This window comes from Piliocolobus tephrosceles, chromosome 2 (assembly GCF_002776525.5).
Source record: "Piliocolobus tephrosceles isolate RC106 chromosome 2, ASM277652v3, whole genome shotgun sequence".
In the NCBI taxonomy this organism is placed as follows: Eukaryota; Metazoa; Chordata; class Mammalia; order Primates; family Cercopithecidae; genus Piliocolobus; species Piliocolobus tephrosceles.
The window spans coordinates 161,312,969-161,383,764 of NC_045435.1; the positions used below are offsets into that span (position 1 = coordinate 161,312,969).

Genomic DNA, 70,796 nt, shown 5'->3' on the forward strand with positions numbered 1-70,796 from the left:
AGTCCTCATTGTTTACATTCTTTTTAAAATAAAATCCCACAATATTGTATTGTAATTGATGCAGATATAGCAGGTTATTAAATCACAGCTAGATTAATATCATCATGAATCACAGGAGATTTTAGAGGTCATCTGTCTAATACAGTTCTACTCTACATCCCTACAGTGGCAAGATCCCGGTTAGAATGTGGAGTTGGCCTCTGTCCCCATGCTATTTACTGGCTGGGGGCCCTGCACAAGTTATTTAATCTTGATCAGTCTCACTTTCCTCGCATGTTAAAAGGAAAAAAATATAGTCTGTGGGAACTAAGTGAGATAATGTATCATGGCTGGCATAGAATAGGCACCAAATAAAAGCTAGCTATCATGGTTATTTCCAGATGAAAAAGGCATGGTTTTTGCCTTCAATAATATTACAATTAAGGAGTATGGAAAAGACAAACAGCCATGAAACACAAAGTGAGACCTGATGAAAACAACTGAGTCGAATCATGGGGGTAAAGAGAACATGTGCTGCAAGAGTTCAGAGGTGAGAAAAGCTTTATTTATTTATTTTTAGAGACAAGGTCTTGCTCTGTCACCCAAGTTGAGTACAGTGGCACAATTATAGCCCACTGCAGCCTTGACCTCCTGGGCTCAGGGAATCCTATGTGCCACCATGCCCGACTAATTAATTTTTTTTTTTTTTTCTGTAGAGACAGGTCTTGCTATGTTGCCCAGGCTACTTGTGAATTCCTGGCCTCAAGCGATCCTTCTGCCTTGGCCTCCCAAAGCTCTGGGATTATAGGCATGAGCCACTGTGCCCAGCCCAGAGGTGAGAAAAGCTTAATGAGCAAAAGGACATTTGAGATTATGGCTGATTTTTATGATCTGAATTTTTCAAATTCCCTACAAAAAATATCTATTGCCTATTTAATCACATAAAAGTTATTACAATAATGTGCATTCCTCAATAAATAAAGGAAAGAAGCAAATCTCAAAAAAGGCCATTACAATGTTTTCCTTTGATAATAGTGAACAATTTGGAAACATCCTAAATGTTGGAATTAAATAAATTGGACCACATCCACATGGCTGAATATCATACAGTTGTTAAACAGCTGGGAATTGTGTACCAGTATGGAAAAATGAAAATAATTGCTTTGTTAGTGGTTAGACATTGGATGATTACTGGCTTTCAATCTTAATTCTGAGTTTCCATGATTACTACAATATTGTTTGTGCAATCAAACATTTAATGAAATCAAAGAAAATAAGTGTGAAATTTGACCCGAACAATGGGGCTTTTTGTGTAACATTCTTTGCTCTGGTGGTTGCAGGAGTCTGCCTATTTCTCCACACCCTGGCAGGTCCCCAGCACAGATCCTTTGTCACCCTTAAGAAGGTGTGGGTGGAAGCCATGTGGCCTTGGTTTGGCCAGGACTGAGGACACCATCCCCTTCCCCAGTGAGTGGTGGGGGCTACTTTCAGTGCCTCTCTGTCTGCAGGGGACATTAAGGCAGGAGGCCTGGGTATAGCTTTTTGTTTTTGATATTCTCTTCATTAGATGTTCTATACTGTTTGTAAAGTGGATGCTAAACCAGGAGAAAAACAGGTCTACCGTGTTTCCTTGAGCATCTGTGAGCTGCCTGGCGCAGGTGCTAGGTAGATAGGTAAAACACAACCATTTTCCCCTCACCCTTTCGGGGAAACCCTGCCATGCTTTCCTCCTTAGGAGTCACTTTTGGCAGGCCCGGGTCCTAAAGGCTAAGGGCCTGTGAATTTACTTCCCCTGGAGAGATAAGGGCCTGTAGCCCTCTTTTGGGGTCAGTGTTTGACACTAAAGAGAGTCACTCATGGCGGTGACTTCCAGGCAGTGCACACGAGCTCTTCGGACTGCCAAGGCTGGCTCCAGCCACCCAGTTCCGCTTTTCTCTGGGGCCATGTGTAACAGTGCTGGGGGAGGCGGGGTGGTCCCTGGATGTCGCGGCGCAGAGCCGGGTCAGATGCGTCCCGTTAACGGAGACAAGCTCTGCACGGAGCTGGTGGCCTAATGGGGACCACGCTCGCCCTAATGCGAAGCAGCCGCCGCACTGTGGCCGAGCCTCTTCCCACTGGGCCTGAGAGCTGCCGAGATAAAACGGAAGAGCCGCGAAAGGCGCTTTGATTCCAATACAAAACAAATTATTACTCCCAGAATGGAACAAAATAAGTCAAAGAGGAATCTCACGGTCACCATTCCTCTCTGCGAGGCTGCAGCCGGCGGCCCCGGGCCTGCCTATCCTGCGATCTTTGGCGGGGACACGGGGACACGGCACTGAGGGGCTCTGGGCGACTGGGGCGGGGAAGTCGGAGTTCCTGGCCAACGGCCAGCGGGGGCCTGAATCCTTTGTTTGTTGGGGCACCCCAAGGCCAGAAGTCCTCAAACTTGAGCGAGGGAGCCTCCGCATCTCGCGGAGGGCTTGTTACAGCACGAATTCCTGGGCCCCACCTCCAGAGTTTCTGATTTTGCAGGTGCAGTGGAGGTTGAGAATTTGCATTTTTTCAGGGAACGCTGGTGCTGTCGGTCGGTGAAAACTCTTTGAGAACCAGCTAGTAAATATGGAGACGGAAGCAACTTGGCCTTGAGTCTCCCACCACCACTACCCTGGCTTTCAGATGCCTGAGTCCCAGACAGGTCTGCAGTGGGTAAACGATCCAGTACAGCCCTCCCACCCCCACCTCCGAACTCAACAACTGATGCCTGTGCCTAGCTTCTTTCATTCCCTTTGGAGCCTGTTTTTGATTGGTCACTCCTGTCCTATAGTGAACCAACCAAGTCCCGCCCCAAAACTCAGGGACTGGAATTTCCCAGCAGCCTGGGCAGGTAAATGGGCAGCTGCCACAGGCCTGTGAAAAAGTTTCAGGACTCCAGGCAGTCTCTCTAGGGGGTGCTTCTGCTCAAGTTGCCTAGCCTCTAGAGAAGGCTCCTGGCTCTCTGTCCCTGGCCTGGGCCAGCAGTCATTCCTGGCAAGAGGAGTTTGGGGGTGAGGGGTAGGGAGTAGGGAGTAGGAAGGGGAGACTGGTAGCTGGGAGGACAGTGGCAACAATTCTTGTTGGGGTAACCTCACAATTCCTGCCTGGTTTCTTGGAACCCATTCAGGGATCTAAAAGCCTGAAAGTGTTTCTTTTTTTGTTTGTTTGTTTTTTAGAGACAAGGTCTTGCTACTGCCCAGGCTGGAGTGCAGTGGCACAATCATAGCTCTGCAGCCTCATACTACTGGGCTCCAGGGATCCTCCCAAGTAATTGGGATTATAGGCATGAGCCACCATGCCTGGCTAATTTAAAAAAAATTTTTTTTAGACGAAGTCTCACTCAGCCACCCAGGCTGGAGTGCAGTGGCATGATCTCGGCTCACTGCAACCTCTGCCCCCCCGGGTTCAAGCAATTCTCCTGCCTCAGCCTCCTGAGTAGCTGGGACTACAGGCACGCACCACTACCCCCAACTAATTTTTGTATTTTTAGTAGAGACAGGGTTTCACCATGTTGGCCAGGATGGTCTCGATCTCTTGACCTTGTGATCTGCCCACCTCGGCCTCCCAAAGTGCTGGGATTATAGGCGTGAGCCACCGTGCCCGGCCAGTACCTGACTAATTTTAAAATTCTTTGTAGAGAGGGGGGGGGGGGGGGGGGGGTGGTCTCACTATGTTGCCCAGGCTGGTCTCAAACTCCTGGCCTCAAGTTATCCTCCCATTTCAGCCACTCAAATTCCTGGGATAACAGGCATGAGCCACTGCACCCAGCCATGTGCTTTAGGTGCAGGATGTCTGGGATGAGGGCCTCCCTAGAGTAAGCCATTTGTTTTCAAACTTGAGTGTGCATCCGGATCACCTGGAGGCCTTGGTAAGCCAGATTGCTGGCCCCACCCCAGAATTACTGATTCAGTGGGGCTGAGGTGGGGTTGAGAGTTTGCATTTCTAATAAGGTCCCAGGTGCTGCTGATGATTTGGGTTCCACGCTTTGAAAATCACAGCCTTAGACTTCATTTGGGATCTCCAAGCCCTCTCTATAGCCTCAAATGTCATGGTATCTGTCCCCAGCCCCACTCTCTGGACATCCTCCACCAGTCACTGGTCTTCATGTTGATCGCCTTTCTCAGCTTTTGAAAAGGCAGTTTGGTCTTGTCTTGTGCTGCCTGTGCTCTCTGGTTCTGGAAGCAGGAAACAGCTGTTAGGGTGATTCAGCAATGGAAAGAGCAGCAACCCTCATACCCCACCCTCATTCTTGCCCCCAGCCAGGCAGGACAGCTCCCTTCTCCTTGCTGCCATCCCTCACCCTCTGTAATTGCTTGAGTCCTAGCCCTGGTTTAGTCTAAAAAGAACAGGCAGCTGAGGAAGGATCCCTTTAATAGGCACCTTAGTATCCACGCAAGGCCAAGCCTAGAGGGGTCGCTGTTGCATTTCTCCCAGTGACAAGAGCGCTGGAGTGATCCTTTTTTTTTTTTTTTTTTACCTTGTGCTTTGCACATCATAGCTATTTATGAAATATTTGTTGATTGACTAATTGCTTAGGGAAAACTATAAGGAAGGGAAACAAAGCTAAATGAAGATATTCTTCAAGGCTGCCATGCACTAGGACAAAGTTTTGTTTCGTTTGTTTTTTTTGAGAAGGAGTCTTGCTCTGTCGCCCAGGCCAGAGTGCAGTGGTGCCATCTTGGCTCACTGCAACCTCCACCTCCCAGTCTCAAGCCATTCTCCTGCTTCAGCATCCCAAGTAGCTGGGACTAGAGGCATACACCACCATGCCTCACTATTTTCTTTCTTTTTTTTCTTTTTCTTTTTCTTTTTTTTTTTTTTTTTTTTTTTTTGTATTTTTAGTAGAGACTAGGTTTCACTATGTTGACCAGACTGGTCTTGAACTCCTGACCTCAGATGATCTGTCTGCCTCAGTCTCCCAAAATGCTGGGATTATAGGCATGAGCCACTGCACCTGGACTAGGACAAAGTTTTGATCAGTGTTTGCCAGCTTGGCTGAAGGGGTAGAGTTTATCCTCTTTGACCTCCAGAAAATGTGTCAGAAGCTCCTGGGTGGGCACCCTGAAGCACAGGCCTGTGGGTGGGGGCAAAAAACAGCAAGATCAGTGTAATTCAGGGTTTTTTTTTTGGGAGCTTTGAAACTGCCCTGGCAAGCTGGAGACCCTGGAAAAGAAAGAGCAGGTGGTCTATAGGGGCCTGGGGGTCAGCTGAGGCCATGGGGAGCCATCCTTTGTTCTGGTGCCTCAGGATTTCCAGAAAGGCTAGTTTTTTACAAAAGGAACTTAACATAATATTTATATCTAGAAGTTTAGAAAATGTCAATGTAAATAATCATGGCATTTGAAATTTGGACTAGGGTATGTCCAATTTAGATGAAAATAAGCCATGTGCAAACCATTAGATTTTAATAATTTTCCTCTTAATTGGTTATTTTTCAACTATATCTTTAGCAAATGGCTAATAGGTTCCCTATTTAGTTATTGCCATGGTTCTTTTTTGGCGGGGGAGGGAGTCTCACTCTGTTGCCCAGGCTGGAGTGCAGTGGCGTGATCTTGGCTCACCGCAATCTCCGCCTCCTGAGTTCAAGCAATTCTCCTGTCTCAGCCTTCTGATGATCTGGGACTACAGACATGTGCCACCATACCCTGCTAATTTTTGTATTTTTAGTAGTCACAGGGTTTCACCTTGTTGGCCAGGCTGGTCTCAAACTCCTGACCTCAGGTGATCTGCCTGCCTTGGCCTCCCAAAGTGCTGTGATTACAGGCATGAACCACTGCCCCCAGCCATGGTTCTTAACCTTAGGTGTACATTGAAATCACCAGTGTTGCTTAAAAAAATAATCCCAACACTCTGGCTACACCCAAGATATGAAGGTAAGGCACAATAGTTTTTTAAAGCCCCTGAGGCGATTTTGTAGTGCAGCTAGGATAGAAAATCCTTGAGCTATTGCTTGAGTGGTTGGACAGGCTAGACTGAAACAAATAAGACTTTCTGGGGTGTCTGCTTAGTCTCTCATGAGTGCCATGACTGCCCTCTTCCCATAAGGAAGGACCATCAGAAGCTACAGCAGACCCTCTTCCTTAGCTCCAGTTGACAGGACTGGGATGTATCTCCAAGACAGTACCTGACCCAGGATACCAATCAGGTCTCTCACACAGGAAGATTGAACTGGCACTCAGAAATTACAGCTATCACTGGCGCTCCTCTCTCAAATGGAGCAGAGGAGAGACCTGACCAGAGCAGCAGGAAAAGTTGGTTCTTGCCATCACCTCAGCCCCTGTTGCAGCACAGCCCTTCAGGGAGTCTGGCTACCACCCTGCCTGGGGTTCCAGGGGTCACTCACGAATCCTTATAAAAACACTCCCCACCCCAGCCACCTGTTCGGTTTAAAGCCAGCTCTAGTGGGTTTATGTTACTTGTGACCAAAGAGGCCTGCCGTGTGCACAGACAACAGCACACAAAAACAAATATGTATTCCCTTCCCCCACCACAGTTACACCCAAGCTCTTTCTAATTCCATGTGGTCCCAACGAAAGACTGTTTGGACTCTGTATTTTCTGGAGTCCACCCGGAGAAACCTGTTTTCAATTCATTTGAGAACTGCAATGATTCCCTAATGTGGCTCCATAGGCTTATTGAGAATCACCTGGAGGAACTACAGATAAACACGTAGATTGCCAAGCGCCATCTCCAAAGGCAGAAGCTGTTTAGTTTGAAGAGGATCTTGAAATCTGTGTTTTAAAAACTTTTTTCCATGAAATTTTGATGTGCAGTTGAGTCTACTGGGATCAGGCTGGTAGGGTTAATTAAAAAAAAAAAAAATTAAATTCCTCTTTAACTGCCTCCTAGATGGAGGCGGCATTGCTATCAACCTATCATTTCTGGGAGATGGATTTTGGAGGCATTTTGTCTGGGAGATGGATAAGGGCCTAGTCTGTGGATGAACTAAACAGAGCCCAGTGAGGTTCAGGCTCGTTGGAGTACATATAAACATCAATCAGGCCAAAGGGACCTTTCCAGGTTGGCTGCTTGAGCTCGTCAAATGAACCAGATCATTTACTTTGCCTTCTGAGCTCTGTAGACACAACCAAAAGAATAAAAAAAAAGTGTGTGTGTGTGTGTGTAAGGCAGCAAATGTACCTTTTACTCTAGAAACAAAAATATCATTTCTGACCCAACAATAGCCGGATCCCTGTGAATGAAGGGTTTGCATATTTTCCTGTTTTAACGGTTCTAGTATAAACAGCCCAAGCCCAGGCCTGATTGTCAGAAGGTCCTGAGCAGCCCAACCAGAATGCTGGAAATGACTCCTTCAGCCCTGAGGACCTGGATCCGGCTTAGTGCCAGGATTTGGGCTTGTGTTTAACAGTAGCAATGGGGTCAGAAGTTGAGGGAGAGGGCAATTGCAGTGATCCCCAAGACCACAGCTAATGCCAGAACAACAGCGATAGTAGCTGCAGAGGCAAAAGAAGCAGTAGCTACTGTGTATTGATGATTTATTTGTACAGGCTAAGTGTGTCATTTATTTGAATACTTACAAGAGCTTGATGTGGTAGGCATTATTATTCCAATTTTTAGAATGAGGTTCAGGGAAGTTGAGCAGCTTTTCTGAGGTCACACACCTTTTAAGGGGAAGACTCAGGATTACATGAAGGCATGTTTGACTCCTAACCATTACAAGACACTGCACACAGTAGCCCAGGTCACAAACATCATCTTGTGTGCCATTTGGGAATACAGGGCTTTGGTCCTAGAAGCAGGCTGGGACAGCTCTTCAGACACATTGCTGGTTCCTGCTTTCTTTCATCCATCTCACCACTCTAGCTACACTGGTCTCCAGCAGAGGGAGATGGCTGGCAGCAGGGGCTAGAAGACCCTCTTCTAGGTCAAGGCAGTCCCTAATATCTGGGTAGAATTTTTTGTGTCCTGAGAATGAGACCATGACTCTCTTTGTTAGGCTAGCAAAAGACTCAACAATGGCCAGGCATAGTGGCTCACGTCTGTAATCCCAGCACTTTGGGAGGCCGAGGTGGGTGGATCTCTCTCTTTTTTTTTTGAGATGGAGTTTCACTCTTGTTGCCCAGGCTGGAGTGCAGTGGCATGATCCTGGCTCATTGCAACCTCCGTCTTCCGGTTTCAAGCGATTCTCCTGCCTCAGCCTCCTGAGTAGCTGGGACTACAGGCACACACCACCACGCCCAGCTAATTTTTTGTATTTTTTAGTAGAGGCAGGGTTTCACCATGTTGGCCAGGATGGTTTCGATTTCTTGACCTCGTGATCCGCCCGCCTTGGCCTCCCAAAGTGCTGGGATTACAGGTGTGAGCCACTGCGCCTGGCTGGTGGATCTCTTGAGGTTAGAAGTTTGAGACCAGCCTGGCCAACATAGTAAAACCCCGTCTCTACTAAAAACACATAAATTAGCTAGGCATAGCGGCGGGTGCCTGTAACCCCAGCTTCCCTGGGAGGGTGAGGCAAGAGAATGGCTTGAACCTGGGAGGCAGAAATTGCAGTGAGCTGAGCTGGTGCCACTGTTGTCCAGGCTGGACAACAGAATGAGACTTCATCTCAAAACAAACAAGAAAAGAACAGCAACAACAAAAAAATTAAAAAGAAAGGCTCAACAATGATTGATCAACTACTGATTATATATTAACTGATCAAGACTGATTCAGAGAGTGTGGCTTAGGGAGACTTTCCTGGGCCTAAAACAGATACTTGGTTCTGGTGTATAACAAAATTATGGTTCATCCAAAGGATGGATTATTAAGCAATAATTGAAAATCATTTTTCAAAGAATAAGATATGGAGAAAAACCCTATGGCGAAAGGTTAAAACAAGCAGGATGCAAAACTGCAAATTTTATGTGTATTTATTAATTATTGGAAATTAGACTTATTTTAATTGAAATATATAAATAAAAGACTGGAAGGATGCCATCAAAATGTTAACCATGGTTACCTTGTGACCTCGAGGAGGGATGGGATTATTGTAGCTTTGGTGTTTTTTGTGCATTTTAATGTTTTATTTTCCCAATTTGCTTCAGTTTGAATTGTCTTTGTGATGGGAAAAGTGAAAATGTGAAAGTCCTAATACATAGCACTGGAAATGCATAGATATGATGACTGAGTAATTTTTACCCCACTCTGTCTAGAATGGATGCAGCAGGCAGAAGTGTCTGCCTAAGGTTTATTTCAACGGCAAGAATGGGGGCCTCTGGAATCAGTTCTGTCTCAGCAGAACCTGAGCGAGGCCTGTGCGGTGCGGGTAGGGAGCAGCCACTTCCGGTCGTCAAGGAGCTCTTAATTTGGTTGGAGAGACAAGTGCACTACAAAAAATAGAGGCAGCCAAGCGAGTAGGCTACCATCAAGTGGGGTTGAAAGGGGGAGGGCAGGCTCCTCTGGGCGTAGGTCGGGACCCGTGGGCGCCAATCATTGCTATGGTGGCGGAGAGTAAAGGGGACGGGCACAGCCTGGGGCCACCCCTGGAGTCCCCCAGCGTCCGCCTGTGGCCGTGCCTGGTTGGCTGCGGATCCCGGCTGGCGCCGCAAAGAGGTGGGATTGCCAGCACAGAGCTCCAGTTCTCTGCCTTGTCCCTGGGTCCGAGCACCGGAGCCTCTGGTGTCGGGGGGCAGAGCAGAAGTCTCGGATTGAGAAATACGAGAGGGTCTTGTCAGTGGCTGAAGGTGCGGCAGCCACTCTGGAGACCCAGCGAGAATGGGGTCGCCTGGCTCTGGGCGAGCCGCTCCTGTGGGTGCAGCTCCTGGGCCGCAGAGGGAGGCGGCGGTAATGTCGCCCAGTGCCAGCAGAGGGCAGCCTCCAGGACGTGAGCCCGAACGGCGACCTCGCCAAACCGCGGGCTCCCTTCCAGCTCCCGGGCTCTGCGGGGTAGAGGCGGCCTTGGAGCCTAGAGACCACTGATCTCAGTCTGCAGGAGCCCGGCGCAGAGGCCCAAGGGCACCCCCGAGATGTGGTTAAGCTACAGCCCTTAGGCAGCCTCACTCTGCGACGGCAAGGGCTTAGAGGGTGGAGTGGGACCAGATGCCTCAGGAGGGGTTAGAAAGAAAGAAACAAAACCCAACGCATACAGGGAATTTGTTTTCAAGCAGCAGCTTCCAAGCGTGTGGAAACCTTTTAAATGATGCTGGTGAGAGCTATGATAGTCTTCGCGTTCTTGGCGAGGGAAGTCGGAGGCTAGTAGCGGGATGGCTCCTGGCCGCGCGGGAGACAGAGGTACCAGCGATCCGTGCTGGGGCAGAGGGACTGTGGACTAAGGATTCAGACACACGTAATTGGGGATTCCAGTCCCGACTCTGGTCACTCAATTGACGTTGAACTTGAGCAACTCACTGTACCGCTCTAGCCTCCGACTAATCACGTCTGTAAAACGGGCATGGTGGGCTCCGAGTCTTGTAGGGGCGCTAGGGATTCGAGACAGCAGGAACTTCCTCACTGTTCCGGCAACCTTGGGTTCCTGGCTTTGCAGGTGGGCTGAAAGGATCCTATCATCGCACGTTTGCCTGGCGTGGCTGCTTTAGAGACAGAGGCCCGCCAGGCTTTGCAACCCAGTTGCGCGTGGGCAGCCACGGCCGTGGAACCGCCGGGATCGCCTTAGTGGCACTCCGGCCGGCTCCCTACTTCCCGCCCTGGGCGCTAGGATCACCCAGCTCCAGAAGATAGTGCTTATCAGCACAGGAATTGAGACCCAACACCCGGCGCGGTGGGTCTCCCAGGAAGCCTGGTGAAGGGCCAAGGCCCGCCGGACCTGAGGTCGCTTGGGGCGCTAAACAGACCCATCTATGAGCACATTCGGCCAACACACCCAAGTTCAACAGCAGGCGGGATCTTTGGCTGACCTCGATCTCTCTCAGAGTGTGTGCAAACGGGCACCCATTAGCTTCTTTTGGCTTGTTTCCTCATCTGTAAACTTTGAAAGGAGAGTATTTCCCGGGGTGATTCTGAAAATCATGCCAGAACTGAAAAGGCCTGTGTAAATGTGAGGTGTAATGATGACTTATGAGCAGCCAGCCCTATACGTGCCTGCAGGAGCCAACAGGATAGATGCTAGAACATTCTACAAATGTGTGCACATACACATCACGTATGTGTAAAGATGAACACCTGTCCCTAGACACGTGACAAATGCACACACGTGTGCATGTACGTCTGGCTGAGAGCAAAGGGGCTATTACAGGGCTCATACAGGACATCATCCTGCAGTCTTGTGCATGCACAGTACACACGCGAGCACGACTGTCTGCCTGGAGACACCGTGTGGCACCGGAGGAGCTGCTCAGCCGACCCATTTCTTCCGAGCAGAGTCGGCGCCACTCGGGAAGTAGGGTTTCGGGTGCTGCTCTGGAGCGCGGGAAAGTCCGGATCCGGGTCTGCCGGTCAGCGCTTCGGCGCCTCCGGGCTCCTTTATCTCTTATCTGCCGGCCGGTGAGCGGCTCCAGTTTCAGTGGGGACCAAGACCCCCGAGCCTGCCGGTGAGGGGAGGGAGCGGAGAAGGAGGCTGCTCCGGGTACAAGAGGCTGCAGGGCCCCACTTCCCAGGTGTGTCGTCCTTCCTTTATCTCCCCAGGTCACACCCTCACTGAAAATAAAGAAGGGTCCCTGACTCATTCAGGTCAGGGAAGGCGGCCCCCGGGGGGCCCCCTGGCCTCACAAGCCATGGTGAAGGGAGGTGAAGCCAAGGTTTGCCACGCCTGGGAGAAAATGCGTCTGCCGGGTCTCTTTGGGCTGCAGCGCTGGCCGGGGGCCCCAAGACTGTTAAGGTGTGCGTGGGAGGCGCGCAGTGTGGCTACCGAAGAGCCCTCCACCACCGCACTGGCAGGCCGCCGGGCTTGTCCTCCTCTCATCCTTCCAAGGGTTCTGAGCTGCGCAGCACTCGCATCATCCAGAAGTGTCTGTGGAGAAAACGACCTCAGGCGTAAGCCCAAGGCTGCTGCCTGCAAAGGCAATGCCGTGGAGGCTGGGTTCCGCCGCGACCTGGGTTTTTAAGTCACCGAAAGGGACAGGGCAGGGTCACAAACACTCTCCCGCCTTCTCTGCAGACCCGTTCGGCTGATAGGAGAGCGTTGCGCAGAAAATTCGAGGCCGGACGCTGGAGGAGTCTCGGAGGACCGGAGAAGGCACAGAGGCGCCCCTGAGAGGCGCAGCTGGAACAAGCGATGCACGGGTTCGGATCTGGCCGGCCAACCGAGCCCAGCGGTAGCGAAAGCCGGAGTCGCCACAGAGGTTGAGCACGATTCCGTTTCTGGGGATCGGGTCCGGTGGCGAGCCACAGTCCCTAACGCCTCAGGAGACCTTAAGTAGGACAACATAATGCTAGTGGGAGCAAGGTCCAAGGAATTTAGTGGCAGAAGCCTTTCGTGGGGGAAAGGCAGATCCGTGCCTCCTCTGAGCCTGGGTGTGGGGACAGCCCCTGGCCTTGTAGCCCCTGTTCCGGGGTTCAGCTGGGCCCACCAAACCTCCCTATATGGGGTTGAAAGTGGTCAGTGGGACGGCCCCGCCGCCCCTCCCTCGGGATTCCACAGGGTCCTGACCCGGCCTTTATCTCCGCACGGTCAGCAGTCGCGGGGGCTTCAGGAAGGAGGACAAAGGCCCGGTGTCACTGCGGGCGGGGGCTTGGTTTCCTGGCTCTCTGCTCACACTCACAGCCTTTAGCGGTTGTTGGGGGAAGATTTTTAAAAATATGTGTCGAATTTCCTTTTTTTCTCTTCTAGAAACAAACAAACAAAAAAGGCAAAAGGCATATTCCCCTTCGCTCCTCCTCCATACAGATTAAAGTTTCCTGGGATACTGCCCCCCCCCGCCCTTTTTTTCTTTGACTGCCTAGAAATACTTTTTCTCCCTTGTACATAGAGGAAAATGCGGGGAAAGGTTTTTTTAAAACTCAGTTTCATACTATTATTATTACTAAGGACAACCGGGCAGGCTGAGGTCCCAACGTGGATGATCTGAGTCGGCCTCGTGCCGGGGCTCTGCAGCCACTGCCCTGTGCGCTTAGCACCTCTGGGGGCAATCAGGGCCCCTGCGCTTCCGCCCGCCGCCCCGCAGTCGAGAGCACCCTGTGCCCAGACTGGCCGACTCATTCTCTCCCGAATTTTGTTTAGAGCTGGCAAGGTGACTTAGCCCGCGCCCCGAGACCTGGGCTTGCAGCGCGGGCAACAGGGCCCCGGGGACGCGAGGCGCTCCAGGCCGGGGTCTTCCCGGCCACGGGCCTCTCTCGCTCTCCACCCGCTGGCGGCGCCTCCGTCGCCCGCAACTCGACCCAACCCGCTTCCTGCGTTTGCCCCTCAGGTTTCCCGTTTATCCACAAAGGCCTAGGAGAGCCTCGCCCACAGGCTGACCCTGCAACCTCTGGCCCGGTGGCTGCCTTCTGTTTTTCTGAAAAAGAAAAGAAAAAAAAAAAAAAAAAAAAAGAAAAAGAAGAAAAGAAAAAATCAACCAGTCGAGGGAGGTGCGTGAGGACTGCAGGCGCCACCCGGAGAGCCTGTGAGTGGGGCTGTGGCTGGCCCCAAGCCCCTGGGTCGGTGCCGCTTCTCGGGTCAGCACGGCCTTTCTCAGAGTAAACCTCCTAAACGTGTGAAGACCGCTTTGGGGGAAGCGAGAGGGCGGTTGGAGTAGCCCCAGACGAGGTCTCAGAGCCCACCGTGTGTGCCTTCAGGGCTTGGGTGTTCGCTGTGACGGCAACCGCGTGCGCCTCACTACTATGACCAAGGGGCTAAGGCAGGGTGGATGCAATCGCGTACCCCTGGCCCCGGAAGATGCTCGCAGGGTGGGTTAGGAAGTCAAACCCTAGAAAGTTATCACTAAAGGTTTTTTTCCCCTTCCTTTCTTCCTTCCTTCTTTGCTTCCTTCCTTTTTTTATATAGGGGAAGGGAAAAACATTATTGAGCATCTACTATAAACTGGGCACTTAAAAATTAGAAAATTTATTTTAATAATTCTGATACACACACATAAGTATTTCTGTTTTATAGAGGAGAACACTGAAATTTGAATGTGTGTTTTGCCCAAGGTTACATAGTTATTAAAGAGGACACCAGGTTCCATTCCAGTTCTTCCTGGCTGAACAGGCCAGGTCTTTGTCCTATTCTGCACAGGCCACCTCCCCGAAGTGACAAGATCCCAGAACAAGCTTTTTACAGCTCAGCACCAAGCCTGTGCGGCAAACAGCCTGCACAGCAGCAGTTTCTGTGGCACAGTCTGCCCATAGCTCAGACTGTGCCTCCTTCTTCTCCTGGGAGGCTCTCCCTTCTTACTCCTGGGAGGCTCTCCCTTAATACACAGCTCCCTTGAGCATCAGTGGCAGCTAGGCTCAGCTGCTGTCAAGTCTTTTAAAATTTCGGAGGCCATTTGCCCCACAGATAGCTGGATGACCTCTGGTTGGTCTCTTCTCTTCTTAGGACCTAAGATTCCTCAAATGTAATATAATTTTGGGTTCCTAGACCCAAGACACTCTTTTTATGACAACTGGGAGCCCTCTCTCCAGAAAGTGGAAAGTTGCTAAGACTGCTTGGTTTTAAGAATCCTTAATTCCTGGTTGTCCCTAAGGTATGGGATTCCTCGTCCCATCCTTTCCCATTTTCTACGGGTCCCACAGTCTACTCCGAGGAGCCGGGACTGCCACACAGTGGTGGCAGGCCTGATGGGCAGGGCCCCAGGGTCACCACCAGGTTAGATCTGCAGAATGGGGACACTGCAGGGGTCCTGAGCCTGATCAAGATGTTTCCTGGCCTTAGACCCCCACCCACAGAGGCCAGGAGTCTGGTCCGGCGATTCTATCCATGAAGCCTGGCCCAGGCCTTCATAAAGGGAAGAGCTCAGTTGAGAGCAAACTGTTTTGGGCCAGACTCAGATTCCTGGCCCATATTCTGCTTGTCCGACTGCATGAAGCCTGGGTCTGGCCCCAATTCCCACCCTCCGCCAGGGGGCTCCTTGCAGCTCCATCTCCAGCCTTGGCTTCCGGGAAACCCTGGCAAAGGCTGGATGCACCTAACCTCGGATGAAAGGTCCAGGGCCTCTTGCTCATCTAAGCCTCAGGTGTGGAGCAGCGAACTATTTACTGATGCAAGCGGGAAACAGGCCGTCAATACCCTCTGTAGTAGGGTACAGGACCATCTCCAGAACTCTGTAGGTCCCCTTCCCAGAGTCCCTTGGTGCATGTACTTCAATGGCAAAGATTTCTCCAGGTCCCTCTTGAGAACAGGACACCTCGTCCCGCTTTCTCCCAACCAACCCACTTACTCTGACTGGGCAATTTTAGTGAGGTGGAGGTGACTCTAAGAATTTCTGTGTAAATGTGAGGAGGGGGCTCATACTGTCGGCAGCGTGTGAGGATGTTTACACCCACCACACACATAATCTTCATGCAAGAACAACTCATTAGGACATTCAGGAACTGGCCGGGTATTTGTATTAAACTCTATTTACATTGTATTTACACACTGGCTAACATATATACATACACACGCATGGCCCAGCTATCTAGACCAGACTGTATATGCTAAGGCATAATTGCCATATAACTCTCTTAAATACTTTTGCCCTCAGGAATTGCTTAAATCAGCTTCTATAACAGAAACTCAAAAGTGCAAAGAGGGAGAGAAGAGAAAGGAAATGAGAGACGAAGAAAGCCTGCCATTGAACTGAACTTTCAGCACAGAGAAAAATGACCAAACTTAAGAGCTTTGGAGAAATCCTGAGGGCTGGAGTTAGACAGAGTTTTCCTGTGGGCATTCATGGCGAAGTGGGGTATGATTTGGCTCCCTTCTCTCACCTCCTTCAATGTCTGTGTAGACCCAGGAAACCCTCACTGATTCCTTCATTTCGTCTTCCTTACTTGGTGAGGCTGCTGCTCTCTTCCCAGCCTTGGGTGCCTTTTGCCTTTCAGTTCTCAGGGAGCAGACAGGCTGGTCCTCCATTGCTGGCCTCAGACAACTTCTCTGTCTCACTGGAGGTGGGCTGCTACCTGCCCACCGGGGCTTGGCCCTGGAGACTTCCCTCCCCTGCTTTCTCTGCTTCAGACAGCAGCTGGGGGAGTGCTCACAGCCAGCCTCAGAACAAGGAGCCTCTGCCTGATGAAGCAAAGGCTCTGTCCATATTATTTTATTTTTCAGCAAGCCAGGAATACACACCCACAAATGCACACATCACCAATGAGGTATGAATGCCACACACACTGTGGTCCCAGTAAGCACTTCCTAAGTGTTAGCCACATGATTATTACAATGCCGAAAATAAATGCCCACTCTGTAGGCGAATGACAGACACACACACCTCCCACCCTGTCACCAATGCACAACTGACACTGTATACACACATTTGCAGCAGATACAGACTACACAATTAATTGCCCATGGGCTACATTTTCACACTAGACAAAGCACAAACAGACACGCACATAGCAGGCTGCTTTCTGTTCTGCAACTCCCCTTAGCCAGATAGTGGACCAGCCGGGCACCAAAGGCACCCAGACACCAGACCTGACCAGCCTCTAGGGCTTCCTGCTCCAGCTGAGCCTCCCTCTCCATCCTGCTCTTGCCAGTTCCTGGTAGGCTCCAGTCCCAGTCTTGAGGTGATGTCCCCTGAGAATCCCCATGGCTTAGTCTCCTGCCTTGTAGTCTCTGGCAGGATGCCTGTGGGGGGCGGGGGGCATTCTGAACAGAAGCCACTTGGGCCCAACTACACATAAGGGGGATACCACCCTGAGGTTCCTACCGCCTGACCACTGGAGGGCTGAAGTGAGAGGACTGCAGGCTCATTCTGGTGGTGCAAGACCGCTAATGGCCCACCAGCCGGCCTGGACCTGCCGCCACTCTGCTGGCCAGGCCCGGAGATAGACCGGGGCAGTGAGGGACACACCGCTGGGTGCGGGGGTCTAGTCTCAGCTGAGCAGCAGCCCTCAAGAACCAGCGGATCTATCCTATCAGAAGTCGGAAATCATCTATCCCATCAGAAGAGTGAAGGCCGACCACCCCCTAATCCGCCTGGGAGAACCAGACTGCAACCAGGTCAAACGCCTTTGTGCCTGCGCGGAAGCACGGATCTTAATTCGTTATTTGAAGATCTCAGTAAAGGAAGAGAGAGAAAGAAAAAAGACTAAATTTCTACAGCCACAAAGTATGTTCAATCCTTAGTGAAACCTCCAAATCTCCGACCCATATCTCAAGGTAAATGAATTCTGACTATTAAAAATAACAAATCAGTCACTCCTCACATTTGTACAGAGGTTAGCAGCTTGCAGCGCATTTCCACAACCAGAATTTTATCTATTAATATTCGGAACAAACTCTTGGCTGTTACAGTTGACTCAAAATCGAAAAGTTTGAGAACAATAATAAAAACACAGCCAGCCCATATACCTAGTACAACTGTATATGAGGTAGAATACAAACTTGAATGGGTACAAAAATAAACCAAGTCCTACCTACAGTCGCGCCTTGTGAACGAACTTTCTGCTGACGTTAAACAGCCGCAACGGGCCAGTGATGACACAGAAAACAAACAATCCCCAGGAAAACAAAGCAGCAGCGACAGCCACAAACGCCTGCCACCCCCGGTTGCTCTCAATCTTTGTTTAGCTCATTCTGAAAAAGACAATTTTGCTGAAAATCTCCCTCTTTTAACTAGCTGCTGAACTTAGGCGGGACGGAAATAAAGAAGTCCGTGTTAAAAGAAAGAACAAAAAATTTATTCGGGAATCGACAAGGCAAAAAACAAAAACAAAACAAAACAAAAACACAACAAAAGTGCTCTAGTTCTCTCTAGAAAATTTGGTCCCCCAAACAAGTTACAGTACAACCAGGTCTAATTTTGGGCCGGGCCGGCTCGGGCCACAAGACCACCTAGGTCGGCCGCTGCCGGGTTTCACATTTCTCCTTCCCAAGGTGGGAGAAGCAGGACGTTTGAAAAACAAAAAGCAGGGAGGAGGAGCCGTCCCTGCAGCGTGGGCCAGGCAGGCAGTGATCTCCCTGCATCCAGGACTTGCATCGGAAGATCCGGGGACATTTGTTTTTGATTTTTTTTCTTCAGATAGGGAGAGGGTGAAACTTCCCCAATTGGTAGACGAAACCATATTTACTGGATATATTCTCCTACCTCTGAACACAGCTTTTTGAAGGCCCAACAGGAACTCTTAACGCAAATCTTCCAGAAGAGAAGATGAGGAATACTAAAGCTTTTGATTTTCATGTTTGGATTTAGCAAGCTCCAAGGCCACAATACTTCCCCGGTTGCCCGGTGAATGTTTTATCTCCTTACTTTTTTTTTTTTTTTTAATATTCTCTTAAAAAGCTCCACCGATCTTTTAAACAAAACATTAGCCAGCCGCTGGGGCCCGGAGGTGCCCGAAGCGACGGGACTGACAGCGGAGGAAACGCGGCCTCCCTCCGCGCCGGCTCGCGGTGTAAACCGAGTACAGGCCGCGGAGCCAGGCTGTCCCGGCTCCCGCTGGGTCCCAACCCCCGCCCCGCCCAGTGAACCCCGCGGCAAGTGGCTTCTGAACAGCTTCAAGAGGGTTCTCGGAGCAAACACACATGTTGGTCTGTCCCTTTCTCAGGCAGGGTGGGTCCCGCCGCCAGTCCTGTCCGGCGTGTCTAGCCATGGACTGCACGGCAGTCGGGCGGGGAACGCCGAGCGCGAGCGCACCGACCTGTGAGAGAAGGCCGAGAGGTCTGCGCCGCCGACGCCCGGTCGCACCTCGGCCCCGGGCCCTTTCCGCGGTCAACTTGGGCAGGAGACGCTGGGGTTCGGGAAAGAGACGAGCCCAGTAAAAAGAGCGCAGAGAGGCGGCTTCAGGCCAGGGGAGTGCAAGAAGGGCATAGAGGTCAGGGAGGTGAGCACAGGAGGACAAGCAGAGGGAACAAAGAGGAGCTGAGGAGAGCGGAAAAGCACAGTGGGACCCCGGGCGCTGGATCCAGAGGCGGGCCCAGAGGGTGTGAGGTCCGGCTGGCGGCGGCGGCTGCGACCAGGGCCGGCGTCGCGCGTCCCTGCATCCTCGCATCCGTCTGCACCGGCATGCGGTGGGCTCTCAGAGATCCAGGCGCGAATGCAGCGCGCCGGTCTTGCTGTCGTGGTCCCAGTAAGAGCAATGCATCATGGCGAGCTCGGGCTGCCGGGCGCAAGCGAACTGCAGGCCTGGCGCACTGGTGGGCGCGGGCGCCGGGGGAGCGGCGGTGGCTGGGCTGGCAGGGCTGAGCTGGCTCGGGGGCGGTGCGGCGGCCCCGTGGTGCGGTGGGGCAGGCGGCGGTGCGGCGGCCGCGTGCAGATGGTGTGCGTGCGGATGCGGGTGGGGGTGCGGCGGAGGCGGGGGTGCGGCCGGCGGGCCTCCCAGGCCGTTGTACGAGTTCACTACGCCGGGGGGCAGCGCCATGCTCTGCACGCGTGTGTACGGCCCGTACGAGGCGGCCGGGCCCGCCAGCCCCTTGACCACAGCAGCCGCACCGGGGCTGCCGGGGCCCGCGGCCGCAGCCGCCGCTGCTGCAGCCGCTGCGGCCGCCGCCATCTGGCAGGAGGCATAGGGCATGGGTGAGGGAGGCTGCGGTAGCGGCCACGAGTTGTTGAGGAAGCCGGACTGTAGGTACTTGGGGGGCGCCAGGTAGCCGTAGCCGTCGGCCCCAGCGCCAGCCACGCCGCACCCGCCTGCAGCGCCTCCGGCCCCGAAGAGCCCCTTGCCGGGCTGGAAGTGCGCGGGTGGCGGCCGGAAGGGCCGCTTCATGCGGCGGCGGCGCCGGTAGTTGCCCTTCTCGAACATGTCTTCGCAGGCCGGGTCCAGCGTCCAGTAGTTGCCCTTGCGCTCGCCGCCGCCCTCGCGCGGCACCTTGATGAAGCACTCGTTGAGGCTGAGGTTGTGGCGGATGCTATTTTGCCAGCCCTTCTTGTTCTTCTCGTAGAACGGGAACTTGGCGATGATGTACTGGTAGATGCCGGACAGCGTGAGCCTCTTCTCCGCGCTCTCGCGGATCGCCATGGCGATGAGCGCCACGTACGAGTACGGGGGCTTCTGCGCCGGGTCCGGCTTCTCCTGGGCTGTCCCGCCGCCACCCCCTCCGCCCTTGCCTGGGCTCGGCGGCGGCGCTTCTGGCTCCTTGACTGTGCGGCCGGTCTCTGGGGCCAGCAGGGCCCCCGCCGCGTCCTCGGGCTCTGGGTAGCTGGCCATCATGACAAAGCCGGCGCGCCGCGGCCGGGCCGCCTCTGCTCTCCGTTCCAGGCGCTGGTGCGGCAAAGAGTTGGGGCGCAGAAGTCCGCTTACGGCCGAGTCTCAAACTTCTGGAGACTGCGGATGCTGCCCGCGTTTGCTTGCTGGAGGCCTCTCGCTGCTCTCCCCTCTCCTTCCCCTTCCCCTAGGGAGCGGCCGGCGGGAGTGGAGCTCAGCCTCTGGCCATGGGGAGTCCGCCCAACAGAGAGGGGCTCCGGCCTCGCCGCCCCTCCCCGCCCAGGCCAGTCCCCGCCTTGGTGGGTTTTCTTTTCTGCTCTCTTCCCCTCCCCCCGCCCCCCGGTTTCCCGAAGCACGACCCGCGTCTCTGGCAGAGCTGCCTCCTGGAGTCCCTAGTGCGCCAGGAGCCTCGCTCTGTTCTGATTCGTATGGGCTCCACCGAGTTCCGCTTGCGTCAGGCGCCTTCGCCCCTATAGCGGGGCGGCCAGCCGCGCACGGGCGAGTTCATCTCCAAGTCACTTTTTGTAAACGCCCCGCACAGCCTGGACCGGCCTGCCCCCGCCCGGCGAGCCTCCGGGGCCCAGCCGACAGCCAGGCTCACGCGCCCTTGAAGTCTGCCGGTACTTGCTCTGCGGGCTGGGCTGGGAGATGACGAGGACCCCGGTGGGGTCCACACGCACCCGGCCAAAGCCCAGGAAGCTCGGGCCCCAGCGAGAAGAGGCGCTCCAAGCCTCCTCGCAGCTTTCAGGTGAAAGAAAACGACTCCTTTGCTCTGCCGTTTGCTGCTGTCTTGAGGCTGAACTAGCTCGGGGCTGGGGAGGGGCGAGACGGCGAGAGGGCCGGACGGGGAGGGTGGGGAGAGCTGCTCTGAGGCTTTGGGAAAATGAGCACAGAAACGCGTGTGACTGTACGAAGAAACCTCGGACTGCCCTGTCCCTGTCGCTCTCAGAGTAACTGGGCTGGAATGGGGCTGGGGAGAGGATCTCTGGGAATAGTCGTACAGGGGCGCCGCCTGAATAACCTCTGCCTCTCCCGGCGTTGCCAGTGGATCTAGGAACCAGGCTCCTCCTTGGAATCCCTGTACTAATCCTATGGGGTTGGAGTGAAGGTTGGATGTGTGCTTTAACAGCACCAAGTAGATGCCCCTCAGCTATTGCGCTAATACAGCCGGGGATGTTGCCGGGACTTTGCGGGACTGTGTATGTGTGTGCACAGGGGTCACATACGGAAGTCATGGAGAAGAACTGTCCTTGAGATGGGTGAGATACCAGGTGCATGTATGCTGCTCAGAAACACAGGTATGCACATGTACAAAGTGTGAGATTTGTATTTACAAGGTAAAACACACTTACACTGATAGTTACATAATATGTTCATCAAGTATCAGAGTAAATGTAGCTGGTGGATATAGCGTCTTCTCTTTTTCTCCTTTCTTCTTTCCTTCCCCCCTTTCTTCCGTTCTTTCACAATTCTTCGATGCCTCTTTCCCTCCCAGTGCATGTATTTTCTACAGACTGGGAAGAAAAACATCAGGCTGAGGGAGGGACTGGTTCAAATCTCTCTCCTGATGAGACATTTGTTCTGATCTTTCTCCAGAGGATCAGGAGTTAGTTGTCACCTACCTTAAGCAGAATTCTGATAGGAATCCAGTTATATCAGCATGTACAGAGATTGTTTCAGGGAAAATCAGGTGTGCCTTTTAACAGTATGCTCCTTAACAGTGCCTTTTAACTTGGCCTTAACAAAAAGTCTGCAGTTATAAAGTATGAGAGAGATGGCCAGTGTTTTGAATCCTCAAACCCCAAACTCGTTGGTGCTGAGAGTGGGGCAAGGCTGCCTTATGGAGGAAGGTGGACTGAATGGATGTCATGTAGGTGTGCGTTTGTGATTGGCATGTCTGGAGTGGCTGGCTCAATGCCTGTCACTGCCTCTTCCTCCCAGGCTGCTTAGACTCTGAGAGTTCTCCGGAAGCCCAAGGAGCCTTCAGTGGCCTGTGGTTCCAGCATCCATAGGCCATCTACAAGTGTTGTCTGCTGCTCACTCAGGCCTCTGATCTGCATTCTGAGATGAAAGGGAGGGAGGACAAGGGTGTTGGGGCTCTTTGGAATTCAGCATCTTGAAGATGACACCAGAGAGGTCAGCAGGGCAGCCCTTGCCTGGTCACAAGGATGAGAGGGAGCAAGGCTATCCACAAAGTAACTTGGTTTTTTTTAATGGGCGGTCTCCCACTGCACCCAATACACATGGGGGAAGCAGCACTTCTGCAGAATCCCTGCTGCTGCTTTCTGAGCAGGAGTGCAGATGTTTTTCTTCTTCCTTACCCCCATCCTTGCCCAGGCTTTGGGTGGGAGTAGTGAGTCAGATTTGGGGCTGCTGCAGATTGGTGTAGTGCCTATCCTCCCCCAGCCAGGGCCTGGGCAGGGGGAAAAACAGCTGGGTCTGGCCCTATCCTGGTGGGGGCTCCTCTCTCCTTTTCTCTCTCTTTTTTCTTTTTTTTTCTGACCACCCAGGCTGGCTCTCTGCCTCTCTCTCTCTTTCTTTCTTCTTCTCACAGGCATTTCCGCTGCTCAGCCCTGCAGCAGCCAGGTGTAACAGCATTGTTGTGTGTGTCATCACTTCCCTGAATTCCATACTCGGCTCCCTTTTCAGCCTTTAAGGAGCCTGCGTGTGTGTGTGTGTGTGTGTGTGTGTGTGTGTGCGCGTGTGTGTGTTTGTGTGTTTATTGGGATTGGGGGCAAATGAAGGAGTTGCTCTAAAGGATTTTCAGAGTAGAAAGGACTTCTGCTCTGAAAATATTGATTTCTGACTGTCCCGTAGAGGAACAGAACCCCCAGCCCTGGTGCAGAAGAGGATGCCTGATGCGTGCACCCTGGGAAGGACTGGAATCAGTCTCCCCAAGATGTGCCTTCACATGGCTGTCCGGCATTCGAAGGCTCAGAAAACAGACAAGAAAATGCGGGCAGGAAGCCTGGCAGAATGATTACTTTCAGGTCCCCTCCAGGCCTCTGCGGAAAAGCCAGGGGCTTTGAGCTGGAGATAGAGGAGCCTAGGAAGAGAGTAGAATCCTCTCCTTGCCAGCCCAGCCAGAGGTGGGTGAAGCGGGCGCTCCAGGAAACGGTGCGGGACGCCTTGATTTACTTCTCAGCCTTCGGAGGCAGGCTGGTTGCTGGTGGGGTCGGGATCCTCTCTGAACAGGGCATACTGTGCCTAGGTTTTGTGGACGCCGGGGCCGGTTCCTTTTCTCCCCGCGGCACTGGGGCGACGCAGGGCCCCGGTTTAGTGACCTTGGGGCGTCGCTCACCTCCAGAGGCCAGGGTGGTGGGCTGGGCAGAGCTCACTGCCTCTTTGCCCCAGTTTTCCAGGGTCCCGCAGCTGCAATTCAGCAGCCACCGGCGCCTTCTGACCGCGGTCCCACCGGAGCGCCGCCTGCGGATACGGTTCCAGTGAACCGCCGACCGAGCGCAGCCTCAGCTCCCGCGCCTCCTCGCAGTCTGGCCCCGCGCCTCGGAGGTCCCGACAGCCGGCGCGAGCAATTTGCTCGGCTCTGATGGAGACGCTTTTCTCCCTAGGGCCGGGAATCCTGCAACAGCGGCAGAAGCGGCCCTCGCCTCTGGCTCCCGGCGGCCCAGCTCTACTAGGGGAGCGTCGCGGCTGCTCTGAGGCAGACAGCGCTTCGCTAGAACCGTTCAGCTCGTCCCGCGCCGACGCCGGCTGCCTGAACCAGGTCCCGCGGTCCCCTTTCCTAGCGGGACCCCGAAACACCCGCCGGCCTCCTACTCCTGAGCGGGAGAGAATAGAGCCTGCTGCAACCCTCTGCTTGTAGGGATGGCCTCTGCAGTGCTTCGCCAGCAAAGGGAAGCTTCATTGTGGCTATTAGTACATCCGCATACACTCCACTCCTCAACAACTGTCAGCACTCACTCCCTCCTGGCCCCTCACACCTCCCTTTGCACCCACACCTCAGGGACCCGGTATCCCTCCACTTAGGTCACGTTACTCCATCCACTTCTCTCTCCCTCTCTCTCGGTCAACTCCAAATCCCCTCTAGTTCTCCTTCCCCGCCTATTTCTCTGACACTCACCAGCTACACATACTAATTCAGATCCTGCACATGTCGGTGGAAAACATGTCAAGCCATTGTGCAGACTCTGAGCTTTTTCCGCAGTCTGCTCACCTTCCCATCTCACGGCACAGAAGGACCTCTGGGCTCCATAAGCCTGACTCCCAGAAGCCGGTGGATTCTCTGATGTCCTTGGCCTGTGATTGGGGTGACTGGGCTGCCACCTGGGTGTTTCCATGGTGGGATTGCTGCGCAGACCACAGAGAAGCTCAGGTACTGAGCACATTCCAGATACACTTTAACATGCACAGGCCACTCACACAGGCTTCATCTCTGTCTGGCAACTCTGCTGAGCTTGCTGCTCAGACCAGCAAGCTGCAGCAGCAGACACCCACATAGCACCAAGTCTGAAGCCAGTGGGTATTAGTCTGCCTGGCTGGGATTAGCAAAGTCAGTTATGTGCTTGGGAGAGAACAGGGGAATGGAGAGAGAGAGAGATATTGAGAAAGAGGAAAGAGAAGCGACCTCCTACTCTGGGAAGAACTCACACATGAGAGCTGTTTCCTGTTGTTAAGTGTCCCATTGAGCTCCCCTCTTTCTCCCCCAGGAAGGACTGAGAGGCAGTAGACCAGAGCTCTGGCTCCTCTTTACGTTGCTGATGTGGGGGTATGAGTCCGCCAACACCATTTTGTCCCAAGGAGTATGTGCCTCACCGTCAATCAGGCAGAATGCAGGGCAGTTGTAGGCCTCTTTCCTGGTGGAGGCCAACTGGGAAAAAGGCAGAAGGGGCTGGGTCCTGGGCCAAGTCAGGCCCTCCTCCCTCCAAAGACCCCTGGGATGCTCTCAGAGGCAGATTCTAGGGTGGTGGGAGCTGCTGACAAGCATCCTCTGATATCCCTCATGACATCTCTGGCCCAAAGCCATTTTGTTCAGCTCTGAACAGTGAGTGCCTTGCCAGTAGGCCTCAGACTTGCTTGGGAACATGATGTGCTCTTAAAAGTTGCCTTGTTGCGGCTCTCCACACCCAGACTGTAAGCGCTGATGGGCAGACTCTGCCCTCTACTCCTCACTCAGTGCTTCCCATGAGGATGGGCTTAATGCTTTTTAATAGGATTAGAAAATGGTTCCACTGGACAGAATTGGGAAATGCCACTTTCCTTATAATGAAGTTAGAATTTTCAAGAAAGGGACTGTAGCTGAGGAAGAGTGGTTTGACCATTGAGAGCCAGCTCAGGATCTGAGAGTTCTCTGCCATTTGGGGTTACTTGCTCATTATAGCTGCATGACCATGGTGCTGAACCTTAGGCGAGGACAAGGACACCTCCCTAGTCCCCAATCAGGGTGAGGACCTGTCTGAAACATTCAAACTAGATTTTACTGGAAACAGGTCTCTGCACTCAGGGCAGCTGGCTTGCAAGGTAAGGCCTGCAGTCTCCACCCCCATGCTAACCCATGAGGGGATGCCAGAGAGAGCCCTTCCCCCTTGGTCCTCATTCCTGGCTCAATTTTCTCCCACAAAGTGGGCACTGCCTAAAGACGATAGGCAACTGCCATGCAGGAAGGCAGTTTTAGATGCCCAGCTGGCACAAAGTCCAGAGGAAGGGAGGGAGAAGGGCTGAGTTTTGTATTACTGTTCTACATTTGGAGATTTTCCTCATGCCAAGATAAGGGGTGTGTGTGTGTGTGTGTGTGTGCAGTATAACTTTATTAAACACTTTTTTTTTTTTGAGACAGGGTCTCACTCTGCTGCCCAAGCTGGAATGCAGTGGTGCAATCTCAGCTTACTGCAATCTCCACCTCCCAGGCTCAAGTGATCCTCCCACCTTCAGCCTCAGCCTCCCAAGTAGCTGGGACTATGGTTTTGAGCCAACACAGTCAGCTAATTTTTTTTTTTTTTTTTTTTTGGTATTTTTGGTAGAGACAGGGTTTCGCCATGTGGGCCAGACTGGTCTTGAACTCCTGAGCTCAGGGTGATTTGCCTGCTTCAACTTCCCAAAGTGTTGGGATTACAGGTGTAAGCCACCATGCCTGATCAGTTTTTTAGTTTTTATTTCAATAGTTTTGGGGGAACAGGTGGTTTTTGGTTATGTGGATACGTTCTTTAGTGGTAATTTCTGAGATTTTGGTGCACTTGTCACCTGAGCATTGTACACAATACCCAGTGTGTAATCTTTTATCCCTCACCCCCCTCCTACCCTTCCCCACTGAGTCCCCATTATATCATTTTTTTTTTCTTTTTGTGACAGAGTCTCAGTCTGTTGCCCAGGCTGGAGTGCAGTGGCGTGAACTTGGCTCACGGCAGCCTACTGAGTTCAAGTGATTCTCCTGCCTCAGCCTCCTGTGTAGCTGGGACTACAGGCATGTACCACCATGCCCAGCCAATTTTTGTATTTTTAGTAGAGATGGAGTTTCACCGTGTTGGCCAGGCCAGTCTTGAACTCCTAACCTCAAGTGATCTGCCCATCTTGGCCTCCCAAAGTGTTGGGATTACAGGCGTGAGCCACTGCACCCGGTCCCTTATGTCATTCTTATGCCTTTGCGTCTTCATAGCTTAGCTCTCACTTATAAGTGAGAACAGAGGATATTTGGTTTTCCATACTTGAGTTACTTCACTTAGTACAATGGTCTCCAACTCCATCCAGGCTGCTGTGAATGCCATTATTTTGTTACTTTTTTTGGCTGAGTAGTATTCCATGGTGTATATATATCACATTTTCTTTATCCCCTCATTGGTTGATGGGCATTTAGGCTTGTTCCATATTTTTGTATGCAGTATAACTTACAGATGGTAAACAATATACAGCTTGATGTATTATGACATATAATGCAGTATGTAACCACCACCTGGATCAAGATATGGAGCATTTTTGGCACCTCATAAGGTTCCTTCATATCTTTTTCCAATCAATATTGCCTCAAAAGGGAACCCATATTTGGATTTCTATCACCATAAATAACCTTTGCCTGCCTTGAGCCTCATATAAATGGAGCATATAGCATATATGCCTTTATGTCTAATTTTTTCTGCACAACATATTTTTAATATTCACTGGTCTTGCTGCATGTGTTAGACATTTATTTCTTTTTATTGCTGTGTAATATTCTAGTATTTGCTTATCCATCCATGTGTTGAGGGACATTTGTTTCCAGTTTTTGGATATCATAAATAAAGCTGCTGCCCACATTGTTGTACATGTCTTTTTGTGAAGGGCATTTTACTACTCTTGAGTGAATTGTAAGAGTAGGCATATATTTAGTTTCAGTAGATACTGCCAAACAGTTTCCATAGTGATAAAACCAAATACAGTGGTACACAGTAACAGGGCCTTTTCCTTATAGATAGCATTCTCTAAAAACCACTATTTACCTGCACTTCTTATTACTATTACTATAAATGGAAAAAACAGCTTTTTTGTTTTTTGTTGTACAAGGTCTCACTCTGTCACCCAGGCTGGAGTGCAATGGCGTGATCATGGCGCACTGCAGCCTTGACCCCCTGGGCTCAGCCTCCTGAGTAGCTGGGACTACAGATCACACCCAACTAATTTATGTATTTTTTGTAGAGATGGGGTTTCGCCGTGTTGCCCAGGCTGATCTTTAACTCCTTCAGACAGTCCTCCCATCTCAGCCTCCCAAAATGCTGGGATTACAGGCGTGAGCCACCACACCTGGCCAAAAAAATAGCTATCCTTTATTAAGCACTTATTTTGTGCCAGGAACATTACATGCATTATCTCATTTTGTTTTTATGAGAAACCTAAGGGATTGGTACTATTCCCATTTTACACTTGAGGAACCTGAGGCTCAGAGAGAGTGAGTAACTTGCCAAAGGCCCCCAGCTGATAAGTGACCACTTGACTGTGGGCTCTGAATTTCACTTCCATACATGTACCTCTGTTTTTTCCTGTGAGGTCAGGAAGTTCTCCCTTCCATCCGACCAAATCCAGCTGCCAGGTAAGAGACTCATTTCCTATCAACCTGTGGTCCTCTCTGCATACCTTCTCACACCTAGATTTGAGATCTATGTACACACACATATGCACACAGTTTCTCTCCCACAGCCACACACTCACTGTGAAGAAGGAGAGGATGGGGGCCAATTTAGTGAAGACTTCAGAGCTTGCCAAGTCCCGGGCTTAATAACCTAATGGGGTCCCTCTCAGGGAATTTGCAGAAGACTGGACTAGGGACCAGCCTGTTTCTGGATGCTGCAGAGGATAATTCAGAGCCTTTCTTTCCCTTGGAAAGAGATGGGAATTTGGTCCTCCTCCCAGCATGCTGAGCCAAGCCCATGGTGGGCTTCAGAGGCTGATGCCTAAGGCATCCCTCTGCAAGGTTTGTCGAGAGATGTTGCACTTTGCCCTGGAACGTGGTGAGTAGGGAGGATGTGTGTGGTCTGAGCAGGGAGAGAGCAGGAAGTCTGGGGAACTGCCCCTCTAGGCACAGTGCTTGACTAGGCCCTGCACGGAATGGTCACCATGGGAGGGAGAACCAGCAGCCTCCTCCTTGGGACCATGGGTTACCAAATCTCCAAGTCTCCAAGCCCCTAAGCTTGACTGAGAGGAGTGTTGCTACTCTGTGGGTGGAGGCCATATGTGGGTTTTCTATGCTTTGCAGGTGGCCCCTCCTCAGGCCCCTTTCTAGACTAATTGAGGTCTTGCTGGGCTCTGGGTTTATAATTGGGGGTAATTGCTGACAGGCTGTTGTGGTGGTACAAGCAGGTTTTTGTCGGGGAAGCAGTAGTCAGAATTTGGGAGCTTTGGGTGGGGACAGTCCAGGATCCCAATGTTCCCTGTTCCAGGAAGCTCTTGTCCCTGGCCATTTGCTTGAAGGCGGTACTCCTGAGGACCAGGGACTGGTAGCATGTCTGAACAGGAAGGGACCTCCTCATGTGGGTGCTGGGAACTCAGATTCAGAAGCACACAGAGGGAGGTAGTGCAGCTGCAGCAGAGGTTCTTATGCCTGGCACTGTCATCTATGCACACCACTGACATGCTGGGAGGCACTGCTGTTGGGTGGCTAACAGACCTCTGTTCCAATTCTTACTCATACCATCCTTGGAAATGATGGAACCTCACCTTGCATCAGAGTTTTAATTTTTTTTAAATCATTTTTTGAGCAGGCAATGTGTTCACATGGACCAAAATTGAAAAATATACAAGGCTTGCAGTGAAAAGTTTCTCTCCCACTTCTGTCCCCCAAGTCACCCTTATCACAGGCAGCCAGTGACCCTGGTTTCACGTATATCCTTCCAGACATAGTTTATGCACATACAAACGTACCCACATACATTCTCCTGCACTCCTTCAATTTTTGCCTATGGCAGCATCGCATGCACAGTGTTCTGCCCCTTAAAAATCTTACCACATCAATGCATTCTCTTTTTAGAGCTGCAGGTTGTTTCTGATCCTTTGCTTTTACAAGCAATACAGTACTGTATAAGCTTGTATATATCTCATTTTGTAAGTATGTATATATATTTATAAAACGATTTCTAAAAGTGTAAGATTGGGCAGTGGGTATATGCACCTATAACTTTGATAGATTATGCCAACTTCCTTATAGATTGAGCCAGAATACACTCCTGCCAACAGTGTGTGGCATTCCTGTTTCCTCACAGCCACTCTAACACAAGTCTTTTTTTTTTTTTTTCTTTTTTTGAGACGGAGTCTCGCTCTGTCGCCAAACTGGAGTGCAGTCATGTGATCTCGGTTCACTCCAACCTTTGACTCCCTAGTTCAAATGATTCTCCTGCCTCAGCTTCCTGAGTAGCTGGGATTACAGCCATGTGCCACCACACCCAGCTGATTTTTTTTTTGGGGACGGAGTCTTGTGCTGTGGCCCAGGCTGGAGTGCAATGGCACGATCTCCGCTCACTGCAAGCTCTGCCTCCCGGGTTCACCCATTCTCCTGCCTCAGCCTCCTGAGTACCTGGGACTACAGGTGCCCGCCACCTTGCCTGGCTAATTTCTTGCATTTTTTTTTTTTAGTAGAGATGGCATTTCACCATGTCAGCCAGGATGGTCTCGATCTCCTGACCTCGAGATCTGCCCGCCTCAGCCTCCCAAAGTGCTGGGATTACAGGCATGAGCCAACGCGCCTGGCCCACTTACACTGCACTCCAGCCTGGGTGACAGAGCGAGACTCCATCTCAAAAAAGAAAAAGAAATACATCTTACAGATATAATTGAGGACCCTGGCTTCCTCGATTCCCCTCTGTCCTTCTCTCTCGAGGTGATCACCACGGTAAATTTGGTGATTAAGATTCCCATACCTGCTTTTGCACTTGTACTATGTGTGTACCCATTCCTAGGCAACACTTATATAAATGGTATCCTGCTGCTGCAGAAAGACACGTGCTTGCTTTTTCATTCAACCTTATGTTTGTGAAAAAGTTCCTGGTTGCCACACAAAGACAAGCTCCATTCATTTTCCCTGTGTTGCACCATTCCATTGTATGAATACATCATGGTTTATTTATCCATGTTCCTGTTAAGAGCATTGGGTTATTTCCTATTCTTTACTATTACCAATAGTCTTGCTATGGATATTCTTAGGCATGTTTGCTAGTGCTTATGTGCTACAGTTTACCAAGAAGTGGGACTGCTGGATGAAAGGTTACAGGGATTTTCAACTTCACCAGTTACTGTTGAGCAGAGCCTCATCTACATCTGTGAAACAGAGAGTGATGCCCATACCTCAGGGAGTCCATGGCCGTAAGTGGGATGGTGGAGTGGGAGCAAATGTGGGCTCAGGTTTTAGCAGGTCTCGACTTAAATTCTGGCTCTGTGATTTATTTGCTGTGTGACTTTGGGCCCAATATCCAGCCTTTCTTTGCCTCATTTCTCTCATCTGCAAAATGGTGATGATAGTATCTATGTTGCAGGGTTCCTGAGAGATAAATGAGATACTGTATGAAAAGATTTAGTATAGGGTCTGGCGCAGAGGAAACACTAAAAGACCCTAGCAATGATTAGTAATATATTCATAGTATTAATATTATGAATATAATATTAATTTGTTACTATTAATATTATCATATTGTACCTTTGATCTCTTTTTAACTTGTTATTGTGGCACATTTTGAACCTACAAAATGGAAGAGAGAATAGTACACTGAACCCCCATCTGCTTCCCTCTATAGCCCCATCCAGTTCCTCACCCCTTCCCCACTGGATTATTTTGAAGCCAACCACAGACATCATATCTATTACTTCCTTTGTAAATATTTTAGTTTACATCCCTAAAATATAAATACTTAAAAAATCCCCAAAACTACTGTGGCTATCATATTATTATCATACCTAAAAACAGTGATTTTTTTAGTGTAGTGAATACCCAGCTCATGGTATTCAATGCTCACATTTTCTCCACAGTCTCAAAAAGATTTTACAGTTGGTTTGCTTGAATCAGTATGCAAACAAGATCTATACTACACATGACATTTGGTTAATATGTCTCTTGTGTCACTTTTAATCTATAGATATCTCTCATTGTTTTCTTTTTTTCTTTCTTGCAATATATCTGTTAAAGACACTGGACCACTTGTCCTATAGAGTTTCTCACAACCTGGATTTTGCTGACTGCATTCCTGTGACATCCTTTAACATGCTGCTCTGTCCTCTGTATTTCCTCTACACTGGTAGATCTGGAAGCTTGGTTAGATTCAAGTTTGCTATTTTGGTAAGAACACTTCATAGATAGTGTTGTGTAGCTCCACCAGAACACTAGTACCTGGGTTGTTTGTATTTTGATTTTTAACAGTCATTAATGATCACCACCTAGAGTCATTATTCATTAGGGTTTGCAAAACAGTGATATTTTAATTCTATCATTCCATCTTATTGAATTAATCAAATTCTTCCATAAAGGAAAATTTTTCCTTATCAACCATTTGATTGCCCTGAGTTCAGGCCCGTGAAGGACAGGCAGGATGAATGATGGATTCTTCTTATATCTGATGATAATGATGATGGAACACCAGGGGTCATTTAGGAAATAGCTGAATTCGTGGGCTCTTAAAAGACATTAGGTGATGTCTTCCACCCCGAAGAAGAAAGGAAGAAAGAAAGAATGAATGACAAAGCACCAACTCCCCATCAATCACATCATTTGTTTCTTCATACATTTGTTGAACCCCTTTTCTGTGCAATGACTGTTATGGGTGGGGAAGTGGAGAGGAGCAATGCATGATTTCTGCTCACAGGAAGCCCCAGGTGACAGGTACAAGCCTCTCCACAGCTCTCTCAGCTCAAGGCACAGGTGCTATAGGAGGGAAGAGGAAGAAACGAGGGATTTCAAGCTGGGCAATATGGGAAGGCCTTGTTGGTAAGGGCCAAGTCTCCTAGGAGAGGCCACAGTAGGGCTGAGCTGGCCACCATGCCACTGCAGGTGCTGGGGACCGGAGGAGAGACTCCCATTGCTTTAAACAAGGGAAACTTTCAGTTGCTTACCTGACAGGTGCCCAGGTATGTGCCAACTGCTCTGGCAAGCATAAGAAAAGATGTAGAGTAGTTTCTGCCCTTGAAAATTTTTCTTTAGTCTGGTTTGGAAGAAAACACACGTACAGCCCACAGAGATCATTAAGCGTTGGCTGTAATTTAACAAATATTCCTTAAGTATTTACTGTAGCCAGAAGCAGGGCTCTGAAGGGGAGTTGGAGTTGGGCCTGGCCCCTACCCTCAGCAGGCCATTTGGTCATCTCCGCATATCCATATTCTGGGTGCTCTGACCCTGCACACCCCACTTTTCACACTGAACCAGGTGCAACCTTGGCCATGTGGGCCTTCAGGTTGCCCCACTTGGGCATGGTGAAGGGGAGTTGCCTATTAGTGTCTTCTCAGCTGCTTGCTGTCCATCCTTCAAGTTCGCTCAAGGGTCGCCTCCTCTTAGAGGACTTGGAGGTCTTCCCTGTCCCAATCCTATGTATCAGTAGGCTGGGCTTGGTGTTTGGCTCCTAGGGCACCTTCTCTGTGCTTGCTTTTTTTTTTTTTTTTTTTTTTTGGAGACAGAGTCTAGCTCTGTCACCCAGGCTGGAGTGCAGTGGAGTGATCTCAGCTCACTGCAACCTCCACCTCCTGGGTTCAAGCGATTCTTCTGCCTCAGACTCTTGAGTAGCTGGGATTACAGGTGCCGGCCACCACGTCCAGCTAATTTTGTGCTTGCTTTTATCTCAGTAGATATTACCTTATGTTGTAATTTATTTGTTAATTTGTCTATCTCCCTCCACTAGACGGAACTCCCTGAGGGCAGGGCTGTGTTCTGATTTTTTGTTTTACGTAGTGCCTGGTGTGTAATACCTCTGACAGAAAATGTTTGTTGAGCGAACGCCGGGGACTTCGCATTTAGAGCTTCTTTCTTTTAGATGAAGATTTAGTCTGGTAAGGGATTAGACATGCAATTGTTATTAGTTATTGTGGAAAGCTGGGGTGGGGAAGAATCCAGGTCAAATGTTAGGGGTCCTCGTATGTGTTCATGAGAGTGAGGCAGTAGCATGAAGAGGCGGGAGATTCAGGATGGGAGAGGACTACAAGGGAGAGGCTGCGGGCAGTCCGGCCAGGTTCCTGGGTGGAGGAAGGAAGGCACGTTTCCCGGTGTTGTTCCAGGCCTGACGGGGTGTTCAGGGGTGTAGGACTCAGGGTGTAGGACGAGCGTGGCGCGTCCCTCCGGACCGGAAGCGGGGCTCGCCCCAGCAAGGGGGTCTTCCTCACTGTTGTACCGCGCTCCTTCCCAGCAGAGGCCCGGCGAAAGCGGCAGCCGGCGGTGGGGACCAGGGCCCGGAACAGGCGGGTGACGCAGGGAGCCCGCGGGGCGCCCCGGCATCGCCGCTCAGACCTCGGGCGCACGGGCACCGACGCGCGCGCCCAGAGCAGCTCCTGAGAGCTGGGGTCGTGCACACCGGTCACCTCGCCTTCCTCCTGTCTTCTTGATGCCCGCTGGCTCTCCCACGCTGCAGGCTCCCAATGTCATCCTCGGCGAAGTCCTGCCACGGATGCCTGTTCCAGGAAAGGAAGGAAGGATCCGTTCTAAGATGGTGGGACTGATGGGGGTTTTACTGTGGCCGCTTCCAGGGCCGCGTTACGAGGGCTTTTAAGGCCAAAAGAAGGAGTAGCGAAGGCATTCTTTAGGCAGGCGCAACTTGAAGATGAGGTGAAGTCCAGATGCGGTGCATGCCTTGTGTAGGGATGGCTGGCACATTCACTAAAAACAGGTGGGACTGCCCTAACTTTACTTTTCTATGAGAAATGGGTGCTCACGGGACTTGGGACTGGGCAGTCTTCTGGGACATTCTTTGTATGCCAAGAGATGGTCTTTTCTTAATCTGAAGAGTACATGAATGGAGTAATATAATCATGTAGGCTTGGCTGTGCCCACGCATATGGTTGCATGTATACACTGCATGCTTGCACACACGTGCACACAGATATGAATACATAGTTGTGCACACAGATAAATGTGTGCCTGAGTGTGCATGTGTGTGTGCTCACCCTCCCGCCTCCCCTCCGCCACGTCCTTGTCCCCTTTTCTCTCCATGTTGAGTCTTAGGAAGAGTATCCATATTGAATGCATACTGTATATGGCAGTCTGTGCTTACCAAATGTTTTTACTGGTATTTCTCCATTTTTCCTGCCTGGAAGGGGATTTCTTTTTCTTTTATCTTTTTTGAGACAGGGTCTCCCTCTGTTGCCCAAGCTGGATGCAGTTGTGTGATCATGGCTCACCGCAGCGTTGGCCTCCTGGGTTCAGGTGATCCTCTGACCCCAGCCTCAGCTTCCTGGATAGTTGAGACTACAGGCATGCACCACCACACCTGGCTAATTTTTTGTATTTTTTTGTAAAGACAGGGTTTCACCATGTTGCTCAGGCTGGTCGCGAACTCCTAGGCTCAAGGGATCCACCCACTTTGGCCCCCCAACATGCCTGGGAGGGGATTTCTGTTAGGATCCCACTAGATTTTCTTTGGCTCTGAGGGCTTTGTAGCGGGATGCTTGCAAACTTTAAACCATATCTGCCTTCTGGGAGGAGGAAGCTTCTACAAGGTATGTGGGTTTACTTGAGATTGACTGTCTCCCAAGGACTGCCTTTAGCACCACCCCCTGGCTGGTAGAAGTTGTCATTCATGCATTTGAGTGAACATATGTATTCAGGGCACCTCCTCTTTATACGCCCTGTGCTAGGAGTGAGGATTTGGAGAAGAGGAAGGTCTTGTTCTTGCCTTTGGGGAGGTACAGTTTAGTGGGGAGTGGGATAAGTAAACAGACAAAAGCAGTTTACTTTGATAAATACTGTGATGGGGGAAGGTTGAGGCTGTGGAAGCATGGAGTCTTCCTGGAGGTCCTAAGGGACCCATAAGAGCCAAAGAAGGTGTGGGGAAGGCATTCCAGTAAGAGGAAGCATGCGTGTGAAGGCCCAGAGCTGAGGTCCCTTCCCACACAGGGAGAGCACCTGTGGCTGGGGTTGGCAGTGCCCAGTGTAGGAGAGGTGTGTCGGGCAGCAGGCCATGAGCTCGGACAGGCTGACAAGGTCTACATCACTGAGGGCCTAGGGTGCCTCCTTGAGGGGCTTGGACTTTATCTTGTGAACATGAGGGGTGTAAAATGGGAGTGAAAGGGAGGTTTTATATGTTAAGAAGGTGAAGGTGGCTGCAGTGTGGAGGATGGAGGGAGGGTGCTAAACCTGAAGCAGAGTCCAGGTGAGAGAAGATGGGCCTGCAGTAAGGAAGAGGCAGACAGATGGAGACAAGGGTCCACCTGGAGAGACATTTAGGAGATGGGATCTATGAGTCTTGATGGCTGATTAGGTGTGAGGATGAGGGAAGATTGAGCACCTCCCAGTTTTCTGACTTGGTCTACTAGGCATAGGGTGTGGCTACCCTGAGACAGGGAAGGCTGGAGGCACAGGTTTCTTGGGAACATGATGATCTCTGTGTGGAACACATTACATTTGAGTGCCTGAGGGACATCCAGGGGGAAATGTCTGGGAGGCAGTTGGACATGCGGGTCTGCACTCAGGAGAGAGGTTTGGGAGTTCTTAGTCTACAGATGAGACAAGATGAAGTCACTCAAGGAGGGCGTGGAGAGACAGAGAGGAGGAGAACATTAAAGAAAAGAGATAAGTAGAGTTGGGGGAAGGTAAAATGATGGAGCAGGAGTAGCTGAAGAAGCAGAGGTGGCCAAGTGTGTGGTCCCACGGAAGCCTTGGGAAGATAGTGGTTAGGGTCCACTCAGAACCCTCTCTAAGACCCACCTTCTCTGGCTTCCCAGGCGTTGGGTGCTTTGTCCCCCATGTGGTGATTGGTACAAAATCACCGTCTCTGTGATGGTGAAAATTTAGGTGATACACTGTAGACTAGTTGCCTGTCAAAGGTGGGAGTCTACTTATGTGTTTTAAATACTCTTAGTTGCAATTATTCTTACTAGTTGTCAGTAACTTTACAAACATTATCTCATTCAACCTTCAAACAACTCTTTCCAGATAAATATTATTTTCTCACTTTACAAATGAGGACATTGTGGCTCAGAAAGTTTAAGTGTCTTGCCCAAGGCCACATAGCTAGTTAGAGCTGGAGCTGGGATGTAGAGTCAAGTATTCTTGCTTTACATGCCTCAAGTTTTTTTTTTTTTTTTAAATGCCCTTTGCATTTTTTCTTTAGTGCACATTTAGCAGTGGCTGCCTCCTGCATTGGCATCTGGGCTTGGCCTGCTTGCTCACGCCCTCCAAACCTCCAGGCCATGGGGACTTCAGAAGAGGCCTATATCCCAGATTAGCCCCAAAGACAACATGCTCCTTAAGAAGAAAGAGGAGGCCCAGGCACAGCCAAGGCCTGTGATGGGAAGGGCTTCCCGGGAATCAGTGGGGAACTTCCTCCTGGGAAAGCCACGAGAAGGGCAGTTCCTCTCCTGGGCCAGGCGTCAGGGAGTCAGGGCCTCAGCTGTTCCTGCCCAGCCGCCTGCAGCCCTGAGCACCCACCGGAGACAGGAGGCCCTGCCTGCTCACTGCCCATTGTCCCAGCACCACAGTGCCGCTTCCCATGCGCCTCCTGTTTACACAGGAAGCCCTGCTCTGGGATGCTACCTCCCTCTCCTGATGGTTGGCCCCAAGCTTGAATTCCTCACAGGCAGCTTCAGTGAGCGAGGGCTAGAGTAAGTTATCACTGCTCAGTGACTTTAAAAATTAGTATAGCACAGTGGGTAAAAGCATGGCCTTGCAGTGTGACTGCCTTGGATCTGAACTTGGCCACTCATTAACTGAAGCACTTTGAGTATTCATGCCAATAGTATGAATGAAGATTCTTCCTCTGTAAGATGAGGAGTATTATGCCTACCTATCTCTCACAGGTTTTTTTGTAAGGATAAACAAAATATAGAAGTAAAGTGCTTGGAACACAGTATATGCTCAATAAATTATACATCTCACAGTTGTTATTTACCTCTTATGTTTAGTTGCACACAATTTTAGCTGCACTCCAAATGCTTGTGATAGTTTAAACTATGACCTCCAAATTGTGTGACACTCCTCCCATTGAGAGGTGGGGTCAATGCCCCCTTCCCTTGAATCTGGGTGGGCTTATAACTACCTTGACCAATGTGGTACAACTGGAGTGACACTGTATTAATTCCAGGCTTTGTTTTGGTTGCTAGAACACTTATACTTGGAGCCTTGAGCCACCACGTAAAAATCTAACTACTCGAATTTGGCAGGCAATGAGGATTGTTCTTCTTGAAGCATGACCAGAGGGGTGGGAGTAGGTTTTTCCAGTTCAATAAAAATTTGTTGAGTGGGATTTTGAAATAGTAGGCTGAATGCAAACTGGAATTCCCTCCCTTACCAAGGAAAGTTGGCAAAAGTTAAAAAGATAAAATAATAAGCACAAAGTTGCACTTAAATTATGAAGGAATACTCTTGTTAGACCAGAAATGGTGAAACGTTCCTGAAATAAACAAGTAAATGGAACGTGACAGCCATAAGCTGAAGGGCTTCTGAGTTGCATGCCCAAAACATGTGCAGAATTGTCTCAGAAGAGGCATACACAATCAAGAATCACCAACCAATAGACAAGCACTTATGTGCTAAGCCTTTGTCACTATTATCTGTATATTTTTACAGTCAATGCTTGTTTAGAGTTACTCAGATGTTTGCATTTTCTTTGCTTACCCATTCCTTCCTTCAGAGTTCAATTTCCTTCTTACGGCAGTACAGTGTTCATGGTGCTTTCTTCAAAGGTCTGTGAGTAGTAAGTCTTTGATTAAAAATTTTTAAATTTCATTCTTCCTCTTCACTGATAATATTGCAGAATATAGAGCACTGAAGTTGACAGTTATTTTTCCTCAGCATGCTGGAAGATAGTTGGAATATCCCATTATTTTCTAGCTCTGTGGTCGCTATTGAGAAGTCTGTGGTAAGTCTAATTGTTCCTTTGCAGGTGATATAGCTCTTCTCTCTAGTGGATTTTAAGATTTTGTTTTGATGTACTGCAATTTTATTATGATGCGTCTAAGCATGGAGTTACTTATATTTAATCTTCTTGGGGATTAGATGATTCTTCCTTGCGAGGATATCTTTTTCACTGTTACTGAAAATTCTTTTTTTCCCCTAGTAAGCCTTTTGCACTCATAAATTGAAAATTCTTGATAGTTGTATCTTTTGGTATTGCCACTTTCTAATTCTGTTTGCTCCTTCCTATTACAAATTTGATGAACCTTATTATTTCCTCTTCCATTTCTCTTATCTTTCATACTTCCCATTGCTTTATCTTTCTGTGCATGCTTGTGGATGATTTCCTTATATATATTTTCTAATTCATGAATTCTCTTTTTAACTCCATCTAATCTACAATTTTATCCATTCATTAACATTATAATTGTGATGACTATATATTTTTTCATTTCCAGAAGTTTTGTTTGGTTTTTTAAAAAACCTGCCTAGTGTTTCATTATGATTTCTATTTCTTCTCTCTTTTTTTTTTGAGACAGAGTCTTTATCACTCAGGCTGGAGTGCAGTGGTGCGATCTCAGCTTACTGCAACCTCCACTTCCCAAGTTCAAGTGATTCTTGTGCCTCAGCTTCCCAAGTAACTGAGATTACAGGTGTGCACCACCATGCCTGGCTAATTTTTGTGTTTTTAGTAGAGATGGGGTTTTGCCATGTTAACAAGGCTGGTCTTGAACTCCTGGCCTCAAGTGATCTGTCTGCCTCAGCCTCCTGAAGTCCTGAGATTACAGGTGTGAGCCAGTGTGCCTGGCCCTCTTTTTCCCTTTAATCATTTTAAACATATGTATTTTATAGTCTTTCAGAATGTTCAATTATCAGAAACTCTTGCGTTGTCCTTTCTCCTATTTGTTGTGTCTGTAAACTCTTGGAGTGCAGTGGTGCAATCTCAGCTCACTGCAAGCTCTGTCCCGCGGGTTCACACCATTCTCCAGCCTCAGCCTCCTGAGTAGCTGGGACAACAGGCGCCCACCATCATGCCCGGCTAATTTTTTGTATTTTTAGTAGAGACTGGGTTTCACTGTGTTAGCCAGGATGGTCTCGACCTCTTGACCTCGTGATCTGCCCGCGTCGGCCTCCCAAAGTGCTGGGATTACAGGCGTGAGCCACCATGCCCAGCCCAGTTTGCCATTTTCATTGATGATTTCTTTCCCTGTGAGAATGCTGTGCTGCCTGAATTGTAAGAATGGCCCTACAGAGAGATTTTATCTGGTTTTACCAGGTGCCCTGGAGGTTTAACCAGCCTGGGATCTGTGTTTTGTTCATTTGTTAATTTTTTGAGTAGAGAATACTGTACAATGTGGATGGTATAAGTTCAACTCCAAACCATCCCCTGGTGCAAACTTAGTGCTTCTATGGGAGACCAGGAAAAGACAAGTCCTATTGTTATGTCTGTGCACTGGTGAGGAAGCTTTTCTAGTCCTTTTAAGGGTGCAGCCTTTCAGAAGTCCTGACTTTATGCAGAATTCTCACTCTTACCTTACTCTGGGTGATCCCAACACCTGTATCGTGTTCCTGTGGGAAGGTTAGAACCCAAGTTTCTCATCTTTTGTGGGTATTTTCCAATTTATAACCCCTCTACCCCCATCTAGGGTTTCTTCTGTGCCAGCTCATGTGCCACTCTTCTGGTTTTCATTTCCCTCCACTTCTAGTATCTAGGAAATGGAAAAAAAAAAAAGAACATTTTTATTAGTTATTTTATAATATAGACTTTCCGTAAATTTGTAGTGGGAGACTCTTTTTGTTTAAAAAAAAGAGCTTCAGGTCACAATGAACCTTTCTGAATCCTTTGCATATGTTCTCTCATATTATTCTCATGAGAACCCCACAACACAAACATTTTCAAATCAACTTCCTTTCATGCATTAAGATATTGAGGCTTGGCAAGTTTAAATCTTGTCCCAGATGAGACAGGGAGGAAATGGCCTTGTCCAGATTTGAATCCAGGTTTCTCTGATTCTACTTAATGTAGCACTTAGGAAGTTATTATTATTATTATTATTATTATTTTTTTTTTGAGGCGGAGTCTCGCTCTGTCGCCCAGGCTGGAGTGCCGTGGCCGGATCTCAGCTCACTGCAAGCTCCGCCCCCCGGGTTCCCGCCATTCTTCTGCCTCAGCCTCCCGAGTAGCTGGGACTACAGGCGCCCGCCACCTCACCCGGCTAGTTTTTGTATTTTTGGTAGAGACGGGGTTTCACCGTGTTAGCCAGGATGGTCTCGATCTCCTGACCTCATGATCCGCCCGTCTCGGCCTCCCAAAGTGCTGGGATTACAGGCTTGAGCCACCGCGCCCGGCCAGGAAATTATTGATAATAGCATCCCCACACCTTTTCTTTTAAAAATCTTCAGACATTACATTACTAATCACCCAGATTCTAATGATCATTTTGCAATATTTTCTTTATTTTATATATATCCATTTACCCATCCTTCTATTTATTTGTCTATCTTGTTTTGTGATGAATTTCAATATAAGTTGCAGATAGTAGTCTACTATACTCCTAAACAGTTTAGCGTGCATATTATTAGCTACAGTTAAATATTTCTTTAAAGTTTCTTTCCCTGGGTACAAATGAACTAAACTCTACCGTTCTATGAGTTTTGACTAAAGCATACACCTGTGTAATATCTGCAGGCAGTTTGCTCCTGTCGCCTCCTGGACAATCCCTGCACCTCCTCAGAAGCAACCGTTCTTTTTATATATATTAAAAAATACATATACACACACATATACACATACATATAATACATATATATATATTTTTGAGATGGAGCCTCTCTCTGTCACGCAGGCTGGAGTGCAGTGGTGCAATCTCGGCTCACTGCAACCTCCGCCTTCTGAGTTCAAGCAGTGGTGCGATCTCGGCTCACTGCAACTTCCGCCTTCTGGGTTCAAGTGATTCTCCTGCCTCAGCCAGCCTCCTGAGTAGCTGGGATTACTGGTGTGCACCACCATGCCCAGCTAATTTTTGTATTTTTAGTAGAGACGAGGTTTCACCATGTTGACCAGGCTGGTCTTGAACTCCTGACCTCAGGTGATCCACCTGCCTCGGCCTCCTAAAATATTGGGATTACAGGCATGAGCCACTGTGCCTGGTTACTCTTTTGATATTTTCCCCCGTAGACTAGTTTTGCCTGTTCTAGAAATTCATATAGATGGATTCTTACCAGGTATACTCTCTTGGGTATGGTTTCTTTCTTTCAGCATAATGATTTTGAGATTAATTCATGTTGTGCGTGTATCTGTAGTTTGTTTTTATTGTTGAGTGGTATTCCATTGCTGGGCTATAACACAGTTAGTTTATCCATTCTCCTATTGTTAGATGCCTGAGTTGTATTCGGTTTTTTGATACATATTATGAATTAAAGCTACTATAAACATTTTATAAAGAATATTAATAGTTTTTATGACATTGGAGCGAGGAGAGTAGCACAGCAGCCAGACTGCAGTTAATTGAGGGAGATGAGAAAGTGCAGAGTGAACACAGACAAGTTTCTTAAGATGACTAGATGAAAAGTGGGGAGAGAAAGAGTAGCAGCTGGAGGGGTGTTTAGGGATTTAAATATGCATATATAAAACATATACATATAATGTACATATTTAATGAGAATGAACTGAACATGTTTATGGAAGGAGAGGGAGAGGAGGGAGGGGACAAGAATCCTGGCCTCTGTGGACAGCCCATGGCTGCCCTCCGCTTAGACCTCTGTCTCAGACCCTGGCAGAACCTGAGGTCCCTGTGGCCTGGTCCCTGGTTTCTATTGGCAGAGTCCTGGGTCCTGAATCTTTTCCTCTGCCAGTCCGATGTCTAGTTGGGATTAGCCATTCTGACAATAGAAGAGAGAGCAGAATTCTTTCTTTGCTCTCTGCTCAGGCTGTTGATGCTCTGCAGAGGACAGCAAGCATCCACTGTGAGAGATGGGGTTGTGGCTTCCCCTGGGTGGTGGGGAAGAACCTGCTCTGAATGATTGAGCCATCACTCATGGTGATGATTACATGGACCTCACCATGGGAGAAGCTCTGAGAATCCTTTCAGGGTTAAGGAAGTTGACTTGGGAAACTGGCCAGTTCCTCCCTTGTGGGCAGGAGTTGCTGGTTTGAGCTGCTGGTTTGATCATTTGCTGACAAACATGTACAGCAAGTCAGGAGCAGAGGCCAGCCCATGGATTTGCTTCTGTCCAAGTTTGGTACTTAAAATTATTTGTTGAATCAATAACAGTCTGATGTTTAAAATAATTTGGGCTTGATTGGGTGCAGGCAGGCAGAATGGACCTGTAAACCCTTGTGATTTTTATTTTTTAAGAGACAGTATCTTACTGTGTCCCCCATGCTGGAGTGCAGTGGTGCAATCTCGAACTCCAGGGCTCAAGCAATCCTCCCAACTCAGCCTCCCGAGTAGCTATGACCACAGGTGTGTACCACTATGTCCAGATAATTTTAATTATTTTTTTATAGAGATGGGGTCTTGCTATGTTGCCCAGGCTGGTCTTGAACTCTTGGCCTCAAACATTCCTCCTGCCTTGGTTTCCTAAAGCATTGGGATTACAGGTATGAGCCACTGTGCCTGGCCTAACTATCTTCTAACTATCCCTTTCAAAGTGAGGTCAGGCTTTTTATGCAGTGCCTTTCCAACTAGGCTCTCAATAAGGATTTTTGTTCCTTTAAAACTCTTTACTTAGTGATTTATATTACACACACATATTTTCCTTTTAAAAATTAACTTTTCTGATATAATTTTCATAAAATAAAATGTTCCCACTTTAAGTGTACATTTCAGCAATGTTTGACACATTTAAACACCCATATGATGAATACCTTGCTCAAGATAGAACACTTTTGTCACCCCCGAAAATTCTTTTTTTTTTTTTTTAAGACAGTCTTGCTCTGTTGCCCAGGCTGGAGTGCAGTGGTGCAATCTTGGCTCACTGCAAGCTCTGCCTCCTGGGTTCACACCATTCTCCTGCCTCAGCCTCCCGAGTAGCTGGGACTACAGGTGCCCACCACCATGTCCGGCTAACTTTTTGTATTTTGTAGTAGAGACAGGGTTTCACTATGTTAGCCAGGATGGTCTCTATCTCCTGACCTCGTGATCTGCCCGCGTCGGCCTCCCGAAACGCTGGGATTACAGGCGTGAGTCACCGCACCCTGCCCACCCCCGAAGCTTCTTTTTGCCCTCTCCTAGTCAATCCCTCACTCTACTTCAGTCCTAGAAAACCACTGATTTGCTTTCTGTCACTATAGATTAGATTTGTCTTTCTAGAATTTCACATGAGTGGAATTGTTCTGTATGTTGTCTTTTGCATCTGGCTTCTTTTGCACAGCACAGTATTCGGTATATTAATCCATGTTGTTGAGCACATCCGTAGTTCATTCCTGTTGATTTTCGGGTAGTATTCCATTGCACGCATATATCCAATGTACTGAATGGGTAATATCGACACATGGTTCAAAATATTAAAAATACACGAGTCTTGCCCACCCCATTTCCTAACCACTTGGTTTTTCCTCACAAGCATCATATATTATCAGCTTCTTGTGATTCCTTTCATGCAGTTTGAATTAGATATGTATGTGGGATCTTCCTCCAGTACTTTAGACAATGTATCTAATTTTGCATGTGTTTCAGTATAATCCTAGAAGTGGAATTGCTGGATTAAAGGATTAATGAACATGTGATTTTGATGTGATTTTGGCAGATACTGCCTAATTGCCCCCTTAGAGGTAAAAGAGGTCTCCCCAACTGGAAATTATTTTTTTTTTGAAAAATTTCAAAATAGAGAAAAGTTGAAAAGATAGGATAATGAACACTTCCATAATAGAGTCTTTTGATGATGATGAAAGTCGACTGTTTTGGAGAGGATAGAGACATTTAAGTCTGTGGAAAAATGTAAACCAGTAAAATCATCACTTTGCACACACGAGGTTTTCAACTCCACACTGAAACTCCAGTGAACCTGCTTTCAGTCACATGGTCTTTGGGACCTGTTGCTGTCATTTGCCTCTTAGCACGCAGATGGGGTTTGGGGTTTAGGATGTTTATGTTCAGAGCAGCTTGCTGGGTTCCTGACCTGAGCTGAATAGGGCAAAGACTCTAGCCCTGGATGTGGGTCTGAGGAGGAGCTCGGCCCTTGGGTGTCGTGATGCTCTCGGGGAAGTGACTAGATTGGCATGGGCATGAAGTACGTGTATGTGTGTATGTGTGTGAGTGTGTGTGTGTGTATGTGTGAGAACAATCCATTTCCAAATGACAGCTGATGTGGGCTTTGAAATATGCCAACCTGATGTTCTTTTCTGGTGGCTTCTTGAAGGGACAGCAAACTCCTTATCTTGGCCTATAAAGCCTAGTCTGTCCCTGCAGCCTTTTCTGAGGAGCTCTCTCTGGTTCCTGCACTCTAGCCACATTGGTGTTTCAGCTCCTGTCATTCTCCTTCCTCCCTCAGGCTGTTCTCCGCAACTGGAAGCACTCCCTCATGCACACCCCACCCTCAGCACCCTGGCTTCAGGACTCAGCTCAAATGACACTTCCCTGGGAGGCCTTCCCTGAGCCCCACACAGGCAGGAGCCTCCTGGCACTGTTCTCCTACAGTGTTTGCATGATTTTTACTTATATATTTCTGTGATTTCACTCTTTGTGTCTGTTTCTCCTCTTGCCCCATAAATGTCATACAAGCAAGAATCCTATCTATTTTACGCACTGTTATATCCTGTGTTCTAACAGAGATTGGCACATAGTAGGTGCTCAGTTAATGTTTGTGAAGTTAGTGCATGAGGAGTTTTGATAGCAAAAGCATGTAGTTTGTAGTCAGAACTGGGGGTGTATTCTCTTTCTGCCTCTTAGAAAGTTACCTAACCTCTTTAAGCTGCAGTTTCCTCACCTGAAAAATGGGTATAATAATATAATAATACTGCCTCCTGGAGCTGCTGGGTGCATATGGAAAGTACTGGGCAAAAAGCAGGTGCCTGAGCCCTAGTAACTATCAGAGTATCATTTTTGATGTGAAGCCAGTGGACACACTTGTTCATGGGCAGCTTGTGCCTCTGGTGACTGCTGACAGCTGGCCTCACTGTCTGGGGTCAGGCTGGGCCAGTGTTCCCCTGCCCCAGGAGGTGAGGGTGACGCTGGAGCTGGGGGTTGAGGAGGTCATTGTGCCTTTTTGGCAGCTGCCACCAAAACCTTGAAGGGAAGACAGCCTTGGAGCACCTCCAGTCACTGACCTCTGCTAGGGTAGTGGAGGGAAGCAGCAGGGAGCCATGGGAACAGGGGAGGGCAGGGAGCCAGGTGGTCCCCGGAAACTGCAGGCTCAGTTGGCGGGCAGGAAGGGAACGGATGAGAATGTCAGGGCTCTGGAGGGTGTAGGGTTTCTGCTGCCTCCAGCTGCCCTAAGCTGCCTCTGCTGTTTTCCAGAGGGACCCAATTACCACCCTCTTTTGGAGCTAGGGCCAGCAGAGATCCCAAGGAGATAGGAGATGGCTCCCAGAAGGGCAGCAGGGGCCTTTAAAGCTCTCCCAACCATACACCTGTTCCTCATCATCTGGGATTTGGGGAAAATATTAGGACTTCTGAACATGGTCCCTCAGGTCTTCATGGAATGTCAGGCTTTCAAAGTGTTCTCTTAAGTGCCAACTCATTTGATCTTTTTCACAGCTTGGGAGTTGCCTGGATAGGTTTTATTGGCTTCTTTGCACAGTGACCCTGCTGTCCAGAGAGATGGGAAGCCAGCTGGCTAGTCACCAGGTGAGTAACTAATCCAGGACGTCTATCTCTATATAGCCTCTTCCTCGTGTCACTTGATCAACCAATCAACATACAACACGGCTCTTGCCCTTGACACAGGCCCCCCCCATGCCTTGCTGTATCCCACCAAGCTTTTTCATTTTTTCTTTTTGTTTTTTTTGAGACAAGTTCTCTCTCTATCACCCAGACTGGAGTGCAGTGGCATAATCATAGCTCACTGTAACCTTAAACGCCTGAGATTAAGAGATCTTCCTGCCTTAGCTTCCTGAGTAGCTAGGCCTACAGGTGTGCACCACCACACCCAACTAATTTTTATTTTAATTTTTTTGTAGAGATGAGGATCTCCCTGTGTTGCCCAGGCTGGTCTTGAACTCCTTGAGCTCAAGCTATTCTCTCTCCCACCTTGGCCTCCCAAAGTGCTGGAATGCAGGCTTGAGCCACCACACCCAGCCCACCCCACCAAGCTATCATCCTTCATTTACATTACCTGCTTGGCTTTTGAAGGTATTTGAGTAGCAGCCCCTACCCAGCATGCTGCATGTGCCCAGCTTTGTCTTGGGTGTTGTGGAGGGCACAGGGGAAGGTGGAGTGTTTTCTGCCCCTAGGTGTGGATGGCCAGACGTGCCCGCTGAGAGAGTAACCCGCAATGCTGGGTCCACCATCGACAGGCCATGTGATGCCAGGCCTGAGGCGGCTGAGCCTGAGTTGGCTTTTGTGGGGAATTTGGTTAGGCTGAGTGAAAGGAGAGCCTTCCAGTAGGGAGCCTACAATAGCAAGTGTGGGGAGGAAAGAAGGCGATTAGGATTTCACGGGCTGGAGAGAAGGCCTTTCTGCGTAGAGTGGAGGGAATTTTGGAGGTTAGATGGCTTTGAATCCATTCATACACAAATGTTTACTGAGGACCTTTATGTGTCAGACACCAACTAGGCACCCTACACACTGTATCTAATTTCATCCTTATTACAGCCATGGAGGTAGATATTTTTCTCCTTTTACAGCTGTGCAAGTATAAATATAGACATGAAATATTTTGAAATTGAATGACTTGCTCAAGTCCAGTCTGACTCCAAAACCCATGTTTTTCCCATACAGAAGGCTCCTGGGGGAAGGTGAGTTTTGGGTACATATGAGGCAGATGAGAGTATAAGCCTTAGAAGGAGCTGGAGATGGGAGGAACTGTATAGGCAAAGGCAGGTGGCCGGACCAAGGTGCTGATGCGAGGTGGAGGTTTGATTGATGCAGAACTGCTCAGGCCCCATTACTTCTTCAAGGGCCTTGTTGGGCCCACTCAAGGGCTGAGCAGCTGTCTGATCTGCCCATCTTTCCCAGCATGCCAAACTCCTCCAGCTGGCCCCATGTGCTGCCTTTGTGCCACATTAGCCTTTTTAGGCTCTTTTCTGGCTCCCCACCTTGGCCTTTGCTGTTCCTCCCACCTGAATGTCATCGTCCTCCTATCCTCATTATCCCCTATCCTCTCTATTTATCCAAATCCTGCCTTTTCCTTTTCCTTTTTTTTTTGAGACAGGGTTTTACTCTGTTACCCCAGTGGGAGTACAGTGGCACGATCATGGCTCACTACAGCCTTGACCTCCAGGGCTCAGGCCATCCTCCAGCCTTAGCCCCCCCAAGTAGCTGGGACCATAGTTGCTTACTACCATGTCTGGCTAATTTTTTTTTAGAAATGAGGTCTCAGTATGTTGCCCTGGCCAGTCTTGAACTCCTGGACTCAAATGATCCTTTGGCCTTGGCCTTCCGAAGTGCTAGGATTACTGGTGTGAGTTACCACACCTGGCCTAAATCCTTGCCACTTCTTTATGGTTCCCTGGCCATTTTTGCTTCTCTTGAAAGCCCTTCTTGATTACTCCAGTTGCCCTGGTTCTTCGTTGAGGGTGCGTAGACCTCTTTCTAAAGTCTACCCCATCTCCCCAGTTCATAAGCTCCCCATGTTCAGGCAGGGGTCACAATCTTACCCACTCTCCACAAGCTCCATAAGCATCACGGGCAGTGGTAGGCCACTGACGGGGGCATTTCCTATTGGCTGGGCAAGGGGCCAACCCCTTCACACACATTTCCTAGTTTTGTCCCTGCAGCAAACCCTATGACATAGCAATGAGTCAACTATTAACTTTTAAAGATGCAGCAACTAGAGACTCAGAGAGAAGGTGAGTAGGCTGCCTGGATGTGGAGACTATCCTTGACTTGATCTGACTCCGGAGCCCACACTCTTGACCCCTCTTCTTGCCTGGAGTACCCATGAAGCCAGAGTAAGTTTTGGATCTGGACTAGCCCAGGTATAGAGCTGGCTCAAATGAGGCCCCTGCTCGCAGGTACCCGTGGTTAGAGATGTGAGAGCCCAGTGAGGTGGCTGGCCTCTTTGCAGATGCTTTGCAGCACACCCCCTTCTCTTTTTCTGTTCTTTCTTTTGTTTGCTGGTAGTGGTGTGTGTGCTTCTGTAAACCCAGCCCTGCCTTTCATTAATTTCCACTTGGAAGGGAAGCCAAGTGGCCACAGTTTGAGGAGGTGCCCATTTTCTGGAGGTCAAAATAAGCCCAACTCGGGTGATGCAGGGAGCCTGGGGCTGCTTCACGAACTCCAGCCACAGCTCAGGGGTCCTGGTCCCACTGAGGCCTTGAGTCTCCCATCCTCCTGCCCAGGCAGGATGAGCCAGCCTGGAGGCAGGTGGCAGGACAGGAATGCAGCCTTCTCTCCAGCTCTTGACAGGGCATCTCTGGGAGGCCCCCTGGCTCCTTCAGACCATGGCTCTGCTGGGGAAGCCAGGGATTAGGGGCCTAATTCCACCAAGAATCCTGTTTTTCTTAGCCTCACACAGATTGCTTTTTAGGAAAGGTCCCTCATCTAATTAGCCTGAGTCAACAGCTCCATTTATTTGGACACGTGATGTTATGAAATGGGCTGCTGCTGGTGTGTTTTTGTACCGCATATCTGGGCTGCCCCTCCAGGATGGCATCAGGAGCGAGGCGCTGCAGGCCGTCCGGGCCAGCAAGAACTCAGCCTGAGAGCAGCTCCAGCAGAGGCCGGAAGGGAGGCCACAGGTTGGCCAGCCAGGCGGAGACCTGTACTCTCTCAGATTTCATCACAAGAAAGTGACCCACTGAGTGTCCACATATCCAGCTTCCTCTCCCATTGGTGTTTTTGAATCAAAATAAAGAAGGGATTAGGGACCCTTGACCAAAACTCTTTCCTTTCTTCCCCATCAAAGTCAAAAGGGATTTCTACAAGGGGCTTTTGATGGTGGAAAACCCTTTATCACATCTTTAGTACTCAGGACTTTTTAAGAAAAAAATCAGTAATAGTTACTATTTAGTCTTTTCTCAGACTTCTTAGGGGTGAAAGTTGCTATTTAATAGTGAGCATTTGCTATGTACAATGTGCTAAGCACATGATATAATAAATCACACACACACACACACACGGTTTCTTCTCTCTCTCCCTCACCTGCTATCCTTATCTGCCTGGTGAAAATGGAACTCTCCCCATTCAATCCCCTCCTTACTCTCTCCGCCCCCTCTCAACCTTGGTATTTATTTGTTCAGATTATTTTCTGTGCATTTATATTCATGTATATCATGTATTATTTCTAATCCTAAAAACAGTCATTCAAGGAAGGTATTAATATTCCCATTTTGCAGATGAGAAAACTGAGGCAAAGAAAGGCTAAGTAACTTGTCCAAGATCTCATAGCCAGCAAGGAGGAGAGCTGGGTTGAAATCAGGCCAGAGTGACTACAGAGACTGATGGGAAGCCTTGTCCCTCTGGCACCACCTTGGCCACAGCAGGTTCCAGACTTTGGCATTGTTTTTTGAGGCAGGATCTCATTCTGTCACCCAGGATGGAGCGCAGTGGTGCGAGCATAGCTCATAGCAGCCTTTATCTCCCAGGTTCAAGTGATCCTCCCATTTCAACCTCTTGAGTAGCTGAGACTATAGGCGTGCAACACCATGGCTGGCTAATTTATTTTTATTGGTCTTAATGAATTGTAGTGCATTTCTTTCTTGTGTCTCCTTCTTGCCACCTCTCTCCATGTTGTTACTATTTTTGCCAAATTGGTCAGTCAGGGTGGGCACTCAATACAGTTGGGCCTCATGGAAGTCATCCTCTGCTCTGCTGCTTCTGCCCTTTTTCCCGACCTGGAATCACAGCGCACCTAACAGCTTTAGTTAGACCACCTTCTGCTTTCTGCATCCAGAGCCAAAATGGAAATAACTGCCAGCAAGGGTGGCATTGCCACCACTTCCCCCGATTGTGACTGGTCAACGTGCACATACCCCAAGCCACTGAGCATTTGGGACTGAATGTTCATCTCTTTTTGGCCAAATAGGATATTGTTGTGAAGAGCAAAAATGTTTTCCTCTTTATAATGGGCCAGGAGCTGCTGTTTGGCCAGGAGCTGCTGCTGCTGCTGCTGTGTGTGTGTGTGTGTGTGTGTGTGTGTGCATGCACATGTGCAAAAGACTAAAATTAATTCTCACAATTGTTGTAGGCTGGAAAAGTGGAGAACTGGGAGAGGTAGGAGTCAAAGACATTGCTGTATGGATTGAAAAAACAAATGTCAGTGCTAGGCTTGGAAGCTTCTTAAAAAGGCAATGGGACCTATTTTCCTGTTGAACTTTCACACTTTCTGACCCGGTAATTTCTGCCCTGGAGTTTATCAGGGACACCAGGGGCCAGGAGTGTAGCATGACTAAAGTTACTGGGACAAAGCTGGAGGCAGGTCAGCGCTCCACAGGGGAGTCCCAAGGGTCTGCAGGCAGTCACTGCCACCAAGAACTTCTAAGGCCAAGAAAGGGAAGCCTTGAAACCAAACATCCCTGCAAAGTCCCTGGCAAATGTGTTCCTCATCAAGGCAGATACAAACAAAGTTTATTAAAAAGCCTTCCAAAGGGACATTCCAAATCACCAGCAGGCCTCCTTGAGGTGAATGTCCATTCTCCTATGAACTCTTGTTTCAGCCTTGTTGGAGCTTTTCAAACACCGAGTCACCAATGTATCCAGGAAGGAAAATAAACAGGGGGCTCAGGGTGACCCAGCGCTCAGTACAAGTCTGCACTTTCTGACACCACAGCGAGTGGGGTTGGTAGGAATGAGCCGGGAATCGAGTACAAACAGGGCAGTGAAGCCTCTGGCCCTGTGGAGGGGGTGCCCCCTCTTTGTGTCCTAATGGCAGCCCACCAGGCAGAGGAAGGGCCCCTGTGGTTGCAAAAATGGTGGGTTGGTACCACAGAGCAAGCTCTGGAATGGGAAAGTCATGTGTCTTCTGCATTCTGGGAGGAGGAAAGGGCCCTGCCTCCAACTAACTGAAAATTTCCTCATCTGTAAAATTGGTGGTTTTCCCAATAGATGGAAGTAGAGTTGCTCTGGTTGGAGTGGAGGTTGCAGGCATCAAAGCCTGGCTTCACGTGTTTCCCAAAGCATGTAGGGGTATGCTTTAGGAAACATGTGAAGGGATTCTTGTGGATCCCTAGGGCCCTGTGGAGCATAATTTAATATTACCCATTCCAGAGTTTAAACTAAGATTCTATAATTTTAAAATAATCTAACTATGACAAGTGGACCAATAAGCATGTTGTGAACCAGAATTACTACAAGGGGCAGGAATAGCTCTGTCTCTAGAGTCAGACAGGCCTAAGTTGCCACTGCCTACTGTGTCACAGCTTCATGGTTAAACTTCCAGAATCTCATGAAGATGGGGTCATTACTGCCTCATGCCATTGGTGTGAGCATCTGTGCTCAAGTCTAAATCATCAGTAAAGACTGACAGAGTCGATACGTAATAAGTGGTAGCTCATTTGACTCAGCAATCCCATTGCTGGGTATATATCCAAAAGAATATAGATTGGCACATACACGCATATGTTCATTGCAGCACCATTCACAACAGCAAAGACATGGAATCAACCTAAATGCCTATCAGTGGCTGACTGGATAAAGAAAATGTAGTACATGTACACCATGGAATACTACACAGCCATAAGAAAGAATGAGATCATGTCCTTTGGAGGAGCATGAATGAAGCTGGAGGCCATCATCTTTAGCAAACTAATGCAGGAACAGAAAACCAAATACTGAATGCTTTCACTTATAAGTGGGAGAAAAATGATGAGAACTCATGGACACAGAGGGGAACAACAGACATTGGGGCCCACTTGAGGGTGTAGCGTGGAAGGAGAGAGAGGAAAAGAAAAAATAGCTATTGGGTACGACACTTAGTACCTGGTTGATGAAATAATCTGTACAACAAACCCCCGTGACATAAGTTTACCTATATAACAAACCTGCACATGTACCTTTGAACCTAAAATAAACGTTAAAAAAAGTAATAGTTATTATATTTTTATTGTTGGATATACCCTATGACACTAACCTGTTGGACATTTTGGGGAGTCAAGGGGGTGACCAGAGAATAAAGGAGAGGAGGGAGAAGAGAGGGTACTCATGGGAGGAAGGAGGAACTTTGCTGTTGTTAAAAATCACACCCATAACAATTTATTGAGAGCGTCTATGAGCTGGTACTGTGTATGGAGATTATAGCAAGTCCCTCTTGCGACACTCCCACACTGCTGGCTACTGTGTTCCTTTTCTTTTTTCTTTTTTTTTTGAGATGGAGTCTTGCTTTGTTGCCCAGGCTGGAGTACAGTGGTACAGTCTTGGCTCATTGCAATCTCTGCCTCTGGGTTCAAACGATTCTCCTACCTCAGCCTCCTGAGTAGCTGGGACTACAGATGCATGCCACCACGCCCGGCTAACTTTTTGTATTTTTAGCAGAGACGGGGTTTCACCATGTTAGCCAGGATGGTCTCGATCTCCTGACCTTGTGATCTGCCTGCCTCAGCCTCCCAGACTGTTGGTATTATAGGCGTAAGCCACGGCACCCGACCCTGTGTTCCTTTTCTTACACGGTGAAAACTGAAGCTCAGAAAGCCTTGGTGATTGTCCAAATCTCCAGGCCTGTAAGAGGAGCTAAGATTCAGCAGTCTGATGCCAAAGTCTAGGCTCTCAGCCCCTAAGGGTCACGTGTCCCCAAATCTGAGGTGAAGAGTGCCCTCCTTCTGAGCCAAAGATGGCCTCGGTCTGGAGATCCACATCTTGTCCTGGGGGGAGCCAGCTATGGCTACCAGTCGCAATGCTGGAGAAATCCTTCCTGTCACAGCGTTGTGTACAAAGCCAGGCAATGAGTTGGCCAGTTGGGGGATCCCAGCTTTTCTGGTTCTAAGACCGGATTCTAAACTCTGGCTGCACACTAGCGCCACCTGGGGAGCTTTGAAAAACTCACAGCACCCAGGCCATCCAGACCAATGACATCAGCATCTCCTGGTGGGCCAGGACATTAGTATCTTGTTAAATTCCCTGGTGATTCCAAAGAGCATTCAGGCCTGAGGACCTCTCAGAAAGGAAACAGCTGGTTCTGGAGCTCTCATTCCCTTTCACCAACGGGCTGGGGTGGGGGCTGGGAGTGAAGGAGGAGTTTCGAGGCAGGAATTGTGCATGAGTAGGGAGTTAGTAAAATGGGAGAGATTAAAGACTGACAAAGAATGTGTGGGGTGTGTGACATGGAAGCTCAGACAGGTTAAGTACTGGATTCGGAATGCCCACAGGGTCAGTGGCAGAACTGGGAGTCATCACATTGAAGTGGTGCCAAAATGACTGGGATCTTTGTTACTGGGGAGACCCCAAGCTCAGTGGTGGAGTTTTCCAAGACCCAGTTCTGCAACTGATTCTCTTCCCAACCCATCTTCTCACTCAGTCAACTTCATTCACACTTAAGGCTTTCATCACCACCTGACTCTCAAAGTTTTGTTTCCACTCATGACTGTTCATTGGACCCTCAAACCCATATATGCAGTGACTCACTTGATACTTCCACTTGGATCATGCCAAGGCATCTAGGGCTTCACATGGCCAAGACTAAACTCATGAACTGCCTTTATCCCCAACCTGGTCCTTCTGCAGATTCCCAGGCCCGGGGACCAGGAATCATACTTGACTCTTCCCTCTCACTCACCACCCATGTCTGTCACCAACACCTCTTAGTACCTGTCTTCTTCTTCTTCTTCTTTTTTTTTTTGAGATGGAGTCTTGCTCTGTCGCCCAGGCTGGAGTGCAGTGGCGCGATCTCGATTCACTGTTAGCTCCGCCTCCCGGGTTCACACCATTCTCCTGCCTCAGCCTCCCGAGTAGCTGGGACTACAGGCGCCCGCCACCATGCCTGGCTAATTTTTTGTATTTTTAGTAGAGACGGGGTTTCACCATGTTAGCCAGGATGGTCTCAATCTTATGACTTCGTGATCTGCCCACCTCGCCCTCCCAAAGTGCTGGGATTACAGGCGTGGGCCACCGCGCCCGGCCACTGTCTTCTTAGCTTTTAGTACCTTTTAAGGACCTGTCCATCTTGGCCTCTTGTCTTCATCTTCATTGCCACCCCACTAGCCAAGCTACCATCATCTTTGGTAATTTATTCTTTTAATTTTTTACTTTTTGGTAGTTTTTTTTACTTACATGATTATTTGATTATGTCTGCCTCCCCCACTAGCTTATACACTGTATAAGGGCAGGGACTAGCTTTTTTTGGATCCTCAACATCTTACTTGTCTCCTCAGTAAATAGTTGTTGAGTGAATAACCTGTTTTAAACTTTTTATTCATTTTGAAGGCTGTTGATATAATCACTGCTTCATTATGGCTTGCTGCTTTCAGGATGATGAAATCACGAAGCTGAAATCAGGACGATGTGCTTAGATGACTTTGCATTCCATGAAGTCAAGGAGCATAGAGGTTTTGTCTATGGAGGTTGAGCAAGGGGGTCTGAGAGAACCACATGATGTGAGCTGAGATGTGGACACATGACATGGCAGATGAGTGCACACACACACAACCGTCCTTGGTCAGCCCTTCTCTTGCTTCCTTGCTCAACAGACATTATCTTTATTTGGAGAATCAATTATGAAATCAATCCCTCACTATTTCTCCAATAATGCAGCTAATAAAAAGAAAAGCTATTTTGATGGTGTCTGGTTTTCAGCTAAAAGGAGGGTCAAAATAGCAATTTTATCAGCTGCCCTTTGAAAGTGCTTCGTTGGTCACAGCAGTTCACAGGGGGAAACACGATGATTCTGACTCCATTCTTGATATTAGCTCCTGCTTGAGGTAATAGATTGTGTTACCTTTGAAACAGGGCATCTGTGGGTAGCCAGCAAGGTCGAGTCAAGATTATATTATGCCACCTGTGTCATCAGAACATGGCTCAGTTCTCCCCTATCACCTGTTCCAGTGAAACACTGGCCAAAATGGTGTGTCTGTGGGATTCTGGCAAAAGTGGGCCATGGGAAGAAACCCCAGGTCCTGGGCTTTTCTTGAACTTTATCTTCTAAGACACTTCTCCAGGAAAACTACCCCAGTGTCATAGTGGCGACTCTGACTTGTTGTTCCTGCCCCCAAGTAGATGGAAAGGCTCTTGAGGACAGAAAGCAGGAACTTTCCATTCTCCACTATTACCTATCTGGGTCTTCATGGGTTCTTAGGATTTCCCTGGTAGGGGGCAGAGGTATGGCTGTGAAGTAGTTAGAAATTAAGTACTGGAGTCAGAGAAATGGAAATAAATCTACTTTCTGTACCTGCCACTTCTTGGCTAAGAACTTTGGGCAAATTACTTAATATTGCTGAGCCTCAGTTTCCTTATCTATAAAACAGGGATCATAATAGTAGTTATTGTATGTTACTTATGTAAGGTTTTGTGAGGTGGAGTCAATGAAATAATGCATATAAAGCTTTTAGTTTAGTGCCTGGAAACAGGAAATACATAATAAATGCCAGTTTATGGAATGAATGGAGGGTGGAAGTGCCCCTCCTTCCTGGATTGGGGGTCAGGGGAGATGCTGGCATACACTGGAAACCATTGGAGGTGAACTCTCAGGTCTTCTAAGTTCACCACTCCTTTGGATCTGATTTCCAAAAATGGAAAACAGACACTATTGCCCTTTACTGCCATCTTGTTAAGAAAGATGCACATTTAGAACCCACATATTTTACAGGTTAAATGCCAGCAGAAGACATAAAACAGATTGCAATGTCCCCAGCCAGCAGCCCCTTATTGCATATATCTTAGAGATAAAGTAGTTTTATTTGTTGTCCCTTTTACTAACCCATCTTGTCTAAGTATATATTTTGGGACTCAGAATCTGTCAAAGAGGCATTTAAAAGGAACTCTTGGCCACCAAAGAGTAAACAAAAGCACAGATGCCTCACTTTCCTAGGTTAAAACCCCAGCCACCCTGCTTTGATGTACCAACATTCCCTAATGAGGTCACGAAAGCAGCATGTGTTCTCAAGAGCTTCTTGTGCACAACCAGCCCCCCTGCAACAAGACTGGGAGAGACCCCAGTGACAGAGAAGCCCAGGGCGTGGCTGGGGTCAGAAGAGCTCTGCCGATTTACGGTTACTTCTTAGGCTGCCATCTTGTGGCAGTTGTTCTGAGGTGAGTTTGCCTGTGGGTGATAGGGCTCCTAATATCTCCAAAGATACGCTCCCCTGTGATTATGTGCACTTGCTTGATGATGTGTACGTTCCTCTTTGTGTCCGTGTACCTGCCGGCATTTGCATATGGGGCTCTGGGTCCTAAAATCCAGTGGTAGGAAAAGTGAAACGAATTAAGAGGATCTCAGGATGGGGCCTTCTCCAGGTGGGACATTCAGGCCGGCACTGGGTCTCAGGGGTCCAGGTGATATGTCTGGAGCAGTGTAGTGTCAGGACAATAGTAAGAGCTGCCATTTATTGAGCAATTACTACGTGCCAGATGTGGCCGAATACTTCCTGTGTATTATTTCATTTAATTGTAACAATAGCCTTCTGAGCTAAGTGCTGTTATTTCCCAATTATATAGATGAAGAAACCAAGAGAAGAGGAGAGGTTAAGGCACTTTCCAAAGTCATGGAGCTAGTATGCAATACAGTTGGGACCCAAAGCCTATGCTCTAAACACCCTTGTGCAGCCCTGGGTGGGACATAGAGCCACAAATACCTGGGAACCTGTATTGAGTTAGCCACTTGGATTATGTGAACTTGGCCCAGTCACTTAACCTCTGCCACCCTGTTTCCTTATCTGTGAAATGGAGCTTCCACACAGGGAAATTGCAAGAATTAAATGAGATCGCCAATGTGTTATATTTAGCACAGTGCTCAGCACGGGCGAGGGCTCAGAAATATAGGTTTTTTCCCCTGGCCCCACCTCTTAGTTTGGGAGGGAAGAAATGGGAGGGACTATCTCTCTAGTTGGGCCTCCTATCATTTCAGCATTGTGTCCCTCCCCTGGGCTTTACAGAACCCTTTGCAGCAGTGTCAGGAGGTCCTTGGTTCCTGACAGTATGACCCATTTCTCAGTTTAATCATCTTGGCTGCATGGGAAAGCAGCACTGGCTACTGTAAAGAGCTCTTGACCAGAATTGAGGCTAACCTTGGTTTTAGTCCAATTCCAATTCTGAGACTTGGACAACTTCTGTCTCTCTGGGTCTCAGCTTTCCCATCAATAAAATGGAGGATGTGTCTACATACAGGACCAGTGTGCATATGTGGTACAGGTGCAGCCACTCCCTGGTTCTGCACCTGCTAAAGATGTGATTAATCCATTTTACCATCTTTGTTGGTGATACTGGATGTAGCTGCAGAGCCCTCCCCAACACATGAAGGCAATCACTGCCAACTGGTTAGAGTTGAAATGACTATTAGAACCTCTTGGGTATTCCTGAAACAGTTTGCTATCTAAGGACCCTTCCATTTCTGTTATTCTGACTCTACCATCTGGGTCTTGACTGCTCTGTGGGACAGTGCAAAGAGCATGGGTCTGAATGAGGGGAGCTGATTATAGCTCTAGCCACATCTAGCGGTTCTGTGACCTTGGGCAAGTTGCTTACACTCTCTAAGCCTTGTTTTCTAATTTGTAAAAGGGGAGTCCTTACATAGGCTCTGGCCATTTGCATTGTTGTGAGACGGAAAACACTGTAGCCTCCCTGGAGGCAAGACCTGGGTCCCTGTCATTGTTACACTGTGCTTAGAGCAGGGCCTGGTCTGAAGCCGATCCTTCATGAAGTTTTGTTCAGTTGAAGCATGGTAGAATATTAAACCTGTAAAAATGGAAGGAACTATAACCCAATCAATTACGTCTCTAGAGATGTGGTTTTCAGTCTTTATGGAGCACAGTGCTGCTCTGGGAGCCCTTTCAACATGCAGATTCCTGGGCTCCGCTTCAGGGAGCTGATCCAGGATGCCTGGGGTAGGACCCAGAAATCCCCCAATTTCCTGGGAATTCTGTTGAAGGTGATCCAGAAACCATGGTGTGGCAAACAGGGCTGCAGAGTTGGGAGGCCCAGAATGGAAGTTAAAATAAATGGAGAGGCCTCAATTTGTTGCTAGTTGTCCACCAGGAGTTGAATAGAGTGGCATTTTGGAGTTCCCAGAGCCTCTGGACCAGTGAGGGAGTCACCGGGAAGGATGACTGTGCCTGCCCCTCAACTCCTCGTTGGCTGCTTCTCTGAGATTTCGGTCCTCAGTGACTGATGCTCTTAGGTTTCTGTGCTCTGACCCTTGTGGCCCACGCAGCAAGCAACCAGGTTAGGGGCACTTCCCCTTTTATCCCAAGTAAAGTAGGAGTGTTGGGGTGTAGGCTGCCAGCGCTGTTCATCCTTAACTATCCTGTGTGACTCATGTGCACCTCTCCCCACTCCATCCACAAACTGGAGAAGACAGAGATCCTTTAGGAAGGGCAGCTAGGAGGTTGCTGGCCTGGGCTCAGCCAGGGTACTTCAGCTCAGGTGGAGCGCGTGTGTGTGTGTGTGAGAGAGAGACACACACACAGAAACACAGAGAGACAGAGAGAGACAAAGTGCTTTCTGGTGATTTTGGCTGTCTACATGGTTCCCAAAACGACTGAGTAGAAAGCAAAAACCAAATGTAGTGTTTGGGATTTTTTTCCCTGCATGTTGATAAACATGGAGATCTTTGCAAACACCCATGTATTAGATGGAAATGCAAATGTTTCATCTTTATGTTTCAGTATGTGATAATGCATCCTGCATATGTAGAAAACTGGTAAAAAAAAAAAAAACACTCTTCGACAGTGCGAGACTGCCTCAAAAAAACCCAACACTCTTAATGATGTTGTTTTGCTTTACATTCACAATCATCATTGTCATCGTCATCCTCATTACTCAGCTTGATTTCATGAATTATTGAGAGAGAGTTGGATTTTGAATTCCTGTTAAATATTCAAAATAAATCCAAATAAAAAAAATTTGCTTCTTTTCTTTTCCTTTCTTCCCAGGACCTTTCTTCCACAGCCAAGTTCTGTTAACTTCATGGGCTTCTTATGTGATTAAATGAGTTAATATGTGAACTCTCCTTACAATAGTGCCATAAATTCTCTTAAAATGATGTTCATCCTTCTTTGTTACTACTACTACATGCACAATCCTGTTAACATAAATCCAACTGGATCAAGCCCCTGAATTATCCCAAACTAATGAGGGAATTATTTGTCCTACAGATATTAAATTCTCAGCCAACTAAACTCTTCTACTTTAAGAGAGGGGACTTGTGTACTTTAGCCGCCTGGGATGGAGGCCATGCTGGACTCTGCTGTCTTCAGAAACAGGGCTTGATGGGCACAGCCTAATTTTTCTCTGGTTTTGTGGGGGTCAGAATTTAGAACACCAGCTGGTGGTTGTCAGACCACTACATGGCCCAGAGCCAGTGCTTCTTAAGTTCTTTTTCTCCTTGTTATTTATGGTGCACACTTCCCATTCAGAGTCTCAACTGTTTCCACGTCAGAGAATCTTCTGTACTCTTCTTTCTAAGTTGCTGTACCAAATCCATCAGGCCCTAGGGACAAGCAAGACACTGTTAAACTTGTAGGAAAAACAATAGTCAGTATCTCCAGAGGGCTGCTTTTCCTTCATCCTAGGCTGTTAATGATGTTCTGGAAAGTGATGATTGCGATGCAAACACCTTTCAGAGAAATGAACTGTTACCTGGACATTGCATTCTAGTGGGACATGGAAGCCTCTCCTATGCTCAGCTATCCCTGGTTCAGTACCCAGCTGGGTGGGACACTGTAACTGGCCTCCTTTCTTGGGGTCCCTGCTGCCCTAGTTTGCACAGCATGTCTCACAAGTGAAACCAGATGGCCAGGGTGGGCAGTGAGGGAGACCCAAAAAAAAAAAGATCCAAGGAAAACTGAGCTCCTGGTCCCACCCACTGCCCCAAACTGCTTCTGAATCGGTTCATCCGTGAACAAACCCTAGAATTCCTTTTATCTCCCAATCACCAAGAATTCGATCCTTTATTTAGTCCTGAAACTCGGAAACTAATCTTTTATTTATCTCTGCTGTAATCCCACTTCAGGCTGTGTGTGGAATATACCACTTGGGAACAAACCTCTAAGATTTCAGAAGGACCCTCGGTCAGGGAAGCGTAAGGGCTTACAAGAGAAAGTAAAACCAGGCCCAGGATGTTTTGGTTCCATGTGTGAATTAGAGAAGAATGCAGCTCATTTGGGCTTGTGTAATGGGGAACGAGCTACAGGCAAGCTCCCTAATCACAAAACCACAGGAGAGGGCAGGAAAATGGGGCTGGCATGACATTAGGCAAGGCAAGCTGGTTGAAACAATTTCCCAGGCTCCCTTGAATGCTGGCTTGGCCCTCAAGCTAGGGCGGAGGATCGTTGATAAAGAATCATTGCTGCTTGGAGTGTGCTGAGCAGCTTCAGATGGCCATCCTTCTGCCTGATTTTGCCCCCCTACCACTATGGATCATGGCCAATATGGCAGGCATGTGCCACCCAAATGCACCCTGGCCACCTCTCCCCATGTGCCCATCCTCAGTGGATTGACTTCCGCTTGGGCCCTGAAAGGAGCACCTTGCCTCTGGAGGTCTTCCAGACCACCATCTCTGCTCTCTTTCATTCATTCATTCTTGTATTCAACTAGTATTTCCTGAGTGTCTCCTAGGCCCAGGGACCAGGGCTGGGAAATGGCTATTCAGTGCTGAGCAGGCTACCACAGAGCTCATAGAACCTGTGGGGAAAGAAATCAGATGCCAAATAAAGTCATTCGACTAAAATTATGATGGAAGGAGGGGAGGAGCCACATCAGGGGCTTGGGAGTTTGGAATAGGGGAACAAACCTTGTGCCAGCAGTCAGAGGCAAGCAAGCTGACCTTAGAAGGATGAATAGGTGTTAGCAGGGTGCAGAGTTGCAGGGCAGGGAGTCTTCCCAGACTCCTTCACTCTCTTTGGCTTTTTGGCTTCTCCATGTTTCCCTCCAATCCTTAGCTCCTGACTTGGGCCTCAGGGCACTTTGCATGCATTCAGGACTCCACTTCTAGAACCTGCCTCTGGGCCCCATCCCCTGGCACCACTTCCAGAACCAGCCAGCTGATCTGGCCCTCCCAAGCCCCTTCCCGGGGAGATGGCTTCCCTGTCTCAGTCCTTCTTTCACCAACTCACTCCCTTGTGTATCCATACATCATTGATTCACACACCATGTCAGCCCAATTCTATGGAGCTTTCCTGGCACCTGCCGGCCTCACAGGGGCTGCAGCTCACTTTCTTCATGCATTCTCTCCCTCAAAAGTTTGCTCCTTCACTAATGTTCCCTCAATCTGGGCCAGGCACTGCTCTGGACACTGGCTGAGTGGTAAAGGCGAGCCTGAAAGAGGACCAAGACGGTGGGGTCAGGGAAGACTTCCTGGAAGGAGTGACTCCTGGGAGAGTCTTAAGGTTGGGGACAAGTTAGCCAGCTGCATTGCCCTTCTGTTCACTTCTACTTCTCATGCCCTTTCCAATGCCTCTCCATCCTCTGTGCCAGCTGTCCCATTTCTGGGCTTCAGTTTCAAGAGGTAGCGCTGGGAGGGCTCTTGGAAGTCTTCCAGTCTGACCTGCCCATTTGACAGATGGGGATAATGAGGTCCCAGGAGGAGGAGGGATTTGCCCAGAGTGAAGCAGCTAAAGGAAGCAAGATGGCTAGTTACCTCTATTGTTCCAGAGTCTGTGTGCCTAAGACTCACTTCTTCTCCTGCCAGAAAGCCTTTCTTGGAAGCTGACACCTGTTCTCTCCTCTGTGTGGCCCCTGGTGCCCTCCTGACCACTCCTCCTCTCCCTGCCCTTTCACTTGGCATTGCCTCATGTTCTCCAGGGAGGGTTTTGCAGGGAGTCATAATACCTACCTGCCCTTGGACAGGGCAGCCTGGAAAGGACATATATTAGGATACTCAGGGGACTGTCTCTAGGGAGAGTCCCTTTGGGCTGTGTCTCTTAGGGCCTCACTAGAGACAGTGTCTTAGTCCATTCAGGCTGCTATAACCTAACACCTGAGACCAGGTGGCTTATAAACAACAGAAATATATTTCTAACAGTTTTGAACTCTGGAAGTCTGAATCTGTTTCCTGCTTTGTAGCTGATGCATTCTTGCGGTGTCCTCACAGGGTAGAAGGGGCCAGGGAAGCTCTCTGGAGCCTATTTTATTTTATTTTATTTTATTATTTGAGATGGAGTCTTGCTCTGTCGCCCAGGCTGGAGTGCAGTGGCACGATCTCGGCTCACTGCAAGCTCTGCCTCCCAGGTTCATGCCATTCTCCTGCCTCAGCCTCCTGAGTAGCTGGGACTGTAGGTGCCTGCCACCATGCCCGGCTAATTTTTGTATTTTTAGTAGAGATGGGGTTTCACCGTGTTAGCCAGGATGGTCTCGATCTCCTGACCTTGTGATCTGCCTACCTCAGCCTCCCAAAGTGCTGGGATTACAGGCGTGAACCACCACGCCCAGTCTGGGAGCCTCATTTATAAGGGCAGTAATCCTATTCAAGAGAGCTGTCCTTGAGATTTTAATATATGAATTTTGGGGGCACACAAACATTTAGACCATAGCAGACAGTGTAGCTTCACTGTTAAGACCTGTGAGACATGCACCTCATTTTAATATCCTGTGAACCTCAGTTTTATCATCTGCACAATGAGGGTAAGAATAGGGCTAGCACCATAAAAAAGGATGAGTTTGCGTCCTTTGTAGGGACATGGATGCAGCTGGAAACCATCATTCTTAGCAAACTATCACAAGAACAGAAAACCAAACACCGCATGTTCTCACTCATAGGTGGGAACTGAACAATGAGATCACTTGCACTTGGGAAGGGGAACATCACACACTGGGGCCTATCATGGGGAGGGGGGAGGGGGGAGGGACTGCATTGGGAGTTATACATGATATAAATGATGAATTGATGGGTGCTGACGAGTTGATGGGTGCAGCACACCAACATGGCACAAGTATACATATGTAACAAACCTGCACGTTATGCACATGTACCCGAGAACTTAAAGTATTAAAAAAAAAAAAAAAAAAAGAATAGGGCTAGCAGCTAGCAGAAGCTTGAATGCAATCATGTTTGAGAAGTGCCTGCTACATAGCAGGTGCCCACCATTAAATGCTGTTATTGCAGTTCTCTGTTCAGCCCTTGCCCATATAGTCATGGCTAGAGGTTGGGGAGGTATGGAAATTTCTGGAATGCTGCATCAAGAGGCCTAGGGTAGGGGGCATAATATGCTAATGGGCTAGGTCTCTAAAAGGCCTCCAGGGAAACAGAGTTTGATGGATAGGTTGGTAGAGGATAGAGCAGAATAAGAGTGCCATAGGTTAATAAATGATAATCTTCTGGAATCTTCGCCAATTTGAAAGGAAAAGGAAGAAAAACACGAGTAAATGTCTGAAGACCTCTCCTCCAACTTTTTTTTTTTTTTTTTTTTCTGAGACAGAGTCTCGCTCTGTCACCCAGGCTGGAGTGCACTGGTGTGATCTTGGCTCACTGCAACCTCTGCCTCCCAGGTTCAAGCGATTCTCCTGTCTCAGCCTCCCGAGTAGGTGGAATTACAGGTGTGCATCACCACGCTTGGCTAATATTTGTTTTTTTAGTAGGGACAGGGTTTCACCATGTTGGCCAGGTGGTCTCAAACTCCTGACCTCATGCGATCCACCCTCCTCGGCCTCCCAAAGTGCTGGGATTACAGGCGTGAGCCACCGCGCCTGACCTGAAGACCCCTTCTAATAAGCATGACATGTACAGATGGTTTTCTTATTCAGTCCTGTCTGTGTTTGTGGACAGGACATCTGTATCCATGAAGGCTTAGCTTGCAGGGCTTTGAGACTGTGATGGCAGCAGAATCTAGGCCTCAGTCTGATGAATGGATTTAAAAGTAATCCAACTCAGAAGAGAGTTCCTGTTAGAGCCAGGACTCTGTAGGAACAGGGAGAAAAATGATTCCCTGGCTGGATGTTTCTGGGCACACATACCAGCTAATGAACCTGCTCAGAGAAGCGTGCTCCCATATACTATCCCATTACAGCAGGGAAAACTTAAGCACAGGGACCTTGATTGATACCCCGTCTGTTAGCAGAGCATCTTGGACAAGAATCTGAGTTTGTGAACTCATGTTTTCTCCCTTTCTTTTTTTTTTTTTAAGTCAAAATTATTTTTATTTGCATTCAAAATTGTACATTGATATAGACCCACTTTTGCATTTTAAACTAGACAATAGTGCTTTCCTGCCCTAATCTTGAAGGTTTCACTTAAATTTGTAATCTGTTTTAAGTGAAGTAATATTTTCTTATAGTAGTTTTACCCTGATAAATTTTTCCAATTTCAGAACACATTTTGAACTGTGTTATGTTTTCTCTCCCAGTGTTCATAGCTTTCTTCTTCCAGGACCAGATCCTGTGATTCTGTGCCTGTAACCTATTCCTTAGCTCCTTTCTTCCTACTTTTTCTCCCTTTCTTTTTGATTGTGGTAAATAATTTGATTTTTATTTTAAAACAACTGAGAAGACATGATTGTAACTAGGAAAGTGAGATGATCTGATTTTTTTTTTTTGAGACGGAGTCTCGCTCTGTCGCCCAGGCTGGAGTGCAGTGGCGCAATCTTGGCTCACTGCAAACTCCACCTTCCGAGTTCACGCCATTCTCCTGCTCAGCCTCCTGAGTAGCTGGGACTACATGTGCCCGCCACCATGCCCGGCTAATTTTTTTGTATTTTTAGTAGAGACGGGGTTTCACTGTGTTAGCCAGGATGGTCTTGATCTCCTGATCTTGTGATTTGCCTGCCTCAGCCTCCCAAAGTGCTAGGATTACAAGTGTGAGCCACTGCGCCTGGCTGAGATGATCTGATTTACGTTAAAAATTATATTTATTGAGTTTTTTATAATTATATAAAATTATAATTTATATACCATAAGTTTACCTTTTAAAAGTATATAATTCAGTGATTTTTAGTTTATTCACAGAGTTGTGTAACCATTACCACGATCTAATTCCAGAATATTGTTATCACCTCAAAAGGAAACACATAAACATTAGCAGCCACTCCCCATTCCTCCTTTCCCCCAGCTCCTGGCAACCAGAATCTACTTTCCATCTCTCTGGATTTGTGTATTCTGGACATTCCGTATAAATGTAATCCATTATATGTGGCCTTTTGTCTGTCTTCTTTTACACAGCATAACCTTTTCAAGGTTCATTCATGCTGCAGCATGTATCACTGCTCCACTCCTTTTTATTGCTTAATAATATTCCATTGTCTGGCTATATCACATTTTGTTTATCCATTCATCAGTTGATGGGCATTTGGGTTGTTTCCACTTTTTGGCTGTTATGAATATTTGTGTACTGGTTTTTATGTGGACTTACATTTTGACTTCTTTTGGGTATACACCTAGGAGTGAGATTTTTGGATCACATGATAACTCTGTTTAACATTTGGAGGAACTTCCAAACTGTTTTCCAATGTGGCTATACCATTTTACAACTCAACCAGCAATGTGTGAGAGTTACCATTTCTCTGTATCCTAACCAACACTTTTTATTGATTGTCTTCTTAGTTTTAGCCATTCTAATGGGTGTGAAGTGGTATCTCATTGTGGTTTGCATTTCTCTAATAACTAAGGATATTGAACATCTTTTCATGATCTTATCAGTCATTTGTAGATCTTTGGGGCAATGTCTATTCAAATTCTTTGCCCATTTTGATGTAGGCTATTTGCTGGTCTCCTCTTTTCCGAAGTGTGTTAGTCGGTAATTATCTGATCTTGTGGGTCACAGGGAGTTCCCTGCCTCTTTGTAGTCCAGGGATCACCACAGGGACAGGAACCAGCTTACCAGTTAGGCATTGTCCTCTGGGATTCTCTAACCCCAGATCAGTTTCAGAAACCCTGGGAGTGGTCCAGGGAAAACCAATGCGGAAGGCATTGACTGAGACCCTGGCTAAAAGCCAGTAGCTATTAGACTTGTTCCATGACCTCTATGAGTTGAAATCCAGTTAGTGACTCAGGGACAGAGGCTGTGAAATAACCAGGACAGAGGCAAGCCTTGGAACGCTGGGTGATGGGAAAGTTAGAAGGTACGTCCAGGATGATATCTCAATCCAGGCCTGCCATCCAAGGCCCTTTGGACAGCCAGGTTGGGCCCAGATGGAGCCACATCAGCTTTGCTCAGGCCTCTCACCCGCCCTTTCATAGGACAGCTTTCTTTTACCCTACCGCTCTGCCTCAGCTGGCATTCTGTCACCAGGACTTTCCATCCTCTGGTGAGATCCTGGCCATCCTTGAGACTTCAGATCCTCCTTGTTGTCCTTTCTGACTGCTCAGCTCATGAGGATTTCCCACCTCTGACCTTCTGCTTACTGACCTTCCCCAGTGACCTACCCTTGCCTCCTTGGTAGAGGGCCCTTGGGAGGAAGCAGACACCTAATCCCAGCCAGAACAGCCTCCTGCTTTTCCTTATGAGCCATGCACAGGTGCTCTTTCCTTCAGGCTGTTCCCCCTGGCCAGAGATGTTCCTCCCTTTCTCTCCTTCTTTCTAGCCCATCCTCATAAGTCCATCTCAGTTCCCCTCCCTGACATTTCCTGACCTCTGCAGACCACTGTGACAGCTATGGCTGAAATGTATCCCTCTCCTAAGTTTGTATGTTGAGCCCCTAACCCCCAATGTGATGGTATTTAGAGAGAGGGACTTCGTGAAATAATCAGATTTAGATGAGGTCATGAGTGTAGGGCCCTCATGATAGGATTCATGCCCCATAAGAAGAGATAGTAGAGAGCTTGCATGCTCTCTCTCCCAGCCATGTGAGGACTCAGTGACAGGGCGGCTGTCTACAAGCCAGAAAGAGTACCCTCATCAGAAATCAACCATGTTGGCACCTTCATCTTGAACTTTTTAAGAATGATTTTAGCCTCCTGAACTGTGAGAAAATAAATTTCTGTGGTTTAAGACATCCAGTATGGTATTGGATGACTAAGACGGTGACCTTTTCATCATCTTTCTGAGCTTCCACGTATGGGTGGACAAATGCATGTGCATGTACTCATGCACACACACACACAAACACAGACGCACACACACAGACACAAACACACACATAGACACAAAAGCACACACACACATATACACCTGGTTCTATTCTATAGCACAATGTTCTCCAGATTCTAGTCTTCCCAGCCAGTACTACCTTCACCAATTTTTCATATCCAGGCATTATTTGTACTTAGCGTATTTGTTTTTTTAAATGTTTACTTGATACATTTTGTTCCATTGACTTTTTTCACATGCTTCCTCTCTCAGCCTTATCCAAAGCAAAAAAATGTAGTGCAAAAAGGGATTTGATGTGATTAGTTTTTTGATATACATTACAATACAAACACATTAGGTTTGTTCCTCTAAAAACCTAAAATCATCTTTGCCATTGCCACCAGTGGCATCAGTTCCACACGTTGGAAAGCACTGCTGCAGCATTTTCTTTTGCTACTTCATGCCTCTCTATTAAGTTTATAGCTTCCTGGATGTGATGGCGCACACCTGTAATCCCAGCACTTTGGGAGGCTGATGCAGGAGGATCACTTGGGGCTGGGAGTTCAAGACTAGCTTGGGCAATATAGTGAGATTCCATCTCTACAAAAATGAAAATAAAAACATAAAAATTAGCCAGGAGTGGTGGCATGTGCCTCATTTGAGAAATGACTATTTGTGTCCTTTGCCCACTTTTTAATGAGATTGTTTTATTCTTACTGTTGAGTTGTTTGAATTCCTTTTATATTCTGGGTATTAGTTCCCTATTGGATAAGTAGTTTGCAAATTTTTCTCCCATTCTATGGGTTGTCTCTTCGGTTTGTTGATTGTTCCCTTTGCTGTGCAGAAGCTTTTTAGTTTAATATAGTCGCATAGGATCCAGCTGTTTTCTGAATGTGATGTGCCAGATGTTTCATGGCTAGATGGCTGAAGAGCTGCAGATTTCTCAGCTCTGCAGCAATCCAGTTTTTTAATGTTTCCTCATTAAAGAACCTCATGGTGAAAGTGATATGCAGCAATTTTTTATCCCTTCCAGTGTTGCTGGATGAGTGAGATCAAAAGTTAAGAGAAGCACTTGGATGTCCAAGGCTGGGAAAAATTAGATCTGATGACAATTTGTAAAGAGCAAGTCACATTTGTCACAATTAGAAAGGAAAATAAAGGTGCACACAACTGTTGTTGGGTACTTTGCAGAAGATTCATGAACTCCATTTTATTCCTAAAGGGAAGGAGATGCTGGGCAGTATCACCCTTACTTTGCTGAAGGAGTGAAGACTACTCAACCACAGTTATTTTACCTTTAAAATGTTCTGACTAGCGTCACTTCACAATATCTACATTTATTGCATTTTAAAACAATGTATTCACAGAAATATCACTTCTGTGAAAGTGCAAGTAGAAAGTACACAGATCATAATTGTATTATTTCATCTTATGGATCCCCTCAGACTCTCTCAGGCTCATCTGCCCCTGGATGCTTAAACTCTGTCTCTACCTTGCCATCACTATGACTATGAGTGACCAAAGTCATTCTGTCCTGCATTGTTCCTTGAACTGAGGCCAACCAGCCTCACATGTGGACTGTCTGGATCCTCCTGTCACTTCCAGACTCAGATGAGACACCACATTAAAGTGGAGTCTGTCTTCCCAAGAGGCTGCCTAATGGGCCAGATGATGTAGTTGAAAAGTGTGAGGAAATTAATTCTTCATGGGGTAAACTCAGACAAATGGGAGACAGGAAGGAGTTGACAGATACATTCCTTCTCCTTTCTCCCCTTGATGAATGACTGCAAGGCATGCTTTTCTGTTTGCCTGTTGCTCCACTTCCTTGCCAATACTTGATGTTTCCAGTCTTTATAATTTTAGTCACTTTGGAGGTATGTAGTAATATCACCTTGTGCTGTAATTTGCATTTTCATGGTGCCTAATGACATTGAGCATCTGTTCATATAGTTATTGGCCATTTAGATAAATTTGTTTGTTAAGTCGCTGTTGTCAAGTCACTTGACCATTTTTTTCTATCGGGTTTCTATCCTTTCCTTATTGTTTTGTGGTTCTTGATATATTCTTGAGACTAGCCGTTCGTCAGTGTAAGCTGCAAATATCTTCTCCCACTTGCCTTTCTCTCTTTCTTTCTCTCTCTCTCTCTTTCTTTCTGTGAGAGAGTCTCCCTCTCTCCCCCAGGGTGGAGTGCAGTGGTGCAATCACAGTTCACTGCAGTCTCAACCTCCCAGGTTCAAATGATCCTTCTACCTCCTGAGTAGCTGGGACTACAGGTGTGTGCCACCATGCCTGGCTAATTTTTAAAGTTTTTTTTTTTTTTTTTTTTTTTTAATAGAGATGGAGTCTTACTCAGTTGCCCCACTGGTCTCAAACTCCTGGGCTCAAGTGATCCTCCTGCCTTGGCCTCCCAAAGTGCTGGGATTACAAGTGTGAGCCACAATGTCCAGCTTCACTCTCTTATTAAGTGTCCTCTGATGAAAAGAAATCTTAGTTTTAATATAGTCCAATTTATTAACATTTTCCTTTATTTTAGTGCTCTTTTTGGATGTGTCCTGTTTAAGAAAAATTTTCCTATCCCAGAGTCATGATGATAGTTTCCTATGTTATTTTCTAGAAGCTTTATTTTTATACCTTTCACATGTAGATCTACGATTCATCTGAAATTAATTTTTGTGTGAGCTTAAGTATAGGGTCAGGATAGATTTTTTTCATTTCCCATTTGGATAACACCTACTCAGCACAGTTTATTGAATAGACGCTCCTTTTCCTCACTGAATTGCAATAGTGTTTTCGTCATAAATCAGGTGATTGTACATATGTATGTCTGATTATGGGCTTCCTATTCTATTCCATTGATCTATTTGTCAATTCTTAGGTAAATCAAATAATCCCCTAATTTCTGAAGCATTATAATGAAACTTGAAATCCAGTAATGTAAATCTTTCAGCTTTATTCTTTTTTATTTTGTGCC

The 70,796-nt window shown here is 48.1% G+C and overlaps 2 protein-coding genes and 1 long non-coding RNA gene across 3 annotated transcripts; 1 reads left to right on the forward strand and 2 right to left on the reverse strand.

Annotated features, from left to right (window-relative positions):
- Positions 1 to 8,600: 8,600 nt before the first annotated feature.
- On the reverse strand, positions 8,601 to 17,452 carry LOC111523336. Its single transcript, XR_002725503.1, has 3 exons — positions 17,428 to 17,452; positions 15,841 to 16,075; positions 8,601 to 11,899 (listed from the first exon to the last, which is right to left on the reverse strand). It is a non-coding gene; the product is annotated as an uncharacterized LOC111523336 (long non-coding RNA).
- A 217-nt stretch (positions 17,453 to 17,669) lies between these two features.
- On the reverse strand, positions 17,670 to 20,572 carry FOXL2 (forkhead box L2). The gene has a single exon (XM_023187910.1). It carries the CDS (start codon positions 20,158 to 20,160, stop codon positions 19,030 to 19,032), a length of 1,131 nt encoding a protein of 376 aa, XP_023043678.1. The 5' UTR covers positions 20,161 to 20,572; the 3' UTR covers positions 17,670 to 19,029.
- A 230-nt stretch (positions 20,573 to 20,802) lies between these two features.
- LOC111523328 (FOXL2 neighbor protein) lies at positions 20,803 to 23,977 on the forward strand. The gene is made up of 3 exons (XM_023187830.1): positions 20,803 to 20,902; positions 22,980 to 23,097; positions 23,722 to 23,977. The coding sequence occupies exons 1-3, from the start codon at positions 20,803 to 20,805 to the stop codon at positions 23,975 to 23,977; spliced, it is 474 nt and encodes a 157-aa protein (XP_023043598.1).
- Positions 23,978 to 70,796: the final 46,819 nt, after the last annotated feature.

What these genes read in the sequence shown, in the direction of transcription:
- FOXL2 (XM_023187910.1), bottom strand. Translation starts at nt 20,160, where the DNA reads ATGATGGCCAGCTACCCAGAGCCCGAGGACGCGGCGGGGGCCCTGCTG.
- LOC111523328 (XM_023187830.1), top strand. Translation starts at nt 20,803, where the DNA reads ATGACGAGGACCCCGGTGGGGTCCACACGCACCCGGCCAAAGCCCAGG. An exon ending in AGCCTCCTCGCAGCTTTCAG is followed by an intron (nt 20,903 to 22,979) that starts GTGAAAGAAAAC and finishes GTAGAGGAACAG; the next exon opens with AACCCCCAGCCCTGGTGCAG. An exon ending in CATTCGAAGGCTCAGAAAAC is followed by an intron (nt 23,098 to 23,721) that starts AGACAAGAAAAT and finishes GCTTTTCTCCCT; the next exon opens with AGGGCCGGGAATCCTGCAAC.